Source organism: Eleutherodactylus coqui, chromosome 8 (genome assembly GCF_035609145.1).
Source record: "Eleutherodactylus coqui strain aEleCoq1 chromosome 8, aEleCoq1.hap1, whole genome shotgun sequence".
Lineage (NCBI taxonomy): Eukaryota > Metazoa > Chordata > Amphibia > Anura > Eleutherodactylidae > Eleutherodactylus > Eleutherodactylus coqui.
Genome location: NC_089844.1, coordinates 141,416,825 through 141,488,913, shown reverse-complemented (window position 1 = coordinate 141,488,913; position 72,089 = coordinate 141,416,825). Strand labels below are relative to the sequence as shown.

Here is a 72,089-nt window from a genome sequence, read left to right as displayed (position 1 = left end):
TGAGTTTTTTTTTACCGCAGATGATTGATCTGTGTGAAAATCTGTCAATGTACATGTGCTCATAGCCCTATAACGGGCCATGTGCTGTCCGTCGACTTACCCCAAATATACTGGTATGCAGGGGGTTTAGTCAATTTCACCCCAGTGCAGTAAGACCACAGCACTAACCCCACTGCCGGCCCGGGGGTTTGGTTACACATTACATATAGTAACTTGTGCCGGAGGAACTTTTCTCACCACTTTTTTCTTTGTGCTTTGGATGTGATGCAGATTATCAGAAACAATGTGGTCTACAGAGATTAGCAGCCTCGGCTTTGGATCAGGTAGGACTCTTCATTATCTTTATCATCTGCTGTCAGGGATAGCTCTCCCAGGGCCATGACAACAGGTAGGCAGGGGGCAAAATAATTAACCCAAGCAAGGGTTCAGGGTGCACCCAACATGTTTTGGCACAACAGCTGCCTTCGTCTGGGGCGCCCCCTTGCATGGGTTAAGTATTTTCATTTATGATTTCATGAATTTGTGATTACAGTAAAGATATTATTTTATATTATGGTGTGATAGGCGTTTTCCTTTTTTGGTTTATGTCCTCTTGTGTAGCCACATTTAAGGGTTTGTACATTAGACGGTATATACAGTCAAGTGCCCTGCTGGTACATTTGATTCCAACATAAACCACTGATGGAAGGCTGGAATACCTTCCGATGTATAGGAATACCCTGGGATATGTAGCTTTTAGGCTCCCACTTTAATAAAACATATACAGGGTGGTATATATAGATTTCTCTTGTATAGGTGTATATTGAGTTGTGTTGTTTACCATACGATTCCATGACTCAAAAATGGTACTGAGATCTACTGACCCAACAGAGGCTGAAGGGAGGCTCTTTTGGTCTCTGTTGGGTGAGTGGATCCTGATGGATACGTTTGGCACATTTATTGATTGATGCAGTGAGGACACAAGGCACACAGCAGTTGTGAACTTGATCTTAGTGGTGAGCTCAGATTGTAAAAGATTGCCCACCTGGACAACCACTTCTCTAAAACATATTGTCCTGGGGATCGGTAATTGCAGCCGGTTTGGATATTGAAACTGGTGACCATGTAGTACAGGGTGGAGATAGAGAGAACAGACGGCTGCTAACTGACCTTTATACGTCACACTCTGAGCAGCGAGCAGGTTACATATATTGGTCAGTTTAGTGCCTCTTCCTCTACATTCATGATTGAGCTCATTATCTGCTTGTTCTCTCTCTTCAGCTTATGCCAGCGTCACGTCGGCGGAGGAGTTCCGACTGGTGACGAAATGTATGCAACTCCTGCCGTCCCCTCTCTTCAAGAAGGAGGTGAGTAAACGTGCCAGCTATCATGGACATGTATATATGTAGTCACCTGAGCACACAAATTACTGATCCACTCTCTTTTAAGCGCCTCATGCCAACAAACCCTGAAGCCCAGAGACAATATCGGCCAACTCGTGAAATCATCAGACCAAGACCAACAAAGGCAGAGTTGGCACTGCGAGCCAGAGCAGCCATCGCTCACATGCTATGTGAGGGGCTGGAGGATGAAGATGAGGAAGAAAAGAAGGAAGAAAATGAGGAGAACATTGAGGATGAGAAAGTAGAGGAGAAGAAAGAAAAGGAAGGAGAGGAAGACGATAATAACATTCAGGATGAGGAAGTAGAGGAGGAGGAAAGAGAGGAAGAAGATCTTGAGGATGAGGAAGAAGAGGACCGGGAATCCAACAGTGGTGATCCATCTGACCCACTGAGAGGGATTCAGGACCGGTCACTGAGAAGAAGCAGGATCAGGCAGCGCTCCATCCACCATGGCAGCCCCCGCATGTGGGGCAAGAGGAACATCATGTGGACGATCCTGCGAAGAACCCTCCACCTCTGAACTATTGCAGTAACATCAGCAATAGTAATAATAATATAATAATAATATTTATAATAGTAATAATAATATAATAATAATCTTTATAATAGTAATTGTAGTAACAAAAATAAATTAATAGTCGAATAATAAAAATAATAAGATCAGCAATAACAGTAGGAAGGGCTTTGATCCGGGGTTCTAGGACCGATCGCCTTTTCCCGGGGTCAAGAAGGAATTTTTCCCTGGTCACCAATTGGCTGAATGTGTCCAGGGTTTTTTCGCCTTCTTCTGGATCAACAATGTTAGGGTTAGGCACAGTGTAATATTAGTATACATGTAATAACAGTGTAATATTAGTATCCATGTAATAACAGTGTAATATTAGTAATAAGTAACAATAGTAGTATTACTCTTAAAATGATAATAAAATAGTATTTATAATATAATAACAGTTAGGAATTTTCTTAATTCCTTTAGAGGCTTTGATCCGGGGTTCTAGGACCGATCGCCTTTTCTCGGGGTCAAGAAGGAATTTTTCCCTGGTCACCAATTGGCTGAATGTGTCCAGGGTTTTTTCGCCTTCTTCTGGATCTAAAGTTTTAGGGTTAGGTATAGTGTGATATTAGTAATAGTGTAATAATAATAGTATTAGCATATAAGTAATAATAGTGTAATATTGGTCATTATAAACAATAGTAATAATAATCTTAAAATCATAATATAATAGCCTTAATAAGGTTTATAATATGATACTAACTAGGAATTTGTTAATTGCTTTAGAGGTTTTGATCCGGGGTTCTAGGACCGATCGCCTTTTCTCGGGGTCAAGAAGGAATTTTTCCCTGGTCACCAATTGGCTGAATGTGTCCAGGGTTTTTTCGCCTTCTTCTGGATCAATAACTATAGCGTTAGGGTTAGTGTAATATTACTAATAGTGGAGTATTAAGAGTATAAGCAAGCGTAATAATAGTGTAATACTAGTAATTATTAAAAATAATTACCTTCTGTATAAACAATGTAATAATATTAGTTGTAGGTTAAATAATAGGAAATCGTAAACATTGTAAATTCCTTTAGAGGCTTTGATCCGGGGTTCTAGGACCGATCGCCTTTTCTCGGGGTCAAGAAGGAATTTTTCCCTGGTCACCAATTGGCTGAATGTGTCCAGGGTTTTTTCGCCTTCTTCTGGATCTAAAGTTTAGGTTAGGTATAGCGTGATATTAGTAATAGTGGAATATCAGTAGTATTAGCATATAAGTAATAATGTAATATTAGTAGTATTAGCATATACGGTAAGTAATAATGTAATATTAGTAATATAAATAATAGTAATAATACTCTTAAAATCATAATATAATAGTATTTATAATCTAATATCAGCCAGGAATTTGTTCATTGCTTTAGGGGCTTTGATCCGGGGTTCTAGGACCGATCGCCTTTTCCCGGGGTCAAGAAGGACTTTTTCCCTGGTCACCAATTGGCTGAATGTGTCCAGGGTTTTTCGCCTTCTTCTGGATCAACAATGTTAGGGATAGGCATCTTAGAATTAGTAAAAGAACATCGTACACTGATAACAGTAACCTTACAATACTAGTGATGGGGTAAAAATGGTCTAATGATTGTAGCAGTAGTCTGATAGCTTTATATACAACATAATAGCGTTAGAGTAACAATAACATAATAGTAATAATAGTGATGGAATAATAATAGTAGAATGATAAAACTAGTGATATTATAACAACAGTGATAGGAAAACCGTGTAATAATACTAGCGATATAATAAAAGTATATAGTGGAAATAAACAACCTTAGAAATATATCCTATGTCCTCTCGTTTATACTAGTAAGAAAGAAAGATGATTTGTGAGATTTGGGTAAAAGGGGCCTTTTTATCTAGAAACAGCGCCACTCTTGTTAATATGTTGCATCTGGTATCGCAGCTCATGCCCAGTCAGACCCATTATTCCCATCTCATACAAAATCTATTAAGAGAACTTGTCCCCTCCTATAAGCACCATAAACTAAGACACATGCTTATAGGACAGGTCCGGCGGAGTCCGGGGATGTAATGTATATACTCCCCATTCCCACGCTGTCACACGCGCTCCACTGTTCTCTATGGGAGTGCGCACACAGACTGAATGAAGAGTCACGCTGATAGATGGAGCATTGACTTCCTGGGGAGCCTGGTAAGTATAAACATTACATCCCCGGACTCCGCGGGACCTGTCCTATAAGCATCATACTTAGTTTATGGTGCTTATAGAAGGTGACCGCTACCCTTTAATTCTACAAGGTCCACATAGAAGTTACAGCTCCTGTTTAGTTCTACACTAATTTAACCGTATAAACATTTCCATTTGTAACATTTATGAAATCTTTAATTCCTTGTAGATGGGGCCCCGTATAGGAATCTCAGTAGGGCCACTTAACTCCAATTACCTTAATTCCCTGTCAGCATTTAAAGCTGGATAGAAAAGCATCATCATCAGCGCTTTTCTATCCAGCTATAAAGACTGACGGGGATGGAAACCATGCAAAATACAGACCAAAGAGGTCTCCCCTCCTCACATATCGAGCCGGATGGTTCTGTCCTGGCTCCATCCTGGTTTCAGTCCCTATACAGCATTCTGCACCGAAGACGGAAACCTGGGGTGGAACCAGCGCTGGACAGGAAATGCTACATGAAAACAACTTAAGGCCTCAAGTCCATGGGCGGGTCGGATTCCACATGCAGAAGCCCACAGCGAAATCTGAACCTGCCCCCAGCCGGCGACCCTGCATATCTGTGCCTGTCTTCTTTTTTCTGCACTGTAGATGTGTGCGGAACTGCTGGCCACGCACATGCGCAATATAGTTTTGGGTTTTTTTTTACTCCTGCTTTGCTGCGGACGGGCCGCAGATAGGACGGCTTCCATTGCATGTGTATATTGAAGTGCGGGTGCCCCGTGCAGATTCCGCAAATCAAATCCGCCTGTGGACATTGGGCCTAAAGGTATCTTTACATGGGTGATTAATTGATTATCACTCAAATCGTCGATGCAAAGAGCGATTTGGGGCGATGGTAGCCCCATGTATACTCGACCACCAACAGGTCACTGAGCAAGAAATTGCTCACCTCTTGGAGTCACGTAAAAACCAAGCAACTGTCGGCCCGTGTAAATGGGCGGTCATTTCTCCTCCATACTTTCAAAAAAATCCTGAATTTTCTTTCCCCATTCACATAGCTGGCCGAGTGTTTTTTGTGTGTGACAAGCTGCATTTTTCATTGGTACTAATTAAAATCCCATAGAATGTTTTGAAGAACTCTTAAAAATTTGCAAGTAAAAAAAGGGGTTTAGGCCCTGTCCATGGACGATGCCCGGGAGCAGGAGCCGCAGACGAATCTCCGCCGGTCAGCCTATCTGACAGAATCGCGGCAATTCGCAGCATGCTGTAAATTGCCGGCCGCAAGTGGAGAATCGCAATGATTCTCTGCTCATGAACACGGGGCCGGCGCTTTCCATAACAATGCTTTGGAAAGCTTCAGACGACGTGATTCGCTGGCAATTTACTGACTGCGAAATCACATCCGTGGACAGGGGGCCTTAAAGTTGAAGTCATATAACCAACTGAATAAATCATCTGGTTGCATCAGAAGCGGGTCTGTTTGACATAAAGCCTACTTGATCGGTTTTGGAATAAGCTTGGTAGAATGTTTCTGAGTCGTGTGGCCAAAATCTTGGCAAAAAATGTTATATCAGAATTTAATAAAGAAATGGGCTTACAATTTCCAGGAATAGCGTGCGGTTTACCTGCTTTTAAGAGCGTGATAATTGATGTGTTTAGCATTTCATAGAGAAAGGAGTCCTTTTGAACTGCGTGGTTAAAGATTTTTAAAAGATATGAGGCAAGACTGCTGGCAGATTTTTTATAATTAAAGTACTAACCACCAATTGTTTGTGAGTGAGGGAGTTACATGCTCCATCCGTGATCACATGACTGTGACAACATCAAAGATCCGTCATGGAGAGTAAGTTACATGCTCCGCCCCTGATCACACAATAGTGACATCATCACAGGTCCTTCAATTTTGACCAACTCCAACCCTTATCACAGGTCCTTCAGTGAGTTACATGTGATGATGTCATTCACTATATTATAAGTGGCACATTGTGTCACCAGAAACACTGGGACTATAAATAATACTAAGAACTATTATTCATTAGATAGACCATCCGATCCCAGGGATTTGTTTAGATGGACTCCAAGTATCGTTGATGTCATTTAAATGGAAGTATATCTCCAAATTTTTCTGAGTTTCTATTGAGAAGTTTATATTAAGTGGGAAATGATTAAATCTCCAAGGGGATGACGAGGGTAGATTACATTCCTCTTTAATACATAATGATATAGGGGCATGGTCTTACCAAAACATGGTATCTATGTTGGAGGACAGCATTTTCTGCAGTAGCCATTTATCTAGCATACAGTAATCAATGCATAAATATATTTTATGGGGCTGTGAGAAGAAAGAATAGTCTCATTCATTAGCATGTTGCATTCTCCAGACGTCGTACAAGTCATCTTTGAAAATTAGATCTTGTGAATCTTGAGTTGTATGAGTTGGATATATGACCCTTTTGGGGACAATATTAAAATCTCCACAGATTATTGCAGCACCTTGTTTAATACTAGACATTTGAGGTACGGGGGTGAGCATTAGCAGAAGAAAAAACATAAGATTTAGGCTTAAGCTTTGCCTCGGGTAGAGAGGGACAAATATTGAATTTCACGTTACGTGTCTTGAAGAAGAGAAGGGGAAAAAAAGATCACACAAGTTCCTCGAAATGTCAAACATGGCAGAAACAATTGAGTGACTATTGTGTGTTTTCAAACAGAGGTTTTGGAGACATGTTTTTGAGGAACTTTAGACCATTCCTGACTAAGGGAGGGAGGCCGTTTTCTTGGTGTGGTCTTGGAGTCTTCCCTGGGTGTGGTAATAGACCATTTGGCGAACATAGGTTCCGCTTCCTTAGGAGAAGAGGTATTGTGTAGAATTCCTTTTCTGAAAATCAGGAAGCCCCATTTGTAGGGTATTTCTTCTTCTCTTAGAAATGTTGTAAATTTTCAGATTCTCTGCCTCTAGCTAGTGTGGCAGGTGATGGGTCTGAAAAAAGGGAGATCTGCTGGAAGGGGTCTGGGAGGTTTTTGTTTGAGCCTTTAGGCAGGGTTCACACAGCGCAAATTCGCCGCGGTTGTCAGTCCGGAATTTCACTGCGGCAAATCCGCCTGTGGACGCTAATCCCGGGATTAGCCAGCCATGTGGACAAGATTTTTTGAAAAAACCTTGTCCACATGGAATGGCCAATCCGTTGTGGCAAAGCTGGCAGAAGCCGGCACTGCGGTGCGGATCCCCTGGCCGCAGCATGTCAATTTTTTTCCCCGCTGCGGTAGCGCTCTCCTTTATAGGAGCGCCAGCTACAACGCAAAAGCATGCGAGCAAGCCGCTCCAAAACCCACGGCTAAGTGCCGCAGGTTTTGAAGCAGCACTTTCCCGTTGGAAATCTTGCGCTTTTTTTGCTGCGGCCAAACTGCAAGATTTCTGGCGGGATTCCGCCCTGTGAGATCCCAGCCTTAGGAGAACTTCCTTGCGATTGGAAAAAATCTGACCTTGTGAGTACATCTCTGGGTGCTCCTGCAGGTATAGTTTTAGGTTTGGGTACTCTATGAACTCTGTCAATCAGGAGGTCGGATTGTTGAGCATCAGGAACAAAAGCGGCGAAGAGATCTGTGAAGAATTCTATGAGCGGAGAGTCATTAACGGTTTCTGGAATGTTTCTGAATCTTCTATTATTCCTCCTCGATCTATCCTCCAAGTCTGCAGCTTCAATGTTATTGCTGCAATGTCATTCTGTGGCTCATTGTGAGCATCACTAGTGTGTTGTGAGCCGTCACAAAATCCTCCATCTTCTCCTCAAGGTGTGAAGAACGTTCAGCTATGGCCATGATATCGCTGTGAATGGAGGAAATGGTTTCTCTATTATCTTTTGAATGGTGTCTTTAAGGTCATGAAACATAGCTTTTAGTGTCTCAGGTGAAATATGTTCTGCTGCTGCAGCGTTCCGTAGGGTGACCCCGGACACAGGGCGTACGTTGAGGAGCTGGGAAGACAAGATGGACACTGGTCATAGTGAACCATACTCCCTCCCAGAGGGATGCACGTAGCCAGGGCAGCGCTGGGCCTTTTCCGGGCACCCCTCGGAAAGAGATGGCCAGATAACTTTGCGAACAGGTATATGGGTTGTCACTGGTGACGCCACCGTTTCATTATCCACCGGAATGACCCTTGGCAGTAAATAATTGAGCTGCAGACTGGAATAACGTACCTCAGGTCCCTGGGAACGGTCAGGGCTTGGCAGAACTTTACTTCATATAAACACTGGATGAAAGGCACAGTTTACACAGAACGGACGTGCAGACAAACAACAATATTATAGCAGCTCTAGATGGTGATCCCTAGGCATAGGATGGCCGTGTAGGAACAGCAGAATTAAAGTACCTCTATGGGTGATCCCGAGGTGCAGGATGGCCGTGTAGGAACAGCAGAATTAAAGTACCTCTATGGGTGCTCCCGAGGCACAGGAGGCCGCGTAGGAACAGCAGAATTAAAGTACCTCTGCACAGGGACTTGGCCTTAACTTGCCACCAACACGCTCATGCTCTCTCTCTCTTGGGGCTAACTACGGCACGGTCACTAGCATACAGATATTCGGGAACCGCTCTTCCTTCTCCATTCTTCACCACATGGGAGTTGAAGGTACTCCCATGTGGCTGGCGCTCTCAAAATACAACTCTCAGAATTGAAGAACCAAGCAGAACCCCTGTCAAAACTCCAAGCACTCATATTTATATCTTCACTCTCACCACGGGACAAGACAAATTGATATGTTGCAAGCATCTCCCCGTTTGCTGCAGCTGTTCAATACACATAACAGAATGACAAGACACTTTTGCACAGCGCACCTACAAAAGACATTACATGTATGACACTTATGGAGGGCCAGCAACATAGACTTCTGGCCACTACACTTCTTTCTTCATTAAACAAGGTAGAGGATTTATGTTCCATAAGGAGGGGATGTGTGATGGAGTGGAGTTTGTCCTCACATCTTGGGAGGAGGGAGAGGAACAGCTAGCATCTTGAGGTCTAATGTCTTGCTTAGGTAAGGTGTTCTGGGTCTCTTTGTTTCTATGCTTGAGGTGTAGAAGACGACCCGACGGTCAGTGTTGTCTGCTCCCTGTTGTGGGTTGGCTGCAGCTACAATAAAATATGTCAATTTAGGAGGTCTAGCGCCTCTCTTTTTGTTTCTTGTTATCTTTGTAATTATTATGTCTAAAATAGGGTATGAAAAGAAACCAGTACCCCAGAGAGTCAGACTGGCAAACTTGGAGGAGAAGGAAGCCCTGCTTGAAATGTTTATAACATAGTGCTTTAGATCATTATGAAAAGTGTCCCTAGATTATATATGGAAATGTAGATTCATTCATTTATACCAGATGGTGGCAGTGATTGCTCATAAAATAGAAAAGAAAGTGTATGAAAAGCAGGCCTCCTGTAGAGATAGCTTGTAGCGCAGTCCCAAACAAATTTAGGGCTTTCCTGGGTCTCCTGAATCCTATTATGGGGCACCAACAGGCTGTGGGAAGTCGGGGATGGCCAGGATCCCCTGCCTTATTGCTGAAGTGCAGCCTGGTGTAGTAAGATCAGCATCCTCCAGTGAAGGAGAATCCCCAGCAAGGATATGCTGCTGACACGGTGCAGTGAGCAGAAGGGTGCAGGTAGCCTGAGTGGATGTGCTAGCTTTTGCGTGGTCAATGATGGTGTCTACTCGGTCTCTGGGAACTACTCATGCAGTATACAGATTGTAATAAACTTCTGTATGTTTAAGAGGCTTGTCAATTCGTGATGCCAGTACCTTTTGAAAGTGGACTTATGTTGATGTCGTACGAATGATGAGATAAATCCACGGTGCATTAGGGGTAACCCGAAGGTACACAGTTTACTCAACACTTTGTAAAACAGTCTCTTGAATAATGCACTTTGCAGATTTTGACACAGTAGTAACTTGTACAGTCTTCCTGTAGGTAACAGTAGCATACAACCACTACTGACTCCTTGCTTTGCTTGGATAAATGAACCCACCAGTCTGTTATCTGGGATTATTCTCCGGAAGGTTCTTTTTTTTTTTGACTAACAGTATGGAGGGACTAGTGCCGGGCCGACTACACTTCCATTTTCTCTTAGTTTTACGGAGAAGTTTACACTTCGCAGGTTTTTCCTTCCTGTACTCTACTCCTTTCAGTGTTTCTGGTCACTTTCTTTCACCTCCCAACCTCCGGTAACGGTTTAGTCGCGGCAGCTCATCTCTCTGCCTCCTGTCTCCTTCATCTCCAACCACACACTCCCCCTTCCTGTAGTTTTCCCGAACTTTTCTTTCTCTCTCTGACTCCTACACCCTGCTCACTTTCCCGGACTTGACTCGTCTCCTCCATCTCCACCCATCAGGGAATTTACTAATAGACAGTCAATCAGGATGAGCTGTTGCCGGGCAGACTATTTTCTAACCCGAAGTGTAGAGAAAAACGTCTTACTCCCACAGGATGCCTCCTATGTCTCCCTAGGAGCTCATAGTATGTATGTTTGGGATTTGTTACCTGTTTTTCTACCCTGTAGGACCCTCTGTGTCACTACAGTGGTACTATAGCACTGTCTCAGCGCGGCACTGCCTGAACTTCAGCAGGTCTCCCGCCTGTAGCAGGGAGCACAGGTGCTCCAGCGAACAGCGCTACCACCCTTGCAGCATTTCCTAAGCGTTGGCAGTCCGGAGTGACACTGCTAGAGTCGCCAGAAGTGGAGAGAGGAGGCCCCGATTCCACTTGCGGATATCAGCGGGCAGCGGCAACCCCTGAGGATGACCCCCGCAAGCTCACCTCAGTAGCTGGAGGGTGGAGCTGAAGAATGTGGCCTGAACTGTGTGCCCAGATGGACTCACGGCTTTTGTGACCTTTGTTGCAAAGCTCCTCTCGCGTGTCAGCTGAGCTCACACGCATGTCCCCGACCCAAAGTCTTGTTTTAGGGGCATACAAACCGCAGCAAAAATAACATGGTAACTTTATTATGGGGGTCAGTAGGATTATGATAATACCACATTTATTTACAGATTTTTTTTCTTGTACTACTTTATAAAAAATATAGATTTTTTGTTGCCATCTTCTGCATCTTCTGACTGGCATGACTGGAGCACATGTGTCTTTCTGATCGCTTTTTATTATATTTTTACTTGGAAACAGGGTGACCAAAAGAGTGCAACTCTGGTGTTATGTTTTGGGGGTTTTTTTGTTTTGACATTTTTATTATAATTATAGGAAAAGTTGTTTTTTTTTGTTTGTTTTTTTACTTTGCGTGTCCTTTATTTTTTACGATAAAACTTTTTTCTTGGATTGATTTGAATGGGAGTGAAGACTTTAATTACACTCCCAGCTCTGACCACCGATGCAGCTAACCCAAATCACATCTCAACTTCCAAGGAGGACATATATATGAGCAGACAGAAGCTAGTCCAAAGAACAATTGGTGAACAACCGTATTTTACAATTTTCGGCCATAGTGTAAATCAAAGATTGCGTGGTTCTGTTTACGATACTTGAGCAGCATTTGCAGTTCTTCTTGATACATCTAAGGCCGGCTGTCCACGGGCGATGCGGTATATCTAATAGATAGGCTGACCGCGGAGAATCGGGGCAAATCAAAGCATGCTGCGAATTGCCCGCTGCGAGCGGAGAATCGCAATGATTATCCACTCGTGGACAGGTGCTGTGCTTTCCATAGCAATGCTATGTGTCGATGAGCTTGACAAAGGCCAACATGGCCAAAACGTTGCCTGCATGTTTCTTGTGATGGAAAAATAAAACCTTTTGGATATTGAAATTGCACCTTGGATGCTGCCGGAGCTTTTTCTTTCAAGGTATCCACTGTGGAGAAGCCGATGTGGCCAAGCCACGCAGAAATTGATATGCCGGAATTCAAAGCCGCGACATGACAATTGTATCGCCGTTTCCGCGGCAGCCTCTCTCCTCTCGATGGGAAGAGTTGGCCACTGTGTAATACAGGTGGTGAAGCTGCTTTAAAACCCATGCTGATTGGCGGGGGTTTTGAATCTGCATTTCTGCCGCGGAAATCTCGCAGTATTTCTATGCGGACTTACTGTGGTCATACCGTGATATTTGTGCCCCGTGTGACCGCAGCCTTAAGTGATTTTGCCTTCCAAACGGTGATACGTGGCTCAGGCGGGATGACATCTGCCAAGTGTGGGTCCTGTAGGAGGACTGGCCAGCGTTTCTTGAGTATTTCCCGGATGGCGGAGTGCGAGGGATTATACGTTGTGATGAGGCTGAGGCTAAATCCCTGGAGGTCCTGCTCATCTGCTCCTCTTTTCTTCCAACAATCTTGTTGGGTTTCATTAGTTGCCTCAGTAAAGGTAGTGAATGCTGATGATACCAGGCTATATGGGGATTCCTTTTGTCTGAGCCTCTCCTTTATAGTGTTACTTTGAAAGATGAAGTTCTCATTTTTTGTGCAATTCCGTCTTTGTTTAACAAAATATTTATTGGTTTTATGATGTTCCAAAATATATCAATCAGGAATGCCAACATTCCAGTCATGTGTGAAGTCCAGCGGCAAGTAGATTGGACAGATACATCAGGAGTTATATTGCCAGATTTAGTTTTTAATAAACATACAAAGTAAAATAAAAGTAAAGTGTCAATTTTCACTTCTTCAATTACTGCAACTCCTAATCAGATTAATCAGTATAAACATTAGAGAACCATAAATGAGAGTAACGAGTGGGGGAACACAAGAGGAACACATAAGGGAAAAACGAAAGGGAAAGAAGGGATGAGGCTGTAATATGATTTATTATGTGGGTGAGCCTGAAAAGGAAAAATAAAAATGAATGTATTCTATTAACCTGGCTCCAGCCATGCTCCTCATAGATCTGTTGGGGGACTAGATGAAATGCTTGAAGGTTAACTAGACTGCCCTGGAAGGGTCAAAGCTCTGGCTGTTGGGATCCATAGGCGCATAGTCTGCGAATAATGGTACCAGGACGCCCACGTTTTTTTGTACAACCCTTCCCGATCCATAAGAATGGCTGCCAGCTTCGCATTGAACATGATCCAAGATAATTTAGTTTTCACAAAGTCCATACTAACTGAGGTTTTCCTCCAGGAGCGGGCGACTGCGATCCGTACAGCTAGGAAGCAATAGGACATCCATTTGTGGGTGTGTTTGGGGATGTTGGGGATCCGTTTACCCAGTAGAGCTTCCCAGGGCCGTCGGAGTCTTTTGAACGAGACGTAAGGTATATTTGTGCTCCACTTTTTATAGTGGGCACTTTTGTAGCTCGGGAAGCTGTTGGTGTCAGCGGGCTTAAAAAATGTTTTTGATTCAGTACGAAGTCAAGATATTCGACGCTTCAAGCAGAGCTTTTTCCTGAGAGTTTAAAATCATTCTGGTTAAATATGTAATTAAAGCATTAAAATCTTAACCAAAAAAAACATCCACATAAAAAGCACGTCCTCTATATAGCATTTGTACAGCTTGATGTTACTTTGTCACGGCTGAGGGTGGTGTGATGTTCGGTTGCTAGATTAGGGCAGGGGAGGAGAAAGATAAGGAACAGCGAGGACTGAGTGCTTATATTCCGGACTAGCGCTGTGGGGAGCCTCAGTGCCCCTCTTCTCTGTTACCAGGTCACATGTCCAAACGCTGCCAGCGCTTCTACATGGTAAGTCATCATCATCTCCCTCGACTTCTCATAGAAGAAGTGTGATTTTTAGCCTGCTGATGGATTTTATGGGGTCTTTGTTTTATCTCTAATCCCTGGAGGTCGGCTGCAGCCCTTCTGGGCAGATTTTATACTGATTCTACCATTACCAGCAATATTTTTAATGTGTGCGTTTAATATAGGACTATAATTTTAATTATAAAGTGAATAAAGTAATTTACCAATTGCGCCATTTTACCAAAACCAACTCTGTTTGATAAAGGAGGACTTTCAATGTCAGACTTTACATTCGTCTGTACAGGGAGGGGCAGCTTCCTCTTCCCTTGAAAATTGAATATATGTTGTTTTACGTTTTTTGTTTGCTTTTTATCCTGGTGGTGGCGCTGCAGAGGTAGTAATTTCATCTTCCTTATTTGCATAAATTACTCAGAAGAGCTTGCATGGCCTTATAACTCTCCTTACCTTCTAGGTGTCCCCACACCTCTTTTTGATGTTTTTGTCAGCTCCGTTGAAATGAGTGGAGCAACGACTACACATGCTCAGGCAGTGCGCCATTCGTTTAGAGGTATACTAGAGCTGATCTGTGGCAGCTGGGATTAGGATAAGAAAGAGTTAAGGAAAGAAAGATGGTGGGTGTTGTTAAAAGGAGGCCGGAAGTATACCTATTTTAGCGCAGGCATACTGTGCCTATGTAAGGCCTTCTACACATGGGCGGATTTGCATTGTGAAATCCGGAGTGGGATTCCGCCTCCAGATTCCACAGCAAATCCAGCCCAAAGTTATGCTATGGCAAAATGCGATTTTCTGTTCACGGGTGAGAAATCGCAGCATGCTGCGATTTTGTGTGGGCTACGCATGTCCAGCTTCCATTAAAGTCAATGGAAGCTGTCTGTCCCACTGCACTTCAACAGTGAGCACTGTGGAAGTATCGTGGGATCCGTGTCATCACACAGCACCGGTGGCTACTGCGCATGTGAGACGGAATACCAGGCAACACATTTACAGCACTGAACAGAAGCCACCAGACAGGTATGCAGGAGTCACCGGCTGGGCACGCTGTCGAACTCCACTGCGGGAATCCCGAATGCAGTGTCCGACCCGCCTAATACTGTACTGGGAAGGAGGCCTAATACTGTAGTGAAGTGTAACCAATCAGCTTGTATTTTGGTAACAAAGGAATGTCTTTGTGTTGATTGTCTAAGAGAGGATGTTGGCATTTGTTGTTGGTTCGGTCTTATGGAGATTCCAACTGAACCCATGCACTGGTGCAATAAAGTGTCTGTGCTTTCAGAAGAAACAGCCTGGGTATGGTTGGACTCTACAACAGATCCACCGTCTGCCACAAAGGTTGTCTTATAAAATATATATATATATAGATTGGTTCTGGTGCCATATTTATGCTATGAGCTGGGATCTAATGCTGTATTCATGTTAGAGGTTGGCTCTGATGCTGTGTTTATGGTATGAACTTGGCTGTGGTGCTGTATTTATGGTATGAACATGGTTTTGGTGCTGTATTTGTAAACGGGTAAAAGGTGTAAAGACAATGGCGGTGCTGACTACTCTAGGCTAAACCACGTCCACCCACGGTGGTCCTTGGCTGCAGTGATTTGTGTGGCCGTGGTTTGGTTGGGTGCGGCAGCTGCACTGTGTACTCCCACCGTAAGGATATATTCACATGTAGTGGATTTGCTGTGGCCGTGGTTTGGCTGGGTGTGGCAGCTGCACTATGTACTCCCACCCTAAGGATATATTCACATGTAGTGGATTTATGTGGCCGTGGTTTGGCTGGGTGTGGCAGCTGCACTGTGTATTGCCATCCTAAGGATATATTCACATGTCGTGGATTTGCTGTGGCCATAGTTTGGCTGGGTGCGGCAGCTGCACTATGTATTGCCATCCTAAGGATATATTCACATGTAGTCGATTTGCTGTGGCCGTGGTTTGTCTGGGTGTGGCAGCTGCACTGTGTATTGCCACCCTAAGGATATATTCACATGTAGTGGATTTGCTGTGGCCGTGGTTTGTCTGGGTGTGGCAGCTGCACTGTGTATTGCCACCCTAAGGATATATTCACATGTAGTGGATTTGCTGTGGCCGTGGTTTGGCTGGGTGCGGCAGCTGCACTGTGTATTCCCACCCTAAGGATATATTCACATGCAGTGGATTTGTGTGGCCGTGGTTTGACTGGGTGCGGCAGCTGCACTATGTACTCCCACCCTAAGGATATATTCACATGTAGTGGATGTGCTGTGGCTGTGGTTTGCTGGGTGCGGCGGCTGCACTGTGTACTCCCATCCTAAGGATATATTCACATGTAGTGGATTTGCTGTAGCCGTGGTTTGGCTGGGTGCGGCAGCTGCACTATGTACTCCCATCCAAAGGATATTTTCACATGTAGTGGATTTGCTGTGGCCGTGGTTTGGCTGGGTGCGGCAGCTGCACTGTGTATTGCCATCCTAAGGATATATTCACATGCAGTGGATTTGTGTGGCCGTGGTTTGGCTGGGTGCGGCGGCTGCACTGTGTATTCCCATCCTAAGGATATATTCACATGCAGTGGATTTGCTGTGGCCGTGGTTTGGCTGGGTGCGGCGGCTGCACTGTGTATTGCCACCCTAAGGATATATTCTCATGTAGTGGATTTGTTGTGGCCGTGGTTTGGCTGGGTGCGGCAGCTGCACTGTGTATTGCCATCCTAAGGATATATTCACATGCAGTGGATTTGTGTGGCCGTGGTTTGGCTGGGTGCGGCAGCTGCACTGTGTATTGCCATCCTAAGGATATATTCACATGCAGTGGATTTGTGTGGCCGTGGTTTGGCTGGGTGCGGCGGCTGCGCTGTGTATTCCCGTCCTAAGGATATATTCACATGTAGTGGATTTGTGTGGATCTTTAACCTTGGAAAAATTTACAGAAAATCGGCACCAAAAATCTCCATCTTTTGGTGCAGATTTTGACACAGATTTGGGTGCAGATCTTAACTAGATGTAACTCCTTCAGTTAACCCCTTAGTGACAAAGCCTGTTTGCTTAGTGACGGAGCCAAATTTTGAAAATCTGACATGTGTCACTTAACATAGCATAACTCCATAAAGGCTTTACATATCCAAATGATTCTGACATTGTTTTTTCGCCACATGTTGTACTTCATATAGGTGGAAAAAATAGACTGATAGTATTTAGGAATATTTATTAAAAGTGCCAATATTGGGAACATTTTGAAAAAATTGTCATTTTTTCACATTTTCAACTGTAATTACGCAAATATGTGCAAACATACTGTACAAATTTTTGCTAATGTATATATTTCCACCAGTTTACTTTATTGTGGATGCACATTTGAAAAAATTTTGTGTATTTTTTTTTTTTTTTTTTTTTAACCATTTAGGAGACGTACAAATTTAACATTACTTTTCAGCATTTCGAGGACACTTTGTTTTCCTACACCAAGCCAAGATTGGAAAGGCTCATGAATGTCAAAATAATAGATACCCCCACAAATGACCCCATTTTAAAAACTACACCCCTTAATGTATTGACTGAAGGGGGTCATGAGTATTTTGACCCCACAGTTTTTTCAGGAATTAATTCAATTTAAAGGAGAAAAAGTAAAATTTCATATTTTTGTAAATATGTTATTTTAAAGACATATTTTTTTCCTATAGTTTACATGAAAATGAGGATTTACACCCCAAAATAGATGCTCCCATTTGTCCCGTGTTCAGAAACATACCCATTGTGGCCCTAATCATATGTCTCGATGCACAACGGGGCCCAAAATGAAAGGAGTAGTCAGTGTCTTTCAGAACAGAAATTTTGCTTGAAGTCCTTTTTGGCCCCGTAGCACACATGTAGAGTTTTTGAGTGCCCAAAACCATAGAAAACCCCCACAAATGACCCATTTTGAAAACTAGACCCCTTAACGAATTTATCTAGGGGTGTACTGCATATTTTGACCCCATAGTTTTTGAATGAATTCAAGCAAAGCAAAAGGAAAAAATTGGGATTTTTATTTTTGTGGCAATTCTGTCATTTTAAAAACAGCTTTTTTTGTATAGCACACACATGAATGAAGCCTTGCACCCCAAAATGGATCCCCCTGTTTGTCCTGTTTTTATAAATATACCCAATGTGCCCCTAATCTTATGTCTGGATGCACAACGGGGCCCAAAATGAAAGGAGTAATTGGTGGCTTTCAGAAGATAGATTTTGCTTGAAGTCCTTTTAGGCCCCATAGCACACTTGTAGAGTTCTTGAGCGGCCAAAACCATAGAGAACCCCATTTTGAAAACTAGACTCCTTAACGAATTTATCTAGGGGTGTACTGCGTATTTTGATCCCACAGTTTTTGAATGAATTCAAGCAAAGCAAAAGGAAAAAAATGGGATTTTCATTTTTTTTGGCAATTCTGCCATTTTAAAAACAGCTTTTTTTGTACAGCACACATATGAATGAAGCCTTGCACCCCAAAATGGAAACCCCTGTTTGTGCTGTTTTCAGAAACATACCCATTGTGGCCCTTATATTATGTCCGCATGCACAATGGGGCCCAAAATGAAAGGAGTAGTCGGTGGCTTTTAGAACATAAATTTTCCTTGAAGGACTTTTATGCCCCATAGCACACTTGTAGAGCTCTTGAGTGGCCAAAACCATAGAGTGAACTGGATCATATTTTCCTCCAGCAGGTTTCAGGGTATTCTGTAGCTTCCTAATTGTATAGTGTGCACACATAATGAAAGAAACCAATCGGACACAAGTCATCAGCCTTGAATCTCAACCAGGTCTCTCTGGAGTTATAATCCCCAGAGCCCTAATTTATTGAAACACATAATACCTGCCCTTTATGGGCGTTTAACAGATTACATCAGTAACGTATACATTTTCTTATTCACTGGGTCATATAGAATTCCCCGCCTCCCTCCCCACCTTCTCTCAAGTCCAGTGTAGTGTGGACTTTGTCCTCTCAGCATGCGGTCTCAGTGTACGTGGCAGTCTTTGTTTGAGAATTTTCTGTGTGGGGGGAAGTTTCGGTATAGGGGAGGTAGAGCTGGGGAAACACACAGTATAGGAATGTGATTTAACTCTTTCCTTATGCAGTAGAGCTTTATATTAGGCTGAAGTTATAAAACACACATCTTTCACCATGCCATTGTCCAGCAATTACCATAATGAGATTATGCAGCCATTTGCCTCTATAGAGTTAAATCGCTACAGCTGCATAATACTTCTAGTTTAGTACAAATCAATAGACCTTTTATGCTAACTAATCATCATGTCTACTACAAGAGAACCCCCACAAATGACCCAATTTTGAAAACTAGACCCCTTAACGCGTTCATCTGGGGGTGTACTGTGTATTTTTACCCTACAATTTTTGAATAGATCTAAGCAAAGCAGTAGGAAAAAATTATGATTTTCATTTATTGGGCAATTGCATCAATTTAAAACAGGTTTTTTTGAACAGCACACATATAAATGAAGACTTTCACCCCAAAATGGATACCCCTGTTTGTCCCGTGTTCAGAAACATACCCATTGTGGCCCTAATAGACTTACAGGACACATGGCTAGGCCTACAATGAAAGGAATACCCGTCGGATTTCAGGGTACAACTGAATAAATTCCAGGCCCCATTGCCCACTTATAGACTCCGTAAAAATCCCCCCCCCCCCCTCTGTGCCCTTTTTGGCGTTCCCCAAATCTTAGATAAAAGTAATAATGCGAACTGTGTGATATTTCCGAAGACCGGGGTAATTACAGAGGCTGGTTGGAATGGGCCCATGGTGCCATAAAACCGGGTATCTCCCCTCCTCTCATGCTTTTTGGGGGTCATTTCTTGACCTCAGTGGTGGGTATGGGGTGTAAAAAGTAGGGTTCCGTGAGTCTCCGTAAGCTTGATGAGGTGCGGCAGTCTCACACAGAAGACGCTCAACAAGCTGCTCCTGGAACTGCAGGAAGGTGAGCGTTCCCGGGGCTTCTTGTAAATTGCGAATTACAGGTAGCGGTCTGAATAACGCCGGGCTCAGGCCCGCAGCGGATCCCAGCTGTGACCCTGCGTAAGGCCGCGTAATGTACTGCGCATAACTACGTACTTACACGGGCGGTCATGCTCAGTACACCTTTTTTTTTGTTTGTATTTCCCGCACCGTCGCTTAGCGATGACGCAGGTACCCGTAGCCCGTACACAATGTAGTAGCATATCGATTGGATAGCGCCGATCGCATTGCCGGGGGGACTGCCCGCAGCCCGGGATGGCAGCTCCATGCTGTCGGCTACCTGCGGGCACCGACAGCATGGAGCTGTCACTTCCAGAGCCTGAGGGGCATTAATCCTAAGAGGACGCATAATTCTACATAGTTTCCGATGGGGCCGTCACTAAAGGGTTAAAGGGGTGAAATCTGCTGTGGATATGCACCAAAATACGCATCAAAATCCACAGAAAATGGTACAGAAAATCCACACCAAATCGGCCGTGTGTGAGCAGACCCCAAGGTGGGCCGCTGCTCATGGGCCGGTGCTCTGTGCTTGGCCGGCCAGCCCCTGCTGAGCAGAATTGTCACACGGGCTCTCGGCTCGGGCCCCTTTCTACAATTTGCTTTGAAGCTCTTGAATGCGTTTTCTTCCTACTTAAAACAGCGGCAGCGTTTAGCGCTGCTTATGTTATTCGCCCGTTTCTGTATCACTTGGTTTATTTCAGAGGAAACAGAAATTCCGTCTTGTTGTTCTTCCCTATTGGACAGATATGGATCGGTGTTTGTCCAGTAAGATAAAATATGCGGAATCCAAAACCTCAAACATGATGACGTCCGGCTGTAATGTCACCTGCGACATGTCCGTATGACGGATACGTATTGTGGGCGTGTTATAATAGGCGCGTCTCAGACCAGCCTTAGGCCGGTGTCACACCAGCGGAAGAGGATTTGCGTGTGCATTCGTGCGTGCAAAAAAACACGCAACGATGCCCGCAGCCAATGAAACGGCCAATCAGTGTAATGAGGTCACGATGTGCTCTTTTCTTTTGCAAATGTGGAAAAAAAATAGAGCGAGCTGCGTTTTTTTTCTGAAAGATGCAATTGCGCAAACAAAATCCGCACTTGTGCGTGAACGCATATGGGATCTGTTTTCTGTATATTGCGTGCACAAAATTTTCATGCGCATATGCCCGTTTGTAACCAGCCTTACGCCGAATGCCCACCAAAGGATTTTCATTGCGGTATTCGTGGCCAGACGCCCCCCCACCACAAATTCCGCAGCAATGTCCGTCCGTAGACATACTAGGTCAAAAGATTCTCCGCAGCCCACGAGCAGAAATCATCTGCGATCATTCCGCTCACGGGGGAGAATCGCAGCATGTTTTAGTCTGTGTGGAAAATCACACGGACGGCTTCCATTGCAGTCAATGGAGGCCGCCCGTCCCGCGATACTTCCGTTGTGAGCACTACAGAAGTATCGCGGGAATCCACGTCACAGCCCAGCGCCGGCGCGTCATGTGCTGCACTGCGCATGCGCGCCCCCTCGCAGGCCGAGACACTCACGGACAGGTGAGTATGGGTCTCTGGGGGGCACTGGGTCTGATTACGCTGCCAGATTACACATTCGGAATCCGACGCGGGCATGAGGCCGTAGGCCGGAGTCACACGGGCGCATGTGCGCGTTCAACTTTTGTGCGTGCAATATGCAGAAAATAGAACCCGTTGATGTCACTGGGTTTGCGCACAAGTGCGTATTTTGTGCACGCAAACACACAGCATGCTCTATTTTTCTGTGCATCAGCGCAGGAAATGAAAATATTTGGCGCACATTAATTTGGCAGTTGCGCGTGTAAATACGCAATTTTCATTCCGCAAAAACACATACTGGTGTGAATCCGGTCTTGCAATGGGACCAAAGCCCTGGGAGTGGGGTACAATACATAGTAACACTGCGCACATTAAGGCGATGTCCGCACGGCACGGATTTGCGGTGGAATGTCCGCAGCCGATCCGCAGGGGAAAATACGCATCAGAAGGCACAACATTTGGTGAGGATTTTAGTGCAGAATTCACCCCCATCTGACGAGGTGAATCGGCGCACAATCCGGCGCTATAATTGGCATTCGGCGGACCCACAATCCCCTCCGCAGGTCAATGTCCGCGGCGGATCTTGTCCCCGGCGTGTGGATGATTGTCAGTGCGAGGGGCCATGTGGAACATCCACGGCAAATCCGCTGCGTGTGAACATGGCCTAAGGCCTCTCTCACGGGCGCAGTTAGCTGTGTGCGAGGAGGTATGCAGTGACATGGGTACTTGTGTGCCGCCATGCCCCGTACCCTGTGTTGGTGGTTAGTGTGCCAAGATGCGGCGCGCCATGATGTTTTTGCGCACGTATTTCTCCTGCAGTGTGAGTCACAGTAAAGTCTATGGGAGATCGGACCTGCGTATTACACCCACAAACTGCAGACGTAATACACAGTGACCAGACGCTGGGGGGAGGGATTGCTAGTCCAGCAATGTCCTGCCCTCTTCTGCCATTAGAGGGCCTTTCTGAGGTAATATCCTGCACATGGTGTCCTGCTGTGGCCCCCCTGTGCTGCAGCTGTCGGGGCCCCTGCATGGACAGCAGGAGATTTATCACTCTCTCACATTCTCCCTCGTTCATCCCGTCTGTCACTTTGATAGAAACTGCGTTTTCCCGCGTGAAATTTACCGTCCTCTCATTGGCTGGTGAGAAGGAATACTTGACAGTGATTGGTCAATCGCTGCATGAGCCTCTAGATGATTGGACAGTGAGTTTTCGGCGCCCAGCTAGGGTTGTCAGTCTGTGTGCCGGGTTGTACGGCGTGAGAGAGAAGGTCGTGCGGCCGGGAGCAGACACGGGGCGGCGGAGAGGTGAGTGACCCGGGAGGGTTACGGGGGGCAGCCAGGGGGTCCACAGAAGAGCTGGGGGCACTGAGGGGTGCGCGGGCCAGTCGCACTGTGATATAAATTTGGCTGTCAGTAGGGTCACGTGAGGTGGTATTCACACGTGAAGGATGAGACCACATATAACACCCGGGAGGAGCTGCGGGCGGGGGTTGTCGGGGGAGGGAGGTCGGCCCCGGCGGAGGGAGATCTGCTCCAGCCGCGGCGGATGCGGGTTGTCAGGGGGGAGGCAGGTCGGCCTCTGCCCCGGCGGCCGGGGTTTGTCGTAGGGTGTTCGGCCTCTTTCCGGGCAGGCAGGTGCTGTCAGGAAGGGGGGAGGAGGTCGGCCTCTGCCCAGGTGGACGGGGCTTGTCTTATGGATTTAGTTTATGGTACAGTTCAGTTGTGTGATTGCTGGTGAGCCGCAGCGGGTATGAAGGTTGGTCCCATCGTGCCCCTTAACCCATTAAGTATGCCGCTCTGTTTTTAACACTTTTTAGTTTTTTCCTCCCCTTTAAAAAAAAGAATAAAAAAAATCGTAACTCCTTTATTTACCCATCGCCTTCGCTTATGATTGTTTTTTGCGGGACTTGTTGTATTTTTCAGTGGTTCTATTTAACCCCTTCATGACGCCGCCCTTTTTTTTCCATTTACGTTTTTTCACCCCCCTTAAAAAAATCGTAACTCCTTTATTTATCCATCGCCGTCGCTGTAGGAGGGCTTGTTTTTTGCGGGACGAGTTGTATTTTTCAATGGTGCTATTTAATGTACCATATAATGTACTGAAAAACTTTTTAAAAATTCTAAGTGGAGTAAAATGAAAAAAAAAACCGACATTCCGCCATCTTTTAGTGCGTCTTGTTTCTACGGAGCACAAACGGCAACACAAGTGACCTGATAGCTTCATTCTATGGGTCGGTACGATTACTGCGATACCAAACTTGGATGGGTTATTTTTTTTTTCCAAAGACATTAAATTTTTTTTCAATTATTTTCTGCGGTCATTTTGCGCGCGCGATAACTTTTTTATTTTTCCGATGACATAGTACAGCGATGGCTCGTTTTTTGCGGGATGTCCTGTAGTTTCCGTTAGTACTAATTCGGGATGCATACGACTTTTTGATCGCTTTTTATTGCGTTTTTTTGGGGGGGATACAGGGTGACTGAAAAAGTGCATTTCTGGGGTTCTTTATTTTTTTTTCAGACGACGTTCACCATGCGGGGTAAATAATGTGCTACATTGATAGAATGGACTTTTACGGACGCGGCGATACCAAATATGTATTTTTATTTTATTATTTACACGTTTTAATTCTAGATATGGCAAAAGGGGGGTGATTTAAACTTTTATAACTTTTTTTTTTTTGTTACTATTAAAAAAACTTCATTGCTCTTTTTTTCACTTTACTTTTAAGTCCCCCTGGGGGACTACAATATGCAATAGCATTACGTCATACTGCATTCTGACAGACAGCCTATCAAGCCACCCCACGGGGATGGCTTAATAGGCTGTCTCTCAAGGCAGCCCTGGGGCCTTTCAGAAGGCCCCTGGCAGCCATGACATCTGCACGTCTCCCACGATCTCACCGCGGGGGGGCTGTATGGGACCCCCGAACAGCGTTCGGGGGCTTTAAATGCCACTGTCAAAATTGACAGCGGCATTTAATTGGTTAATAGCCGCAATCGGCCAAACAGCTGATTGCGGCTATTGCCTGCGGGTGTCAGCTGTAGTAAACAGCTGATGCCAGCGCTGTATGCAGAGAGGTTGCCCCCCGCGCCCTCTCTGCATACATACCCGGACACTCCAGGACGTAAATGTACGTCCTGGAGCGGGAAGGGGTTAATGTACTGAAATTTTTTTAAAGAATTTCTAAATGGAGTAAAATGAAAACAGAAAGCCTACATTCCGCCATCTTCTGGTTTGTCTTGTTTCTGTGGCACAAAAATGACATAACTTTATTTTATGGGTCAGTAAGATGACTGCGAGGTTTTGTTTTTGTTTGTTTTTTTTTGCTGTAGTACTTTTATGTTTTTTTTCCCAGACATTTAATTTTTTAAAATCGTTTTCTGCCACAGTCTTCTGACAGCCGTAACTTTTTTATTTTTCCGTCGACGCCGTTGTCCGAGGGCTCATTTTGTGCGGTACATCCTGTAGTTTGCGATGGTGCCGTCTTGGAATACATACATGCGGATTTCTGACATTCTGTAGGTTTTTTTTTATTTCAGACTTTTACCATGCAACATAAATAATGTGTTACTTTAATAGATCCGACTTTTACAGACGCAGCGATAACAGATATGTATTTTTGTTTTATTACTTAGGTTTTTATTGTAAATATGGTAAAAGTCTGTTTTGTTTTTTTTTACTTTATCACTTTATTTAAAAAAATGAGAAACTTTTTTTTTTTACATTTTTTTCTTTTTAGCCCCCACAGGGGACCACAGCTGGTGATGCTTTACATCATACTGTGATCTGGCCTCCCCTCAGGGATGGCTTGATAGGCATTCTGTGAACACAGCCCTGGGTCCTTTCAGAAGACCTCCAGCTACCATGACACCCACACGGCTCCCTGCGATCTCATTGAGGGAAGGGGGGCAATAAGGGACCAACGAACATCGTTCAGGGCATTTAAAGGGTAAATAGCGCCAATCAGCCGCGTGGCTGATTGCAGCTATTATCGGCGGATGTCAGCTGTAATAAACAGCCGGCACCCTGCAGCGTTAAAGAGCGCTTTGCCTTGTGCCCTCAGAGCTCGGTATCTGGTTGTTTGGTCCGGCTTTGCAGAGGATTACCCAGACCGGATACAACTCTGGGAGTAAACAAGAATGCTTTGATTCATTAACAGCAAGCAAAGATCTTGAAATGGTGCCGGATTAAAACTGTGTTTTTGTTCCAGGGGTGAAGTATCTGAGGCAGGATGATGGCCGACTCCCCGGTGATGAATGGTGGGCATGCCGATCTGTGGGCATCTCATAACCAGATGGTCCTGGAACCTCCTGAAACAGGTGATCCAGAGGTAAGACATACGAGACGCTCCGCTCTCACTGCACTATAGGCGCTTCTACACGGAAGACGGATCCTCTGCTGGTTGTAATGAGCGACTGACAGTATAGCTGCCGATCAGTCCTCGTTCTGCCGCTCGCGGTACGGAGGATCACTAGTATTGGGACGACCGGTCACTAATATTGATCATCCTTCACCAGCAGCAGCTCTTGTCAGCAGCCGCCCCCCTAATTACACGGAGGATGTCCTGCCAACGAATGAGCATTTTTATGCCCCCATGAAAGATCCAGTCAGCCGGTGAGCGAGCGTTTTGAATGTTCATCAGCTGATTGGGGCGCATTCAGGCGGGCCGATGATCGGGGAGATAAACCTTCTGACAAATGTGTGTTCCCATGTAAAAGGGTCTTAAAGAATGAGCTGCACATCCAAGACTCCAAGGTATCTTGGTTCCCTACATCGGGTAATAGATGCTGGGCGCTGACCACTAATGGAATCTATTATGTTGGCCTTCGCAGTTGTCATCCAGCTTTCCATGGATTCTGCATGTCATGGAAACCTGCATTATGCCGTGTTACACTCCACAGTATTGGAGGTCTTTGTGTCATTCAGGCTGCCTTCACATGGGTGAGAAAATCACGTATTGCGAGACGCACAAATCTTGCACGACTATGAACTACGTTCTTTTGACCCGGGGTAATATACATACTTTTTTTATTTTGCTCTCCTTTCCTGCTGTCCTATATTTGGGTGTTCCCTCGGAACGCCTCACCCGTTGTTTTCAATGGGGCCAGAAAGATCACACAGCGTGCGATACAAGGTTTCCCATTGGATCGCGACTGTACTGAAGTCATGGGAGGCGGTTTTGACACAAAACGCCTAGCATCCGCGGGGACATCGCACAAGCATGATATCGGGACGAGCTTCTTTGCCCGAAATATCGCTCAGCTGTGTGAAACTAGCCTCAGTGGGGAAACTAAAGCTAGATGTAACCCTCCTTAAAGTGACCCTCCAGTCCTAGACAAACAAAGATGGCCGCACCGGTTCTCTGACTGTCTGCTGCACACTGTGAATTAGTACACATCGGTAGTCTAAAACACTACACCTGCTGTGATTGGCCAGTGTTGTCCACGGGAGCAGCGCTGACCAGTCAGAGCAGCATGCAGTGTCTCAGGATGTCTTCATTCACACCTGGAGGTTTGGATGTGCATTTTGAAACCCAAACCAGGTGAGGCTCATAAAGGGTAGACTAAAGGACGGGTTCAGTTTCTACCATTTTTTCGTCATTTTGGTTGACTTCTGGTGTGAACAACTACACATGTGAGCACATCCTTAGACTGCGTCTGCATACTAACACACATGTGAGCACATCCTTAGGACTCATGTCCACGGGGAAAATCGGGCCCGCTACGGATTCTACATGTAGAATCTGCAGCGGGTCCCTCCTGCCCCGCGGACATGAGCGCTGAAAATAACAATAAATGAGAATAAACTTACCTCCCATCCGCTCCGTTTCTTCTCTGCGCGGCGGCGTCATCTTCTCTCGTCGCGGCCGGATCTTCATTCTTCGGCTCAGCGGATGTGCATGATGACGTCGGTGACGTGCCCCGCGCATGCGCCGGGCGGAAGCAAAATGATCCGGCCGCGACTGAGAGAAGATGGCGCGGCGCCGAAGAGAAGAACCGGAGCGTGTAAGTAAAATATGATTTTTGTGTCCCGCGGATCCGGACGGCTTCCATAGGCTTCAATAGAAGCCCGCGGGAGCCGTCCCCTCGGGAGACCCGCATGAAAATGGAGCATGGTCCAGATTTTTTCATGCTCCATTTTTTTTTAAATCACTTTTATTGACGATCCGCGGGTATTTATCTACCCCGCGGGTGGTCAATGCATCCCTATGGGGTGCGGATCCGCGCGCGGGAGAAGAGTTAAAATCCGCTGCGGATTTTAATTCTTATTTTCCCCGTGGACATGAGCCCTTAGACTGCGGCTGCATACTAACGCACATGTGAGCACATCCTTAGACTGCGGCTGCATACTAACGCACATGTGAGCACATCCTTAGACTGCGGCTGCATACTAACACACATGTGAGCACATCCTTAGACTGCGGCTGCATACTAACACACATGTGAGCACATCCTTAGACTGCGGCTACATACTAACACACATGTGAGCACATCCTTAGACTGCGGCTGCATACTAACACACATGTGAGCACATCCTTAGACTGCGGCTGCATACTAACACACATGTGAGCACATCCTTAGACTGCGGCTGCATACTAACACACGTGTGAGCACATCCTTAGACTGCGGCTGCATACTAACACACATGTGAGCACATCCTTAGACTGCGGCTGCATACTAACACACATGTGAGCACATCCTTAGACTGCGGCTGCATACTAACACACATGTGAGCGCATCCTTAGACTGCGGCTGCATACTAACACACATGTGAGCGCATCCTTAGACTGCGGCTGCATACTAACACACATGTGAGCGCATCCTTAGACTGCGGCTGCATACTAACGCACATGTGAGCGCATCCTTAGACTGCGGCTGCATACTAACGCACATGTGAGCACATCCTTAGACTGCGGCTGCATACTAACACACATGTGAGCACATCCTTAGACTGCGGCTACATACTAACGCACATGTGAGCACATCCTTAGACTGCGGCTGCATACTAACACACATGTGAGCACATCCTTAGACTGCGGCTGCATACTAACGCACATGTGAGCGCATCCTTAGACTGCGGCTGCATACTAACACACATGTGAGCGCATCCTTAGACTGCGGCTGCATACTAACACACATGTGAGCGCATCCTTAGACTGCGGCTGCATACTAACACACGTGAGCGCATCCTTAGACTGCGGCTGCATACTAACACACATGTGAGCACATCCTTAGACTGCGGCTGCATACTAACACACATGTGAGCACATCCTTAGACTGCGGCTGCATACTAACACACATGTGAGCGCATCCTTAGACTGCGGCTGCATACTAACACACACGTGCATCAGATAGTCATAGCGGCTCGGCCGTCTGTCCAGGGCTGGAGGGTCGGTTTAAGGGAGTATTCCTATATTATACACAGGTGATATGTTGGTAATGTAGGTCGGCACTTTACCATCTCTGGGCTCCTCGCTGGTGGATGAAGTGACTGCAGCACTGATCTAGCACTGTGTCCCCTTCACTGCTTATCCATGTCCCACAGCGCCCTCACCTGGCACTGTGCAGAAACTACAGTGTGGCCTGGTCACTTATATAGGGCTGGCTACACTTCCCTCACAGACGGTCCGGCTGTCTGACAATCAGGTAGATTCCTATTGGCCTTGGATGGGAGTATTCTTGCCCTTTGCTAGATTATCATATTTCCAGGCTACGAGGGGCTGAATTATGAGAATGTCCGCTGGATTAGGCTGGGTTACATCGGAGTTGTCATTTCCAGTGTTCAGTTTCATCATTGGAGAAGAAAACTGAAAGTGCTGGAGAGCCGGATCAGAAGGTATATATGGAACGGCATCAGAATGCCCAAGGAATGCAGCAGAACATCAGTACCAGGTTGTTCCACCCCGGGCTTCGAGAAGCAGCGGCAGCGCTACGGGCTGGAGCTCATCGCCTCCGAGGACTTTGCCAGCTGTGCAGTTTTGCACGCTCTGGGCTCCTGTATGAACAACAAGTATTCGGAGGGTTACCCAGGACAGAGGTGAGTGGGTGACACCAGTGCATCTCATCATAATGGGCAGGGCTGATCACATAGGGACGTGTCCGTTATGATGAGGACCAGGCCTTTAAAGGAAATGCCAACTGCAGTGTGTGTCTGGTATCCTTGGTGTTATGTTTTTCCTAGAATTTGTATAGTCATGGACTAATACAAGACACATTCTAAGGGTGGTTTCATGTCTGCATCAGGACCTCCAGACGGAGGTGTCCTCACAGATGTGGTTGCAAAACTGGGTAGCTGGGCGGAAAGTGGACAGACCCCATTATAGTCAATGGGGTCCGCCCGACACTGTTTGGTTCATATCCACAGGCGGACCCCTTGGGCTGCGGGGTTTCTTCTTTTCTGTTTCCCAAACAGAGGAGGACATTGGAATCCCCAGCGCAGATGTGAAAACACCCGTAATGTTACTTAACTGTGTTCTTACAGAAAGCCTTGGTGGTGGCAGCAGACAAACTGCCTGTATAATAGAGAAGGTTATTGCTGCTGTACACAGTATTGACTTCCATGGACGGTCCCAAGTTACAAACTTGTCTCCTATCCACGGGATAGGTGATAAATGTCTGATTGGTGGGGGTTCTAAATTCTCGGACCCCTGCCTATCATGAAAATGCAGGTCTTGTGTCCCCCACTGTATGAATGGAGCAGCGATCAAGCATGTGGGCTGCTGAGGCTAGCAGGGCGTGTGCGCGACTGCTACACCGTTCTTATGGGAAGCCTCAGTCCCCTCTGTTTTTGTGATCTCTGCAGATCCCAGAAGTCAGACTCTCACTGATCAGACACTTATCCTCTATCCTGTGAATAAGGAGATAAGCCTATATCTTGGGACAACCCCTGTAGAGAGGGTGCCCTTGTGTGAGATCCCTTAGACCAGGGGTCCCGAACCACCGGACCGCGGCCGGGCCGTTGTGTGTTTAGCGCCGGTCCGCGGCACCGTCGGGAACTTTTGCTCTAAACACAAGGCCCGAGGCCCGAATCCGGCCCGCTGCCTTGTGTCATGTGGCCCGCAGCGTGCCAACGCCGCTGAGAACTGAAGCGATTACCAGCGGGGGTGCCGCAGCTCCCCGCTGGTAATCGCGCTGATCCCGGCGCACACTGACCTCAGTGTACAGCCAGGATTCTCCTCCCCGAGTCCCCTGCTCATTAGTTCCGCAGGAGAGGACTCGGGGAGGAAGCGTTCCGGGCTGCACACTGACGTCAGAGCAAGCAGACAGAGAGCGACGCTGTAGTAAGTATATGGGTTGGGGGGCTGCTTAGAATTGCGGGGGGGGGGGTGCCTATTACTGCGGGGGCTGCTTACTACTGGGGGGGCTGCCTATTACGGGAGGGAGGGGTGCTGCATATTATGGGGGGGCTGCCTATTACTGGGGGGTGGGGGCTGCCCATTACTGGGAAGGGGGGACCTGCCCATTACTGGGAAGGGGGGGGACCTGCCCATTACTGGGAAGGGGGGGACCTGCCCATTACTGGGAAGGGGGGGACCTGCCCATTACTGGGAAGGGGGGGACCTGCCCATTACTGGGAAGGGGGGGACCTGCCCATTACTGGGAAGGGGGGGACCTGCCCATTACTGGGAAGGGGGGGACCTGCCCATTACTGGGAAGGGGGGGACCTGCCCATTACTGGGAAGGGGGGGACCTGCCCATTACTGGGAAGGGGGGGACCTGCCCATTACTGGGAAGGGGGGGACCTGCCCATTACTGGGAAGGGGGGACCTGCCCATTACTGGGAAGGGGGGACCTGCCCATTACTGGGAAGGGGGGGACCTGCCCATTACTGGGAAGGGGGGGACCTGCCCATTACTGGGAAGGGGGGGACCTGCCCATTACTGGGAAGGGGGGGACCTGCCCATTACTGGGAAGGGGGGGACCTGCCCATTACTGGGAAGGGGGGGACCTGCCCATTACTGGGAAGGGGGGGACCTGCCCATTACTGGGAAGGGGGGGACCTGCCCATTACTGGGAAGGGGGGGACCTGCCCATTACTGGGAAGGGGGGGACCTGCCCATTACTGGGAAGGGGGGGACCTGCCCATTACTGGGAAGGGGGGGACCTGCCCATTACTGGGAAGGGGGGGACCTGCCCATTACTGGGAAGGGGGGGCCTGCCCATTACTGGGAAGGGGGGGCCTGCCCATTACTGGGAAGGGGGCGACCTGCCCATTACTGGGAAGGGGGGGCCTGCCCATTACTGGGAAGGGGGCGACCTGCCCATTACTGGGAAGGGGGCGACCTGCCCATTACTGGGAAGGGGGGACCTGCCCATTACTGGGAAGGGGGGACCTGCTCATTACTGGGAAGGGGGGGACCTGCTCATTACTGGGAAGGGGGGGACCTGCCCATTACTGGGAAGGGGGGGACCTGCCCATTACTGGGAAGGGGGACCTGCCCATTACTGGGGGGGGGACCTGCTTATTACTGGGAAGGGGCTGCCCATTACTGGGGGGGGGGACCTGCTTATTACTGGGGGGGCTGCCTATTACGCGGGGCTGCTTATTACTGGGGTGGGGACCTGCTTATTACTGGGGGGGTTTCTTACTGGGGGGGCTGTCTATTACGCGGGGCTGCCTATTACTACCGGGGGCTGCCTATTACTGGGGGGGGGGTTGCTTACTTGGGCGGCTGCTTATTACCGGGGGGGGGGGCTACTTATTACAGGGGAAGGGGCTGCCTATTACAGGGGAAGGGGCTGCCTATTACTGGGGGGGCCTGCTTATTACTGGGGGGGGGGACCTGCTTATTACAGGGGAAGGGGCTGCTTATTACTGGGGGGGGCTGCTTATTACTGGGGGGGGCTGCTTATTACTGCGGGGGGGCTGCTTATTACTGGGGGGGCTGCTTATTATTGGATGGCGTGTGGGCTACTTATTACATGGTAGGGGGCGGCGCTGTCTATTACTGGGGGACCTGCTTATGGGGGGGGGGCCTGCTTATTACTGGGGGAGGGGCTGCTAATAACTGAGGGGTGCGGGCTGTCTATTACTGAGGGGGGAGATAAATTATATGCTGCCCTATCTGTGTGCTGGGGGGGGATAGATTATATACTGCCCTATGTGTGTACTGCCAGGACATTCTAAATGTCATAATTAAATAAGAATGCACTAAACTCCAACCCCCTTCATAACCCCGCCCCATATAACCAAAGCCCCGCCCATGTCCTGCCCAACCCTTACGGGCCTTGTAAAACTGGTCTTGCTTGAAGCCGGTCCCTGGTGCCAAAAAGGTTGGGGACCACTGCCTTAGACAATCCCCCATCCCAGAGAGACCCAACTAGGAGCCCCTCATATTGAGTGTTAGAGCTGCTTTACATGAAGGGTATGAAGACTTCTGCAACAAAAATGTCTGTTCCAGACAGTCTCTTGCTGTTTTCTGCATACAGCGCTATTCGGGTTATGTGATTCCTGTGCAACAAACCCTGCGTTAGGGAGTTCTTCCATCGGCCAATTCTTGGCTACTTGTAACCTGTGCTGGTCGACAAAGCATTGTGATCAGCGCTTCATCACTGCGTTCACACACGGCAGATGATTGCATGAAGACGAACAATTGTTAGTATGATTGTTCAGCTGGCGCTGCAGATTTTAGTGCAGTTGGCACAAGAATCAATGTCGCCATACACGCAACACGTGGATTTTGGTGTGTTTTTCACAGCCTCATTTGAAGGGGTGGAATTCATACTGAATATCCACAGTATAAGCTGACATGCTGCGGACTTAAAACCGCACCACATATCAGTTCTGTACTGACTTGTGCAGATCTTTATGCACCATGTGGAAGAGGTTTACATCTCATCCACGCGGCTCAGACTGGAAATGCTGTGGATCTTCTGTTCAGAAATTGTGCAAAATTTACACCTTGTGTGAAGCTCCTCTAGCAGGCGCTATACTACACTAGGACACCAAAAGAGGGTCTCATGTTCTCTCCTGCCTCTACTGACAGGTACTATGGCGGCACGGAGCACGTGGATGAGTTGAAGAGGCTGTGCCAGAAGAGGGCTTTGGAAGCGTACAGCTTGGACCCACAGAAATGGGGGGTGAATGTGCAGCCTTATTCAGGTGAGTCCATGAAGTAATATAACATGCACATTCACTATTTACTGCACCCATAGATTGTAATGGTGCGTATTACACACCAAAAAAAGACGTGCACCTAATATATCTGTGAAAAACGTAGGTCCGACTGGCCCAATGTAAATCAATGGGGTTTTTAATGTATTCTAGTAGTTATATTCTTGTACATAGGAGCAGTATTATAGTAGGTATATTATTGTACATAGGGGGGCAGTATTATAGTAGTTATATTCTTGTGCATAGGAGGCAGTATTATAGTAGTTGTATTCATGTACATAGGAGCAGTATTATAGTAGTTATATTCTTGTACATAGGGGGCAGTATTATAGTAGTTATATTCTTGTACATAGGGGGCAGTATTATAGTAGTTATATTCTTGTACATAGGGGGCAGTATTATAGTAGTTATATTCTTGTACATAGGGGGCAGTATTATAGTAGTTATATTCTTGTACATAGGGGGCAGTATTATAGTAGTTATATTCTTGTACATAGGGGGCAGTATTATAGTAGTTATATTCTTGTACATAGGGGGCAGTATTATAGTAGTTATATTCTTGTACATAGGGGGCAGTATTGTAGTAGTTATATTCTTGTACACAGGAGGCAGTATTATAGCAGTTATATTCTTGTACATAGGGGGCAGTATTATAGTAGTTATATTCTTGTACATAGGGGGCAGTATTATAGTAGTTATATTCTTGTACATAGGGGGCAGTATTATAGTAGTTATATTCTTGTACATATGGGCAGTATTATAGTAGTTATATTCTTGTACATAGGGGGCAGTATTATAGTAGTTATATTCTTGTACATAGGGGGCAGTATTATAGTAGTTATATTCTTGTACATAGGGGGCAGTATTATAATAGTTATATTCTTGTACATAGGGGGCAGTATTATAGTAGTTATATTCTTGTACATATGGGCAGTATTATAGTAGTTATATTCTTGTACATATGGGCAGTATTATAGTAGTTAAATTTTGGTACATAGGAGGCAGTATTATAGTAGTTATATTCTTGTACATAGGAGGCAGTATTATAGTAGTTATATTCTGGTACATAGGAGGCAGTATTATAGTAGTTATATTCTGGTACATAGGGGGCAGTATTATAGTAGTTATATTCTTGTACATAGGGGACAGTATTATAGTAGTTATATTCTTGTACATAGGTGGGCAGTATTATAGTAGTTATATTCTTGTACATAGGTGGGCAGTATTATAGTAGTTATATTCTTGTACATATGGGCAGTATTATAGTAGTTATATTCTTGTACATATGGGCAGTATTATAGTAGTTATATTCTTGTACACAGGAGGCAGTATTATAGTAGTTATATTCTGGTACATAGGAGGCAGTATTGTAGTAGTTATATTCTTGTACATAGGGGGCAGTATTATAGAAGTTATATTCTTGTACAGAGGAGCAGTATTATAGTAGTTATATTCTTGTACATAGGGAGCAGTATTATAGTAGTTATATTCTTGTACAGAGGAGCAGTATTATAGTAGTTATATTCTTGTACATAGGGGGCAGTATTGTAGTAGTTATATTCTTGTACATAGGGGGCAGTATTATAGTAGTTATATTCTTGTACATAGGGGGCAGTATTATAGAAGTTATATTCTTGTACATAGGGGGCAGTATTATAGTAGTTATATTCTTGTACATAGGGGGCAGTATTATAGTAGTTATATTCTTGTACATAGGGGGCAGTATTATAGTAGTTATATTCTTGTACATAGTGGGCAGTATTATAGTAGTTATATTCTTGTACATAGGTGGGCAGTATTATAGTAGTTATATTCTTGTACATAGGGGGCAGTATTATAGAAGTTATATTCTTGTACATAGGAGGCAGTATTATAGTAGTTATATTCTTGTACATAGGGGGCAGTATTATAGAAGTTATATTCTTGTACATAGGAGGCAGTATAAAAGTGTATGCACCAAGCACAGGAGAACATTTAAGAACTTGATAAAGGAAAGGATACACTTGATACTTTGCTGGGGACTTCCATAATGATTACCAATATTGGTGATTCATCTATATACATTGCCCTGAAGGTGATCTCACCCGTGATCTGTAGGATCTTTATTTAGGATTATGTGTGATCTCTCTGTATTGGAGACACATGTGGAATATTATATGTGCACACCTTGTTTTTAAGGAATATTATTAATGGTTATATTTGAAAAAAATACATTTTTTCTGTTCTTCTCGGTGATGGAATAGTTGTTATAAGGACCTTTCTGCCGCGGTGATTTGCTTATAATTGAAATGGCAGGTTTTCTGTCAGGGAGCATCAATACTGCCCCCTGGCTATTAGAGGCCAAATTAGTTTTCTCGAATAAAGATCTGGATATACATACTCAAGCTACTTTGATTAATTATGCCTTTAAGAATCTCACTAGGCCCTATAAAAAAACAAATGGAATGTGCGCCACAAGGTCCTGTTGTTCCTTTCTGAAGTCACCGATCTCAAATCCCCTAAACATAGGGAGAGCTGCAGGGTAAAAAAGGGGTTCCCAGTAGAGAGCCCCCCAAAAACAAGAAAACAATACACAGTTAAAAAAAACGCAGCGCAGAGTTTTTATTTAACTAGGCCCTATAAGGAATGTATAAGGTCATGGTGGGAGGTGCAGGGGCTGACCAACTATTTAGAACACAAAATAGTACCTCACGGGCTGAGGGTTCACATTTTGCCACCACCAAAACTAAGAACGGGTCCCTTCATGACACGGTGGGAGAAAGAGGCCACTGAAAGCTCTTTTAGGCTCATAAATCTATTATTAGAGGAAGAGAAGATAAATCTAGAAAAGAAGAGTAAGAGCTTAGAGGAAATGATTAAGGATACCCTGGGGTTCTCAGGAGAGACAGAAGATGAGAAAAAGGAGAAAACACTCAAACCTGCAATAGAAAAGTATACTGGATATCTGAGGGAACGGAAACCTCTTCAGTGCAATAGGGATCTCTGTGATCTCTGGTAATGAGTAGTCTAAAGAGGGTCCTACCCAGAGAGACCTAGGGGTAGGGGTGGCACTATACCCAGAATGCGTGGTAGGGGAAGATTTAACTCAAATGGAGCATAGTTTTTAGACCCACTAATTTTGAAATATGTGTTGAGGAATCGCGGTGGCATGGGGTTTCCTGAATAGCGGTCAATAGGTATTCCCCCGTGAGAAGTCTGATCAATTCTCATGAGAGGCAATCGCACTCTGCACCCCCAGCCATGAAAGATGATTTACAGATCATCAATGTATCCTGAAGGGTCAGAGGTTGAGCAGGCAGTAATGAGGAAAGGCTTGTCCTTGATTCCTACTAATAAATTTGACTGTTCCATTTGGACCAAGGATGTTTCACTGTTCTTAAGAAAGTTACGCTGGCACAAGTTTGTTTGTTTTGTTTTTTTTTCTATCCAGAGCAGGAAAAAAATGCTCTGAGTTGGGTCTTAATCTGAGTGAGCTGGATACTCTTACTATGTTAGATGTGTACCTCTCTGGTTCAAAAAGAATTGCACAGCTTGCAGTTCGCCTGAGTGGGAGATAGAGCTGTAGAGGGATTCTACATCCAAACTCGCCAGCTTCGTATCCGGTGATTATATGCCTTCCAGCCGTTTGAGTACATCCGTGGTATCTCTCGTATAAGCTGGTAATGCCTCAACAAACGGTCTCAGGATAATATCCAGATACTTGCTACTTCCTTGGGTCAGAATGACGATCACCAACACTATGGGTCTACCTTTCAGTGGCGCCAAACCTTTATGTACCTTAGGTAGCCCATAGAAAGGCGCGATTTGAGGAGTTTGTAGATACAAATTCAAAACCTCCTTTGAGATGCCCATAATGAATCGCCTTGCGGGTGGTGCTACACTAACCGTAAAGCTACAGTGCCAGTCAATCACAGAGCTTGCTTAGTGACGTACGCAAAGGAGCTGGTGGAATAAGCGGATAGGCAGGTGACAAAGCCACTGTTTTTCCAATGGCAATCTCCTCATGGTTAATTTCGGTTGGCTCTTTCAGGGTTTTCAGCACGCGGAGCTAACATTTCGGCCGGAATTTTGCGTTCTGTTGTGATAAGTAAAATGCGCACGTCTCCCTGAGGGCAAAGACTCTGCGGTTGGCGGCATAGAAATAGTGCTCAGGTTTACAGTCACGATTGGGCGGTACTATGGGTCGACCGCCACAAAGGCGAGGGGGTGCGGCAGTGGAGCTGCGAGGCCCGGCGAGCCAACCCAGGTGAGGGTCAGCGTCACCCATAGCCACCTACGTTTTTGGTGGCTAACAGCTTGGTGGGCAGTGCAGCGTTCGGGTTGCGGGTAGAAATGGCGCCTTGGCACCATGTGCAGAATGTAAGAGGCCTGTAATGATTTTCTCTGGTCTTCTATATATACAAACTGTTGGGTTAAATGGACGTCCACAGGAGTGTGGCAGGGAAATTGCAGTGTGTAACGGAACTATGTTGTGCGGTGACGATTTAAGATTTTGTTGGTTTTGAATTCTTCTCTAGTTAGAGTAAAAGGATGTGAAATGAGTGGTTAACTGAATACAGAGGCCAGAGGGTGGGTGGGGTCTGGTACAAAGCCTAGGCCACTAAGGTAAAAAGTAGAGGGCGCTGCGCAGAAATCCACCGGAACACATGATGGTAGGGGTCTGGTACAAAGCCTAGGCCACTAAGGTAAAAAGTAGAGCGCGCTGCGCAGAAATCCACCGAAACACATAATGGTATGCCCTCAGCTGCCACTCTACCCCCCCAGCAAGCTGGGTACTTATTGCACCGACCTCGGAAGGATGGAAGGCTGAGTCGACCCTGAACCGGCTACCTGGCCTATGCGGGGTTTGAACCTGCATACTTCAGGTCGTGAGCGAGAGCATGCACGGCCACTGCCCTAATGCTCTGCGCCACACGAGGCTCACAATGTAACTAGGTGTCGGTTTACATCTATAATCCTGGTCCAGTGTCTAGCTTTGGAAACGAGATGCCATATAGACAGGCATGGAGGCTCTGGTACCCTGCTGTACCGCCTCTAGCTTGGATACAAGATGTGCTACGGTGTGGTGGGGCATGGATGCTGTAGTGCCAAGTTGGGCCACCTCTTGCTTAGATTCAGGATGTGATACGAGCGGGCATGGAATCTCTAGTGCCCTGCTGGGACACTCCAGCTTTCATATAAGATGTGATACGGGGGTGGGAGAAGGGGAAGGTGGCTCTAGTAGCCTGTTTCACCGCCTTTAGCTTGGATACAAGATTTGATACCGGGGGGCATGGATGCTCTAGTGCTAAGCAGGGCCACCTTTTGCTTGGATGCAAGATGTGATACGGGCTGGCATGGACTCTCTAGTGCCCTGTTGCTCCAGCTTTCATAGAAGATGTGATACGGTTGGGCATGGAGGCTCCCGTTCACTGTTGTACCACCTCTGACAGCTGAGCTTTCATCAGCTCCCTTCCGACAATGCTTTCAGTTTTCAGGCCCCGTAAGGTGTTACACCCCTGGGGTTCAGCTGCAGCACCACCGGCCGCACTGTGTTCTAATGCCAATTTGGAGCCATTACCCTGGGCGCGGGCCTATGGCTGCTTTGAGATGCCCATAATGAATCGCCTTGCGGGTGGTGCTACACTAACCATAAAGCTACAGTGCCAGTCAATCACAGCGCTTGCTTAGTGACGTATGCAAAGGAGCTGGTGGAATAAGCGGATAGGCAGGTGACAAAGCCACTGTTTTTCCAATGGCAATCTCCTAGCGGTTAATTTCGGTTGGCTCTTTCAGGGTTTTCAGCACGCGGAGCTAAGATTTCGGCCGGAATTTTGCGTTCTGTTGTGATAAGTAAAATGCGCGCGTCTCCCTGAGGGCAAAGACTCTGCGGTTGGCGGCATAGAAATAGTGCTCAGGTTTACAGTCACGATTGGGCGGTACTATGGGTCGACCCTCACAAAGGCAAGGGGGTGCGGCAGTGGAGCTGCGAGGCCCGGCGAGTCAACCCAGGTGAGGGTCAGCGTCACCCATAGCCACCTACGTTTTTGGTGGCTAACAGCTTGGTGGGCAGTGCAGCGTTCGGGTTGCGGGTAGAAATGGCGCCTTGGCGCCATGTGCAGAATGTAAGAGGCCTGTAATGATTTTCTCTGGTCTTCTATATATACAAACTGTTGGGTTAAATGGACGTCCACGGGAGTGTGGCAGGGAAATTGCAGTGTGTAACGGAACTATGTTGTGCGGTGACGATTTAAGTTTTGTTGGTTTTGAATTCTTCTCTAGTTAGAGTAAAAGGATGTGAAATGAGTGGTCAATTGAATACAGAGGCCAGAGGGTGGGGTCTGGTACAAAGCCTAGGCCACTAAGGTAAAAAGTAGAGCGCGCTGCGCAGAAATCCACCGGAATACATGATGGTATGCCCTCAGCTGTCACTCTACCCCCCCAGCAAGCTGGGTACTCATTGCACCGACCTCGGAAGGATGGAAGGCTGAGTCGACCCTGAACCGGCTACCTGGCCTATGCGGGGTTTGAACCTGCATACTTCAGGTCGTGAGCGAGAGCATGCACGGCCACTGCCCTAATGCTCTGCGCCACACGAGGCTCACAATGTAACTAGGTGTCGGTTTACATCTATAATCCTGGTCCAGTGTCTAGCTTGGAAACGAGATGCCCTATAGACAGGCGTGGAGGCTCTGGTACCCTGCTGTACCGCCTCTAGCTTGGATACAAGATGTGCTACGGTGTGGTGGGGCATGGATGCTGTAGTGCCAAGTTGGGCCACCTCTTGCTTAGATTCAGGATGTGATACGAGCGGGCATGGAATCTCTAGTGCCCTGCTGGGACCCTCCAGCTTTCATATAAGATGTGATACGGGGGTGGGAGAAGGGGAAGGTGGCTCTAGTAGCCTGTTTCACCGCCTTTAGCTTGGATACAAGATTTGATACCGGGGGGCATGGATGCTCTAGTGCTAAGCAGGGCCACCTTTTGCTTGGATGCAAGATGTGATACGGGCTGGCATGGACTCTCTAGTGCCCTGTTGCTCCAGCTTTCATAGAAGATGTGATACGGTTGGGCATGGAGGCTCCCGTTCACTGTTGTACCACCTCTGACAGCTGATCTGTCATCAGCTCCCTTCCGACAATGCTTTCAGTTTTCAGGCCCCGTAAGGTGTTACACCCCTGGGGTTCAGCTGCAGCACCACCGGCCGCACTGTGTTCTAATGCCAATTTGGAGCCATTACCCTGGGCGCGGGCCTATGGCTGCTTTGAGATGCCCATAATGAATCGCCTTGCGGGTGGTGCTACACTAACCATAAAGCTACAGTGCCAGTCAATCACAGCGCTTGCTTATGAACAGGGGGTCGCAGTCACTTTCTCTAAACTTCTGAGGGCGCTATGGAGCTCATGAACCTCCTTAAATCAATTGGCATTGAGCTCTCCTACTCCGACAACAGTGGGGGTCCTGTATACTAACATGATCTGATTATATGAGGATAACGCCCCCTAGTGCCATTCACAGGGTTCCCTCCTTTCATAGCGCAGACCTGCTGGTGATCAGTTGATTACATGGATCCTGCAGCTATCACCAGGTGACTGCCCCCAGCAGGATTAGTGTAGCACTACATGGTGCTCATGTAAATAACTGGGCGTCATGTAATACAGGGTCACTCAGTCTTAGGGTGCATTCACACGAACGTATATCGGCTCGGTTTTCACGCCGAGCCGATATACGTTGTCCTCATGTGCAAGGGGAGGGAGGATGGAAGAGCCAGGAGCAGGAACTGAGCTCCCGCCCCCTCTCTACCCGTCTGCACTATTTGCAATGAAGAGAGGCGGGGCGGAGGCGGGGCTAATTCGCGGACCTTAGCCCCACCCCGTTCTGCCTCCTCCCATTGAAAATACTGCAGAGGGGTAGAGAGGGGGCGGGAGCCTCAGTTCCTGCTCCTGGCTCTTCCAGGCTCCCCCCCCCCCCTGCAGATGAGTAGGACGTATATTGGCTCGGCCTGAAAACCGAGCCGATATACGCTCTTGTGAACGCACCCTTACAGAGCAGGAACCCATCTTTAACCCCTTGAGGACACAGACATTATTTGCCTCTTCATTTTCATGTTTTATGTCTCCGCCTTCTAAGAGTCGCAACGGTCATATATTTTTTTTGTCCCTTTTTTTTCTTGTGGGACGAGTTATAGTTGTTAATGTTACCGGTTAATGTACCAAATAATGTCCTGAAAAACTGAAATAAGTACTGTATATACAGCATAGCTCTTTGTATATGAGTACTCTGTATATGCAGCATAGCTCTGTGTGTATATGAGTACTCTGTATATGCAGCATAGCTCTGTGTATATATGTACTCTGTATATGCAGCATAGCTCTGTGTGTATATATGTACTGTATATGCAGCATAGCTCTGTGTGTATATATGTACTGTATATGCAGCATAGCTCTGTGTATATATGTACTGTATATGCAGCATAGCTCTGTGTGTATATGAGTACTCTGTATATGCAGCATAGCTCTGTGTGTATATGAGTACTCTGTATATGCAGCATAGCTTTGTGTGTATATGAGTACTCTGTATATGCAGCATAGCTCTGTGTATATATGTACTCTGTATATGCAGCATAGCTCTGTGTATATATGAGTACTGTATATGCAGCATAGCTCTGTGTATGAGTACTGTATATGCAGCATAGCTCTGTGTATATATGAGTACTCTATATGCAGCGTAGCTCTGTGTATATATGTACTCTGTATATGCAGCATAGCTCTGTGTATATATGAGTACTCTGTATATGCAGCATAGCTCTGTGTATATATGAGTACTCTGTATATGCAGCATAGCTCTGTGTATATATGAGTACTCTGTATATACAGCATAGCTCTGTGTATATGAGTACTCTGTATATGCAGCATAGCTCTATGTATGAGTACTCTGTATATGCAGCATAGCTCTGTGTGTATATGAGTACTCTGTATATGCAGCATAGCTCTGTGTGTATATGAGTACTCTGTATATGCAGCATAGCTTTGTGTATATGAGTACTGTATATGCAGCATAGCTCTGTGTATATATGAGTACTCTGTATATGCAGCATAGCTCTATGGATATGAGTACTCTGTATATGCAGCAAAGCTCTGTGTGTATATGAGTACTCTGTTATGCAGCATAGCTCTTTGGATATGAGTACTCTGTAAATGCAGCATAGCTCTGTGTATGAGTACTGTATATGCAGCAAAGCTCTGTGTATATATGAGTACTCTGTATATGCAGCATAGCTCTCTGTGGATATGAGTACTCTGTATATGCAGCATAGCTCTGTGGATATGAGTACTCTGTATATGCAGCATAGCTCTGTGTGTATATGAGTACTCTGTATATGCAGCATAGCTCTTTGGATATGAGTACTCTGTAAATGCAGCATAGCTCTGTGTATGAGTACTGTATATGCAGCAAAGCTCTGTGTGTATATGTACTGTATATGCAGCAAAGCTCTGTGTATATGTACTGTAAATGCAGCATAGCTTTGTGTATATGAGTACTGTATATGCAGCATAGCTCTGTGTATATATGTGTATATATACACTCTGTATATGCAGCATAGCTCTGTGTATATATGAGTACTCTGTATATGCAGCATAGCTCTCTGTGGATATGAGTACTCTGTATATGCAGCATAGCTCTCTGTGGATATGAGTACTCTGTATATGCAGCATAGCTCTCTGTGGATATGAGTACTCTGTATATGCAGCATAGCTCTCTGTGGATATGAGTACTCTGTATATGCAGCATAGCTCTCTGTGGATATGAGTACTCTGTATGTGCAGCATAGCTCTCTGTGGATATGAGTACTCTGTATATGCAGCATAGCTCTCTGTGGATATGAGTACTCTGTATATGCAGCATAGCTCTCTGTGGATATGAGTACTCTGTATATGCAGCATAGCTCTCTGTGGATATGAGTACTCTGTATATGCAGCATAGCTCTCTGTGGATATGAGTACTCTGTATATGCAGCATAGCTCTGTGGATATGAGTACTCTGTATGTGCAGCATAGCTCTGTGTGTATATGAGTACTCTGTATATGCAGCATAGCTCTTTGGATATGAGTACTCTGTATATGCAGCATAGCTCTGTGTGTATATGTACTGTATATGCAGCATAGCTCTGTGTGTATATGTACTGTATATGCAGCATAGCTCTGTGTGTATATATGAACTGTATATGCAGCATAGCTCTGTGTATATATGTACTGTATATGCAGCATAGCTCTGTGTATATATGTACTGTATATGCAGCAAAGCTCTGTGTGTATATGTACTGTATATGCAGCAAAGCTCTGTGTATATGTACTGTAAATGCAGCATAGCTTTGTGTATATGAGTACTGTATATGCAGCATAGCTCTGTGTATATATGTGTATATATACACTCTGTATATGCAGCATAGCTCTGTGTATATATGAGTACTCTGTATATGCAGCATAGCTCTCTGTGGATATGAGTACTCTGTATATGCAGCATAGCTCTCTGTGGATATGAGTACTCTGTATATGCAGCATAGCTCTCTGTGGATATGAGTACTCTGTATATGCAGCATAGCTCTCTGTGGATATGAGTACTCTGTATATGCAGCATAGCTCTCTGTGGATATGAGTACTCTGTATGTGCAGCATAGCTCTCTGTGGATATGAGTACTCTGTATGTGCAGCATAGCTCTCTGTGGATATGAGTACTCTGTATATGCAGCATAGCTCTCTGTGGATATGAGTACTCTGTATATGCAGCATAGCTCTGTGGATATGAGTACTCTGTATGTGCAGCATAGCTCTGTGTGTATATGAGTACTCTGTATATGCAGCATAGCTCTTTGGATATGAGTACTCTGTATATGCAGCATAGCTCTGTGTATGAGTACTGTATATGCAGCAAAGCTCTGTGTGTATATGTACTGTATATGCAGCATAGCTCTGTGTGTATATATGAACTGTATATGCAGCATAGCTCTGTGTATATATGTACTGTATATGCAGCATAGCTCTGTGTATATATGTACTGTATATGCAGCATAGCTTTGTGTATATATGTACTGTATATGCAGCATAGCTCTGTGTGTATATATGTACTGTATATGCAGCATAGCTCTGTGTGTATATATACTGTATATGCAGCATAGCTCTGTGTATATATGTACTGTATATGCAGCATAGCTCTCTGTGTATATATGTACTGTATATGCAGCATAGCTCTGTGTATATATGTACTGTATATGCAGCATAGCTCTGTGTATATATGTACTGTATATGCAGCATAGCTCTCTGTGTATATATGTACTGTATATGCAGCATAGCTCTCTGTGTATATATGTACTGTATATGCAGCATAGCTCTGTGTGTATATATGTACTGTATATGCAGCATAGCTCTGTGTGTATATATGAACTGTATATGCAGCATAGCTCTGTGTGTATATATGTACTGTATATGCAGCATAGCTCTCTGTGTATATATGAACTGTATATGCAGCATAGCTCTGTGTATATATGTACTGTATATGCAGCATAGCTCTGTATGTATATATGTACTGTATATGCAGCATAGCTCTCTGTGTATATATGTACTGTATATGCAGCATAGCTCTCTGTGTATATATGTACTGTATATGCAGCATAGCTCTAAATTTCTAAGTGGGGTAAAGTGAACTTGCGGATTTCTGATCGCTCATACAGTATAATGCAATATTATGGTATTGTATTATACTATATTTTAACAGCCTGCCTATTGAGGAAAAAGATACAAACTCAATGCAGATGTTGTCTGAAGGAAAGGCACACACTAGCTATGAATGATAGTTACATCCAAGAGACTCAGGTACTACGTGCATTAGACAGCACGCTGTCCATGTGCTATCCGATGTAAACGGGCACAGCACACCTACATGCATTGGCATATGCTATTTCATGTCTGTGATATGGACAGGAAAACAGCATGTAATGAGTTTTTTTTGCCACAGATGATTGATCTGTGTGAAAATCTGTCAATGTACATGTGCTCATAGCCCTATAACGGGCCATGTGCTGTCCGTCGACTTACCCCAAATATACTGGTATGCAGGGGGTTTAGTCAATTTCACCCCAGTGCAGTAAGACCACAGCACTAACCCCACTGCCGGCCCGGGGGTTTGGTTACACATTACATATAGTAACTTGTGCCGGAAGAACTTTTCTCACCACTTTTTTCTTTGTGCTTTGGATGTGATGCAGATTATCAGAAACAATGTGGTCTACAGAGATTAGCAGCCTCGGCTTTGGATCAGGTAAGACTGGAATACCTTCCGATGTATAGGAATACCCTGGGATATGTAGCTTAGAGGCTCCCACTTTAATAAAACATATACAGGGTGGTATATATAGATTTCTCTTGTATAGGTGTATATTGAGTTGTGTTGTTTACCATACGATTCCATGACTCAAAAATGGTACTGAGATCTACTGACCCAACAGAGGCTGAAGGGAGGCTCTTTTGGTCTCTGTTGGGTGAGTGGATCCTGATGGATACGTTTGGCACATTTATTGATTGATGCAGTGAGGACACAAGGCACACAGCAGTTGTGAACTTGACCTTAGTGGTGGGCTCAGATTGTAAGAAATTGCCCACCTGGACAACCACTTCTCTAAAGCATATTGTCCTGGGGATCGGTAATTGCAGCCGGTTTGGATATTGAAACTGGTGACCATGTAGTACAGGGTGGAGATAGAGAGAACGGATGGCTGCTAACTGACCTTTATACGTCACACTCTGAGCAGTGAGCAGGTTACATATATTGGTCAGTTTTGTGCCTCTTCCTCTACATTCATGATTGGGCTCATTATCTGCTTGTTCTCTCTTCAGCTTATGCCAGCGTCACGTCGGCGGAGGAGTACCGACTGGTGACGAAATGTATGCAACTCCTGCCGTCCCCTCTCTTCAAGAAGGAGGTGAGTAAACGTGCCAGCTATCATGGACATGTATATATGTAGTCACCTGAGCACACAATTTACTGACCCACTCTCTTTTAAGCGCCTCATGCCAACAAACCCAGAAGCCCAGAGACAATATCTGCCAACTATTAAAGAAGTCATCAGACCAAGACCAACAAAGGCAGAGTTGGCACTGCGAGCCAGAGCAGCCATCGCTCGCATGCTATGTGAGGGGCTGGAGGATGAAGATGAGGAAGAAAAGAAGGAAGAAAATGAGGAGAACATTGAGGATGAGGAAGTAGAGGAGAAGAAGGAAAAGGAAGGAGAGGAAGACGATAATAACATTCAGGATGAGGAAGTAGAGGAGGAGGAAAGAGAGGAAGAAGATCTTGAGGATGAGGAAGAAGAGGACCGGGAATCCAGCAGTGAGGTTCCATCTGAGCCACTGAGAGGGATTCAGGACATGTCACTGGGAAGAAGCAGGATCAGGCAGCGCTCCATCCACCATGGCAGCCCCCGCATGTGGGGCAAGAAGAACATCATGTGAACGATCCTGCGAAGAACCCTCCACCTCTGAACTATTGCAGTAACATCAGCAATAGTAATAATAATATAATAATAATCTTTATAATAGTAATTATAGTAACAAAAATAAATTAATAGTAGAATAATAAAAATAATAAGATCACCAATAATAGTAGGAAGGGATTTGATGCGGGGTTCTAGGACCGATCGCCTTTTCCCGGGGTCAAGAAGGAATTTTTCCCTGGTCACCAATTGGCTGAATGTGTCCAGGGTTTTTTCGCCTTCTTCTGGATCAACAATGTTAGGGTTAGGCACAGTATAATATTAGTATACATGTAATAACAGTGTAATATTAGTAATAAGAAACAATAGTAGTATTACTCTTAAAATGATAATAAAATAGTATTTATAATATAATAACAGTTAGGAATTTTGTTAATTCCTCTAGAGGCTTTGATCCGGGGTTCTAGGACCGATCGCCTTTTCTCGGGGTTAAGAAGGAATTTTTCCCTGTTCACCAATTGGCTGAATGTGTCCAGGGTTTTTTCGCCTTCTTCTGGATTAATAATGTTAGGGGTAGTATTAATAATATTAGTATACATGTAATAGTGTAATATTAGTAATAAGAAACAATAGTAATAATACTCTTAAAATGATAATATAATAGAAGTGTATATGGCTTATAATATTATAATAGTGATGAGTCATAATAGCAGTAATGGAACAATAGTAATAATACTCTTAAAATAATATTATATTATAATTTTTATAATAGTAATAATGTAATAATAATCTTTATAATAGTAATTATAGTAACAATAATAAATTAATAGTAGAATAATAAAAATAATAATATCACCAATAATAGTAGGAAGGGATTTGATGCGGGGTTCTAGGACCGATTGCCTTTTCCCGGGGTCAAGAAGGAATTTTTCCCTGGTCACCAATTGGCTGAATGTGTCCAGGGTTTTTCGCCTTCTTCTGGATCAACAATGTTAGGGATAGGCATCTTAGAATTAGTAATAGAACAACATAGTACACTGATAATAGGAGTAACCTTATAATACTAGTGATCGGGTAAAAAATGGTCTAATGATTGTAGCAGTAGTCTGATAGCTTTATCTACAACATAATAGCGTTAGAGTAACAATAACATAATAGTAATAATAGTGATGGAATAATAGTAGTAGAATGATAAAACTAGTGATATTATAACAACAGTGATAGGAAAACCGTGTAATAATACTAGCGATATAATAAAAGTATATACTGGAAATAAACAACCTTAGAAATATATCCTGTGTGCCGTCTCGTTTATACTAGTAAGAAAGAAATGTGTGAGATTTGGGTAAAAGGGGCCTTTTTATCTGGATACAGTGCAGCTCTTGTCAATGTGTTGCATCTGATATCGCAGCTCATGCCCAGTCAGACCCATTATTCCCATCTCATAAAAACTGTTTAGGGAGAACTTGACCCTTCCTATAAGCACCATAAACTGAGACACATTCTTATAGGACGGGTCCGGCGGAGTCCGGGGATGTAATGTATATACTCCCCATTCCCGCGCTGTCGCACGCGCTCCACTGTTCTCTATGGGAATGCGCACACAGACTGAATGAAGAGTCACGCTGATAGATGGAGCATTGACTTCCTGGGGAGCCTGGTAAGTATAAACATTACATCCCGGGACTCCGCGGGACCTGTCCTATAAGCATCATACTTAGTTTATGGTGCTTATAGAAGGTGACAGCTACCCTTTAATTCTACAAGGTCCACATAGAAGTTACAGCTCCTGTTTAGTTCTACAGCAAATTAACCGTATAAACATTTCCATTTGTAACATTTATGAAATCTTTAATTCCTTGTAGATGGGGCCCCGTGTAGGAATCTCAGTAGGGCCACTTAACTCCAATTACCTTCATTCCCTGTCAGCATTTAAAGCTGGATAGAAAAGCATCATCATCAGCGCTTTTCTATCCAGCTATAAAGACTGACGGGGATGGAAACCATGCAAAATACAGACCAAAGAGGTCTCCTCCCCCTCACATATCGAGCCGGATGGTTCTGTCCTGGCTCCAATCTGGTTTCGGTCCCTATACAGCTTTCTGCACCGAAGACGAAAACCGGGGTGGAACCACTGCTGGACATGAAATGCTACATGAAAACAACCTAAAGTTACCTTTACATGGGGCGATTATCACTCAAATCATCGCTGCAAAGAGCAATTTGGGGCGATAGTAGCCCCATGTATACGCGACCACCAACAGGGCACTGAGCAAGACATTGTTCACCTCTTGGTGTCACGTAAAAACCAAGCAACTGTCGGCCCGTGTAAATGGGCGGTCATTCTTCCTCCAGACTTTCAAAAAAATCGTAACTTTTCTTTCCCCATTGCCACAGCTGTCTGACTGCTTGTTTTATGTGTGACAAGTTGCATTTTTCATTGGTATTACTTAAAATACCATAGAATGTTTTGAAGATTTTTTAAAACTTTCCAAGTGAAGTGAAATGTACATAGAACTCATTTGGAACATTTTGGGGTGGGGTGGAAGGGAGTATTTTTATTTTGATTGTTTTGTTTTAACACAGTAGATTTTTAGTGAAATTTTTAACAACTGTAACAATGATGATGATAAAGCAAATTGAGCAACAAATAGAAGATCGTAGGTATCCATATATGAAAAATTACACAGAACACTATTTAAACAAATGAATTCAAATAAGTGGGTAGAAGGGTAATACGAAAAATGAACTCGAATTTAGGGTTTATGCATTCTTGCTCTTAAATGAGGAACATCGATGATTAATTGATTAATTAATGTGGGCATGAAGCTGTAGGAACTCTGGAGCCGGGCTGTCCAACCTATTCTAAATGTATCTTTTTTATTAAGATCCCTTGAATGCTGTCAAACCAACAGTTTTTATTCACTGATTTAATTATTTCGAAGATAGTAACATAGTAACATAGTTCGTAAGGCTGAATGAAGACAATGTCCATCTAGACCAGCCTGTCTAGCCTCCTGTTTTGTTGATCCAGAGGAAGGCAAAAAACCCCACGAGCAGAAGCCAATAAGCCCTTTTGGGGAAAAAATTCCTTCCCGACTCCCTAATGGCAATCAGACTGTTCCCTGGATCAACCCCTAAGGCTAGGTTCACACAGGGCGGATTTGCCGTGGTGCTGCCGCAGCAGATCCGCCCGCGGCAAAACCGCCCGCAGCCGCTAATCTCGGGATTAGCCAGCCATGGGGACGAGGTTTCTCAGAAACCTCGTCCACACGGGACGGCTAATCCACTGCGGTAAATCTGGTTGAAACCGCGGTTGCGGCCGCCGCACCCGCGGTGTCAAAAGAAGCAGCATGTCTGTTTACATTTGGATTTTTGTTTATTTATGTTACGGCCGCGCTCTCCTCTATGGGAGAGCCGGCCGCAACGGAAAAGCAAGTGGCCGGGTCACTCCGGCGGAAATCTCGCGGTGTTTGCTGCGAAACTGCAAGATTTCCGACGGGAATACGGCAAGTGTGAACCTAGCATAATAGTTCCTACCTGCCTGTAAACCCGGATTAACAAATAACCTTAGATTTATAGCCTATAATATCCTTCCTCTCCAGAAAGACATCAAGTCCCCTTTTAAACTCCTCTATGGATTTTGCCATCACTACGTCCTCAGGCAGAGAGTTCCACAGTCTAACTGCTCTAACAGTAAAGAACCCTTTTCTATGTTGGTGATGAAACTTGCATTCTTCTAAGCGTAGCGGATGTCCTCTTGTTACCGTCGTAGTCCTGGGTATAAACAGATCCTGGGAGAGATCCGTGTATTGTCCCCTCATGTATTTATACATGGTTATTTGGTTGCCCCTTAAACTTCTTTTTTCTAGACTAAATAGTCCCAATTTTGATAGCCTCTCTGGGTATTCCAGTCCCGTCATTCCATGTACTAGCTTAGTCGCTCTTCTTTGAACACCCTCCAGTACTGTAACATCTTTCCTGAGCACCGGTGACTAGAACTGTACACAGTATTCCACGTGGGGCCTGACAAGTGCTTTATATAATAGAAGGATAATGTTCTCGTCCTTTGCCCCTATACCTCTTTTAATGCATCCCAAAACTTTATTTGCCTTTGCAGCAGCTGACTGGCATTGGTTGCTCCAGTTTAGTCTACAATCCACTAGTACCCCTAGGTCTTTTTCCATATCACTTTTCCCTAGCAGTACCCCATTAAGTGTATATTGGTAACATCCATTTTTGCTGCCCATGTGCATAACCTTACATTTATCAACATTGAACTTCATTTGCCATTTTTCTGCCCAAGCCCCCAGCTTATCCAGGTCAGTTTGTAGCCGCACATTGTCCTCCATTGCATTAAGTATATTTTATAATTTAGTGTCATCTGCAAATATTGATATTTTGCTGTGCAGCCCCTCTATCAGGCCGTTGATAAATATATTGAACAGAATGGGGCCCAATACTGAACCCGTGTGGCACCCCGCTAGCGACGGTGGCCCAATCAGAGTATGAGCCATTTATTACCACCCTCTGCTTTCTATCAATGAGCCAATTTTTAACCCAATTACACACGTTTTCACCCAATCCGAGCTGTCTCATTTTTTATATTAGCCTATTATATGGCACGGTGTCAAAGGCTTTAGAGAAGTCCAGATATACGAGATCAATAGATGCTCCCAGGTCCAGCTTAGAGCTTACTTCATCGTAGAAACTGATCAGATTTGTCTGACATGAGCGACCCTTCATGAATCCATGCTGGTAAGGAGTTATTCCCTTGTTCTCCTTGAGGTGCTCATCAATGGCGTCTCTCAGAATCCCCTCGAAAATTTTTCTCGTTACTGAAGTGAGACTTACCGGCCTATAGTTACCAGGCTCACTTTTGGTCTCCTTTTTGTAAATTGGAACCACGTTGGCAATGCGCCAATCCAATAGTACAACACCGGTCTTGATAGTGTCTAGAAATATGAGATATAGCGGCCTAGCTATCTCATCACTTAGTTCCCTTAGTACCCTTGGGTATATTCCATCTGGGCCTGGCGATTTATCGATTTTAATCTTCTTTAACCGGTTCCGCACCTCCTCCTTCATTAGGTATGACATATTTTGCGAGGGGTTTATTTTATTCCCCTGTATCTCGTGTGGCATTTCCTTTTCGTTTGTGAATACGCTTGAAAAGAAACTATTTAGTAGATTTGCTTTCCCTTCGTCATCAATGATTTCTCCTGCATTGTTTTTTAAAGGGCCAGTGCTCTCCCTGCAAATCCTTTTGCTGTTAATATAGTTGAAAAATAGTTTCGGGTTGTTTTTGCTCTCTTTGGCGATCAGTCTTTCTGCTTCCTCCTTGGCAATTTTGATCCTATCTTTGCATATTTTATTTTTTTTCCCTGTATGATTTTAGCGCTTCTTCGCTGCCTTGTTGTTTAGTAGTTTGAACACATTCTTTTTTTCGTTTATTGCCCCTCTTACCGTCTTGTCGAGCCACATTGGTTTCCTTTTAGTTGAGATTCTTTTATTTTTAAAGGGAATGAACTGCTCACATGAGGCGATTAGGATCCTTTTAAACTTTTCCCATTTGTCCTCTGTACTGATATTTTTGAGGATGTTGTCCCAATTAATGTTACCGATAGTAGTTCTAAGCTCATCAAATTTTGCTTTACTAAAGTTTAGTTTCTTTGTCGCTCCCTGAGAAGGCTTCCTATTGAATGACAGCTGGAAGATGATTATATTGTGGTCACTGTTCCCCAAGTGCCCCTCAACCTGTTCCCCCTTTATTCGGTCCGGTTTGTTAGTTAGTACTAGGTCCAGAATGGCCCTCCCTCTTGTTGGTTCCTGTACTAGTTGGTTCAGGTAATTATCTTTAATAACTCTCAAGAACTTATCTCCCCTGTGAGATTTGCAGGTCTCATTTTCCCATATTATATCTGGATAATTAAAGTCCCCCATTATAATTACTTCATTGCGGTTTGACACCTCTTCTATCTGCCTTAATAGTAAGTTTTCAATTTCTTCTGCTACTTTTGGTGGTCTATAGAAGACCCCTATCAGGATTTTGTTATTTTTTCTTCCCTGTATTTCTACCCACAGAGATTGCACCTGTTCGTCTCCTACCCCTATATCCTCCCGTAGTCTCGGATTTAAGTTCGATTTAACGTACAGACATACCCCTCCCCCTTTCTGGTTCCTTCGGTCTCTTCTGAAGAGATTGTACCCCTGTAAATTCACCGCCCAATTGCATTTATCATCAAGTCATGTTTCCGTTATTCCAACTATATCATAACTTTCATCAGTCATTCTTGCTTCAAGCTCACCCACTTTACCAATCAGACTTTGTGCATTTGTGGTCATAAAATTGATATCGTTATTTTTGTTCTTTAAAATCGTTTTGTTGCTATATGTGCTAATGGCTGACCTCACAGTTCTAACTGTACTAACCTCCCCCCCCCCCCCCCCCCCTGCTCGACCCCCATTCACATTTCTTTGACCCAGGTCGCTAGCTACACTGGCTACCCCACTATTTCTCATTTTACCCTCCCCCCAGTCCCTAGTTTAAACACTCCTCCAGCCTTCTAGCCATCTTATCCCCCAGCACAGCTGCACCCTCCCCATTAAGATGCAGCCCGTCCCTACGGTAGAGCCTGTAGCCGACAGCAAAGTCAGTCCAGTTCTCCAGGAACCCAAATCTCTCCTTCTTACACCAACTCCGGAGCCACTTGTTTACCTCCCTAAGATCCTGCTGCCTTTCTAGTGTGGCCTTAGGTGCAGGTAGTATTTCCGAGAAAACTACCCTGGAGGTCCTCGCCCTAAGCTTGGACCCTAGGTCCCTGAAATCCTCTTTGAGGGCCCTCCAAAAATAATTTCAGGGACCTAGGAAGGAATTATGTTGTTATTCCAATGGTGGTCAATGTTGGTTCTACATGCTATCAACATATGGAGTAAGGGGTGCGTAGGGTGGAAGGGAATTGTTCAGCATCTATGTTTAGCAAAGCTAAGGCAGGGTTGGCTTGAATCTGGATATTACTAACGTTTGAGATTAGCTGAAAAATCTGACTCCAGAGGTTTGAAATATATGGACAATCCCACCAGAAATGCATAAAAGTACCATTAGTTGAGCCAAATCTCCAACAGCATTTAGAAAACTGAGGAGACGTTTTATTGATAATATTAGGAGTTGGGTACCATCTATACATTACTATTCTAGAATGATCAACGTGGTTTGTGCTTTTAGAAACAGAAGTAATTGAGGAATATGCCTCACTCCATTGGTCATCTGAGATCTGAATTTTTAGGTCATTTTCCCATTTTTTTATCGATGCTTTTTAAATGGTCTATCAACAGTTGGCTCTGAATCTGATAACAAGTGGAGAGGCCTTTATTAAGCTCCATTTACATGCAAAGATGAACGCTCAAAATTCATTTAAAAGATAAGGAGAATGACAGTTTTGCGCGATCATTTTGCATAAAGTACTAGTTGGCACTTATCACTTATGCCTATTAGTACTTTATCAGCTTCATTTCCATGCAAATGAACCTCCCAGGAACTGTTGCAGAACATAGCAGAAGGTCTGAGCTCAAATGAAAAGTGCGCAATTTACAGACAACAATTGATGCTTCAAAGCCTTTGTTTTAACAAATTTTGAGCGATCGATTAATCGTTGCATGTAAATGGGGCTTAAGTGCCCTGAAAAGATGAGAGCCAGGCATTAAGTTTAGATGGGACATTGATTCTTGTAGGGAAAAAGCTTTTAGGAGATTGCTAATTTCAAGGTATTTAAGGAAAATCTGATTGAGGCTTTATTCACATGAGTATATCAGGCGCCGGTTTCATGACCGGACGATATACGCTACCATCTGCTATATTGTACTGCAATGCATCAGATCACACAGGCGTATTCCCTCGGCATAAAAGCGCCCAGCCGGTCAATACAGTGCTAGGCGCTTTTATGTCAGGCAGGAAATATAGTCCTGGAACTATCTTTCCTGGCCGGAATACGGCTGCTGCCATAGACTCCCATGAGAGCAAATGACAGCAGCCAGAAAAGGGAGGTGGGAGGGGGTTTAGCAGCGTGACTATCCTCCTTTCTGGGTGTGTGCAATGGGAGGGGTGGGATGGGGATGGAGCTAATTGCTAAGCTTCCTCTGTCCAGCCCCCTCCAATTCCTGGCTGCCAACAAGGGGCGGAGAGGGGGCGGGAGCTTAGCACAATAGCTCCCACCCCATTCTGCCTCCTCCCCTTGCAGGAAGCCAGTGAGGGGGGAGACAGCTTAGCAGCTAAACGGTATCCGCATGCCCAGTGGCATTCCAAGCTCTGCATATTTGTGCCAGGCCAGGGCAGTTAGAACGGGTGCACAAACGTTACCTTTATGCGCTCGTTCAAGCGTTTTATGGTGCCAGCGGATGAATGTAAAAACGCGAACACCCGTGTGAAAGAACCCTAAAGGATATCAAATCTAGTAGTCAGCTCTGAGAATAGTAAAAACCGCTCATTATCCCAAAATTGACTAATTTAAGTTAAACCTAGATTTTGGCAGCTAAAGAGATTAGTTTTCGAGTGCAACCTCCAGCAGATCTACTTCAGCTTTTTTTTGCCACCACACTGGCACCAGCAAGAAGAGTAGCTGAATTAGAGGGAAATGGGGAGTTGAAGAATAGTTGGGCCAATAGAGTAGATTTCAGAATCGCCAGCTGCAAATAATAAGTTAATGCAATTGTATATACTTCATCAGTGCTACCCAACACCGACTAGATTTTACAAAATGAACAGGGCGCCTACTAATATATGTCACAGGTGCCAGACACCGGGCCCAAATGTTAACCATCTAATATGGAGTTGCCCAGAGATCTATGCGTACTGGAGGCAGATCACAGAATTTCTATGCCAGCTAATGGAAATGCCAGTCACGCTCATCCCGACCATAAGCTTATTGGGGATCCTGGACGAGGAGCACTGGCAGTTTCATGACCGGATATTCCTCATTAACCCTTTCCAATCCATTTTTTTTCTCATCCATTCTCCCCAGCTCCAATTTATTTGGAGCTGGGAAGAATGGATGAGAAAAAATAAATTTTCCATTCAACCTCCTGATCTGACAGAGTTCAGGAGTGTGCGGGTGGTCACTACACCGTGGGGGGAATGCGGGTCAGGTGACACCCGGCAGTCACATGATTGCCGGGCGGAATGCGGAAGTAACAGTGACCCCCCCCCCCCCCCCTCCCACAGTAGTAGTAGTAGAGCCCCCATGAAACCGATATACTTACCCTCTTTCTGGTCTTTAGAACAATGCTACTTCTCTTTTCGGCGCTGCTGCCGTGGAAAGTGTGTGCGCCCGCAGCATTACCACCTCCCCCCTCCTCTCCTCTTGCGGAACTAAAGAGGAGAGGTCAGGGGAGGAAGATCCCAGATGCACACTGACACAAAGTGATTACCGGCGGGAAGCTGCAGCACCCCACTTGGTAATCGCTATGGTGACCAGACATCCCGAAAGTGGGACAAATGGCTTTCCTGCCAGGGTCCCAAAGCAGGACTGTCCTGCCTAAATCAGGACGTCTGGTCACCTTAGTTAAGGGGTTAAGAGAAGTTGGGGATCTCTAAGATAAAATTTTACACCCAGGCCCATGAGCGTTTACGTACGCCCCCTGGAAATGGGTGCTCCCAGAAAGTCAGACTGGCACACTTGGAGAAGATACCCCTTCTTGAACTATTTAAAACATAGTGCTTTAGATCATTATGAAAAGTGTCCCTAGAAAAGCAATGTATTCATTTATACCAGATGGTGGCAGTGATTGCTCATAAAATAGAATAGGAAGTGTATGAAAAGCAGGCCTCCTGTAGAGATAGCTTGTACTGCAGTCCCAAGCAAACTCAGGGCTTTCCTGGGTCTCCTGAATCTGATTGTGGGACACCAACAGGCTATGGGAAGTCAGGGGGGGCCAGGATCCCCTGCCTTATTGCTGAAGTGCAGCCTGGTGTAGAAAGATCATCGTCCTCCAGTGAAGGAGAATCCCAGCTTGATTATGGTGCTGACGCGGCACTATAGCGCTGTCTCAGTGCGGCACCGCCTGAACCTCAGTGGGTCTCCCACCTGTTGCAGGAAGCACAGGTGCCCCAGGGGACAGCATTCCCAGCCTTGCAGTGCTTCCTAAGCCTCCCGATGTGGAGAGAGGAGACCCCAATTCCACTTGTGGAGAAGATCAGCGGGCAGCGGTAACCCCGAGGATGATTCCCGAAGCTCACCTCGGTAGTGAGACGGTTGAGGATGCTGCCTGAGCTGGGTGCCCAGGTGAACAGGCAGCTTTTGTATCCTTTGTTGTGCCGGAGCTCCGCGCTCATGCGTCGGCTCAACTAAGACTCTAGTCCACGCCCCAATGTCTTGTTTTTATGGCATACAAACTACAGCACAAATAACATGATAACTTAATTATGTGGGTCAGTAGGATTATGATAATATCGCATTTATTTACAAATTTTTCCTGTACTATTTTGAAAAAATAAATGTAAAAAAATATAGATTTTCTGCTGCCATCTTCTGACTGGTATAACTTTGGAACACATATGTCTTTCTGATAGCTTTTTATTGTTTTTTCTTGGAAACAGGGTGAAAAAAAAAGTCTCTGGCGTTATGTTTTGATATTTTTTTTTTTCTGTTTTGTTTTGACATTTTTATTATAATTACAGGAAAAGTTGTTGTTTTTTATTTTGAGTTTTTTTACATTAATTTGAATGGGAGTGAAGACTTTAATTACACTTCCAGCTCTGACCACCGATGCAGCTAACCCAAATCATGTCTCAACTTCCAAGGAGGACATATATATGAGCGGACAGAAGCTAGTCCAAAGAACAATTAGTGAATAACCTTTTTTTTTAAATATTCTTCCGTCCCTGATCATATGATCGTCATCACAGGTGCTTCACTTTACTAACTTCCAGAGCCGGACGGCAGCCGTGTGCTGACAGGACCTGTAATGATGTCACTGTTGTGTGATCAGTTACCGACTCTTAGCTCCGCCCCTGATCGCATGACCGTGGGGTCATCACAGATCCTAAACCAGCATGTAGTACAGCTGTGTGTGTCTGTGACATGCGAATGTAATGTAGCAGGGCTGTTTGTGGTGTGATGCGCATGTAATATAGCAGAGCTGTGTGTGATGCGCATGTAATGTAGCAGAGCTGTATGTGTGACGTGCATGTACCAGAACTGTGTGTGACGAGCATTTAGCAGAGCTCTGTTGGTCTGTGACATACTCATGCAGTAAAGCAGTGTGTGGTGTGTGTGACACGCGCATGTAGCAGAGCTGTGTGGCGCATTGCCACCCGAAACACTGGTACTATAATTTCCTAATAATTACTGGTATGTTATAATATTTGTCATAATACTTGTGTTATAATTCGGATATCACAGCGTAATTTTAATAAACCTGTGTACACAATACTACTGTCTCCATTGTACACCCAGAACTGACGATACCCCCGCCCCTGATATAATCCCTACCACCTTTGAACCATTTAATGGAGGGATTTCTTTTCTGCAGATTGCTGCTTTCCATCCCCTGTAATAGGAGAGGCCATTACTAAGTGTATTACCCCCTGCATAGTCCTCCTAGACAGCCCCAGCATGGGCACAGGGCACATACTCAATTCCTGCTCTCCCAGCGCTACCCATTTTATATTCCGGACTAGCGCTGTGGGGAGCCTCAGTGCCCCTCTTCTCTGTTACCAGGTCACATGTCCAAACACTGCCCGCGCTTCTAGATGGTAAGTCGTCATCATCTCCCTCGACTTCTCAAGAAGCGTGATTTTTAGCCTGCTGATGGACTTTATGGGGTCTTTGTTTTATCTGTAATCCCTGGAGGTCGGCTGCAGCCCTTCTGGGCAGATTTTATACTGATTCTACCATTACCAGCAATATTTTAATGTGTGCGTTTAATATAGGACTATAATTTTAATTATATAGTGAATAAAGTAATTTACCAATTGCGCCATTTTAGCAAAACCAATTCTGTTTGATAAAGGAGGACTATCAATGTCAGACTTTACATCCGGCTGTACAGGGAGGGGCAGCTTCCTCTTCCCTTGAAAACTTAATATATGTTGATTTACGTTTTTCATTTGTTTTTTATCCCCATTACCTTCTAATACTTTATTCTCTGCCTATCGTATTTCATGTGTAATTGCATCCTGATATTTGTATCTATAAAAATGCCCCCTTTCCTCTTGTTTTATTATTTCTCACATGTTCTTACATAGTGTGTCCCCAGCAAATACTGAGGGAGGGGCGCCATAACCCGTGTGGCTGCACAATTTTACCAGTGATTTGCTGTGGTTTGGCTGGGTGCGGCAGCTGCACTGTGTACTCCCACCCTAAGGATATATTCACATGTAGTGGATTTGCTGTGGCAGGCGTTTGGTTCGGTGCGGCAGCTGCACTGTGTACTCCCACCCTAAGGATATATTCACATGTAGTGGATTTGTGTGGCTGTGGTTTGGCTGGGTGTGGCAGCTGCACTGTGTACTCCCATCCTAAGGGACCAGCGACAAATAACCTTACCTCTATGCTCGCTTACTTAACTAACATAACTAAAATAACCATCAGACCTTCTGTTGGGTAAAATTGTGGGGTAGGCCACAGCTTTATTAAACCAACACTTATCAAAAACTTTATTCAATTAAGAAAACCTTTATGAGAGAAAACCTTTTCCATGCCGTAACCGTCCAACTTTGAGTCCACAATAGTTCGGAGGAAATTCGTGAGCCCAGGTCCTTGGCTGCTAACCTTCCTCGACTCTCCTTCTCCAGCATGGAAAAAACTCCAGGCCTAATGTAGCTGTGACAACTTCCGAGAAAAAACAAAACAGAGAAAAAAAAACAAAACCTTGATCCGAACTAAAAAACAAATAACCTCAACGTCGCTCATCTTCCTCACCCTGCCTCGGGGCGGGCGGGTGGGTGCTTCTCTTCTTAGCTCCTTCTTCCACGCTGTTCACCGCTGCACTGAGCTCCACTTCCTTCTTCTCCCCTTTTCCCTTTCCTGTCCTAGCTCCGCCCACCTTCGCTCGCTTCTCCTTTAACCCATTCCTAACCCCATTGTTGCTCGTCCCATGCCGTCTCATTAACTCATTTCACGGCATAAGAGACCAGCGACAAATATCCTTACCTCTATGCTCGCTTACTTAACTAACATAACTAAAATAACCATCAGACCTTCTGTTGGGTAAAATTGTGGGGTAGGCCACAGCTTTATTAAACCAACGCTTATCAAAAACTTTATTCAATTAAGAAAACCTTTATGAGAAAAAACCTTTTCCATGCCGTAACCGTCCAACTTTGAGTCCACAATAGTCCCGAGGAAATTCGTGAGCCCAGGTCCTTGGCTGCTAACCTTCCTCGACTCTCCTTCTCCAGCATGGAAAAAACTCCAGGCCACGCGGAATGCGTCGTTTACTCCTACGCATGACGCCCCACCCCACCAACTCGTGCCAAAGCCATCTCCACCCCATCTTGCAAACCCGAAAGAAAAGTGTCCAGACCGACATCGCTCAGGTGGACTCCATCATCTCTGAGTGCTCCTCTCTCCTTTTCTTCCAACTCCCAATGTCTGATAGCGATGCCACCTAGTGACTGTACAAACTTTGAAATTTTTAAGTTGATTAATCTCCTGACCCTATCTATCGCTTCCGGATCGCGCACTCCTCGCCAACTCCTGGCCACTATATCCGACCAAACCAAAATTCCTTCTTGGAAGCAATCCCGGAACCTTAGCAAGTCTTGCTTCATGATGACCAGTAAGTCTCTCATTTTCATCCTTCCTAGGTCATTCCCCCCGGCATGAACAACCAGTACGACTCTTCGGGGGGTCCACCTGCTGATGTCCATAACAATCCGTAACAAACTAGGCTATTGAAGCCCTCGGACTCCGTGCCAATTTACGGCAGTTCCGGTTAAATTCAGACTCCGACCTGCCGGCCGTACGGCTGCTCTCTTTTCAGCCCAGTAAATGTAGGAATGTCCTATGATCCACACCTTCCACGGCTCCGCAGCTGGAAGTAAGCACAGAAAAAAAACACAAGAAAAACCTCGAAATGGCTAGGAAAAAAACCTAACGAGCAAAAGAAAAAATTCACGGCCGACGAAAAATTCATATAACCATCAGATCTGGCCTCACATATGATTTATATGCCTGAGACCTCCATCTTCCCAACTTTTTTACTTCTACTTCGTTCATCCCGCCTAACTCGGCCGTCGTTGCCGCACCTATTCTGAAAGAATGAGTGCCAAACTCCGAAGCCTCTAGGCCTACCTCGCGCAAAGACGCGCGTAACACCGACGAAAATTGGAAACGAGTAAGCGGAAGACCTGACGCATGAACCAAAAATTGCCCGCTTGTGACTCTTGAAGCCAAATAACGCCTAACCGTGTCCACCGGACACCAACGTGCACCCAGGCTGCCAATTGACAGCCATTCGCCTCTGCCATAGATGTCCGTTTTTGACCGACTGACGCGCACACGTAAAGTATCGTTTAAAAGTAGCACTTCGTTAAAGAGGAGGCCTCCCTCTTTTTTCTTGCTTGCGGGAACTAGCTCGCTGATCCTTAATGCTGCGAAAAAAGCTAACAGGAATGCTGCTCTAAATAACAACGCTTCCTCTGCATTAACGCACGTGGTTTCCAAAACGTCCAGCAGCTTGCATAATAAATTGTACGTAATGGGCCGGCGGGCATCCACCCGCCGCTTGTCCTTTTTCCACCCGCGCAATATTTGCCGGATGGCAAAGTCCTTTGTCACGTCCTCTATCCCGTGCAACTTCAACAAAAAGGCGACACCCGCCAAATGTTTTTTGGCGACGTCAAATGACGCTCGACGTGATCGTAGCGCGGATAACATATCCATTACTGCCCCGCGCGCAGCGGAGCCCCCCGCAACGCGGCCACCTGTGAATGCCAACCATGCAGACCAGACCGTATTATAACTTCTCCATGTTCCCTTTGAAACCGACGCTTCCACGAGCTTCAACAACTCCTCTCGACTAGGCTCCATAAGAAAAGCGGGCAACGTAACCCCACGGTCTCCGCCCGCGGGTGCCGTTCCCTGAACAAGTCCATCTGAAAACGAGAGAGTGCGTCAGCTGCTCCGTTCAAAAACCCCGGCACGTGCTTCGTGCGTAAATATATATTCCGTTGCAAACAAATCAGCATGACGTGTCTCAATAAAGCCAACACCGGCTGAGACCCCGAAGACTGTTTGTTGATAATTCGTACAACTGCCGCGTTGTCTGACCAAAAACAAATCTTGCTGTCCTGGAGCTCCGCTCCCCACAGCTCCAGGGCCACCACAACCGGGAAGAATTCCAGTAACGTAATATTTTTTACCAGCTGATGCTGTATCCACGACCTTGGCCAGGACTCCCTGCACCATTGGTCTTTAAATATCACTCCGAAACCGTCCGAACCGGCCGCATCAGCAAACAGGTTGACGTCGGCCCCGGACCATTCCTCCTTTTGACACAACACTTGCCCGTTGAAAGTTTCCAAAAAAACCCGCCACATATGCAAATCATCTCTAATCCCGCGCGTGACCCGAATAAAATGGTGGGGCTCGCTGACCCCCGCCGTAGCTAAAGACAACCTTCTAGAAAACGCGCGGCCCATGGGGATGACCTTGCATGCAAAGTTGAGCAGCCCCATGAGGACCTGAAACTGGCGCAGCGTGGCTTTTTTACACCGTTCCACGTCCGCTACTGCTTGTCGTAGCCGTGCTATTTTTTCCGTTGGTAACCGAAAAACCATTTTAGCCGTGTCAATTTCAATGCCCAAAAAGGTTAAACAAGTAACGGGGCCCATTGTCTTTTCCGCCGACAACGGGACCCCCAACCGCTGCATGAGATCCTGGAAAGTATTCAACAAAAACCCGCAAACACCGGACGCTTCTGTACCGATAAACAGAAAATCGTCTAAATAATGCGTCACCGACGTGATACCCGTTTCATACCTAAGGATCCATTCCAGGAAGGAACTAAACAGCTCGAAAAAATAACACGAAATCGAGCAACCCATGGGCAGGCACATGTCATAAAAGAAAAAATTATCGATCATGCAACCCAAAAGGTGAAAACAATCCGGGTGATCCGGCAATAAGCGGAAAGCGGATTCGATATCCGTTTTTGCCAATTGCGCCCGCTTGCCTGCCTTGGTAACCAAACGCACCGCGTGATCAAAAGACGTATAAACCACTGAGGCTTGCTCTTTTGAAATACCATCATTCACCGACTCCCCTTTTGGGAAGGACAAATGATGGATCAGACGGAACTTGCCCGTCTCCTTTTTGGGTACCAAGCCCAGCGGAGACACCCGTAAATTGGGAAAAGGCGGTTCAGGGAAAGGGCCCGCCATGCGCCCCATTTCTACCTCTTTAAACAATTTTTCAATTACGAGCTCTCGATTTTCCACCGCGGACTTTAAATTGCGAGATAACGTGACGGCTGACTGCTCAACAAAAGGAATAACAAAACCAGTAGAAAAACCTTGCTCAAGGATTTTTGCTTCCTGCCTCTTGTGGTACTTGTCTAACCACGGAAGCAGGCGCTTGCTTCTCACCAGTGTTCGTTGTGCCGCTGGCACCCGCCACTGCTGGCGTTCTCTGCTTTCTGAAACAGCGAATCGCCGCGTGTTGCCCTCCGCAGACAGAGCACTCGTGCCTGTACCTGCAGGAGGCGTGAAATCTGCAGTGGCCCTCGTTGAAGAGCCAACAGGAACCGTTAGGTCGGGTTGCGGCCGCAGCGGGCTGTTGATTTCCCCCCGCGGCTCCCCCTTGAAAAGGCGCTTTTTGCGGACGCTGTGACAAGATCAACTGGATCCACACGTCGGTCGCTTTTGACGCCCAGCTAACATGACTCACACCCGATACACGGCGCCGAAAATCCTCATCATACCGCCACCACGCGGTCCCGCCGTGTAATTTGTAAGCACTGAAAATCGTATTCAAATAAACCATTAATTCAGGGCCTTTGTTCGGCTGATGTTGACAAGCAACGTAAGCCAACACGGAAAAGGCCTGTAACCAATTACCGAACGTTTTAGCAACCTTTTGTTTCTTTTCCGTGTTGCGTTCGGCTAATCTTTCCTTATCCACAGTAACATGATCCGCGGATAACAACGACCAAATATCAATGTATACACCTTTGCGGATTTTCTCCAAAACATCATCCGTTAAACCGACCCCTAATGGGGCAACACCACAAAATAGCGAATCCGCATATCTCAAACCTTCCAACGGATCTGTTTCAGAAACCATCTCAACCGCAGCTGGGCCCTCGCCCCCTGCTGCGCTTGAATCAACCTTGGTCAATAATGACTTTAAAACAGTAACCAAATCTTTTTTGTCCGCTGCTCTCGTGGGATCCATCACATTAAACCAAGCTTTTTTATAGTCACACTCACCGGCTCGACCGACCTCCGGCATCGCCAAGGGCGTGGTCCCCGCCAGTCGACTCCCGGTCCTGTTGTCCTGTCTGTTTGATGGCTGCCGATCCCTCGAACGTGTAGCCCTCTGCGCCGCTCCTGCTTGTGTAGCTCCGGGATAGCCCCCATATGGCCGCTCCTGCTCGTCCTCGTGCCTCCTGCGGCGTATGTAATCCCCGCTCGGGATGGTTGATGACGCCGCCACCGGCTGACGTTGGCTCTCTTGCTGGTAAAACGCCTGACGCGCCCTACGCCTATCGCCTCTGCGCGCCTCACGCTCTCTGAAAGCTTCCCTACTGCGCTCTGGGCCTACCCTACCTAGCTCACTGTCGCGCATGAAGCCCTCTCTACCACTCCTTTCCTTCTGCCTGCGCCTAGCATTTTGCCCCTGGCGTCTGCTACCAGTGTGGCTTGCGGGGCTATGGGAAGAGTAACCAGAAGGGTCAGCATCCGTGAACACATACTTGGGGTTCACGTAGCAAAGTCTATGGGACCTACTGGAGGCGGGCTCACCTCTCGATGGCCGGAGGTCACCTTGCCTATGGCGCTGTGAAAACTCGTGGGTACGGTCGTGGGATGCTGGCCGTGGGCGGGTTTGCTGCTCATAAACGGACCCCTCAGAACTAGAGGTATACAAAGGGTTAATTACCCTATGGCCCGATGCCTGAACGGGGCTGCGGCGATACCGCGGGCTCTCACTGTACTCCCGTGGGCTGCCCCCCCTCTACGTGCCGCTAACGCGCTGCGTGCTGTGCTGCTTGCGCTGCTACACTCACTGTGCGATGGGCTACTTGGCTCCCTCCCCCCTATGCCCCCCCTGGCGACTAACCCCCTACGCCTTGTCTCCCTCCAAGCTGAGGTGCCCCCTCCCCCTTGCGCTCCTACCTGCTCTACTCTACACGCGGCGCCGCCATCTTGCCTGAGCCTGCGGCCATACCGCGCGCTCCCCAACGCTTCCTCTGCTCTGCTCCGCTCCTCACCTCCTCCGGTCCGCGTCGTCCTGCGCCCGACAGCGCGCTGCTCAGTAGCCCCGGATCCCGCTGCCGCTGACAGACCCATCCTCCGCTCCGTGCTCCCGACCGTTGGTGACCGCTGGCTCCTTGCACGCGCTACTTCCGGTGCGTGGTTTGAATTTGGCGCCTTCTTCCTGCCGACCGCTCCAGACTCCTTCGCTCTCTCGTCGCACCTGCTCGTTCTGTCGCTGCACCGCTTTGCCGCCGGGCTCGGGCTGAGCCTCGCTGGGGGATTTCTTCGCCTCTTCGGACGACCACGCTCCTCTTCGCGCTCTTGGGCTGCGCTCCTCTCCGCTTCCTTCTCCGGTGCCTCTGGCGCCGCAGGGATTCCAGACTCCGACTCGGCACTGCAGGATCGCAGTAAGTCTTCCAGCCATGCTGTGCCGTCTTCCCGAACCGCCTGCTTTATTTGTGTTCTCAGCTCCTCCATCTTCTGTTCTTCTCCCGCTGCCGCTCACGCTGTCTCCGACTCCCGATTTCTTTCCTTCTTCCACTCGACTGGACTTCTTTCCCCGGTCTCCTCTTCTGCTTGCTTGTAGAAAAAACCAGTCTTTTGTGCTTGTGAAAAATTCCTTCTTCCTTCTTTTCCTCAATCTGGCTGCTTGTTCCTTCTGCTTCTCTTCTTAGCTCCTTCTTCCACGCTGTTCACCGCTGCGCTGAGCTCCACTTCCTTCTCCCCTTTTCCCTTTCCTGTCCTAGCTCCGCCCACCTTCGCTCGCTTCTCCTTTAACCCATTCCTAACCCCATTGTCGCTCGTCCCATGCCGTCTCATTAACTCATTTCACGGCATAAGAATATATTCACATGTCGTGGATTTGCTGTGGCCATGGTTTGGCTGGGTGCGGCAGCTGCACTATGTACTCCCACCCTAAGGATATATTCACATGTAGTGGATTTGTTGTGGCCGTGGTTTGGCTGGGTGTGGCAGCTGCACTGTGTATTGCCATCCTAAGGATATATTCACATGTAGTGGATTTCCTGTGGCCGTGGTTTGGCTGGGTGCGGCAGCTGCACTGTGTATTGCCATCCTAAGGATATATTCACATGTAGTGGATTTGCTGTGGCCGTGGTTTGGCTGGGTGCGGCAGCTGCACGGTGTATTCCCATCCTAAGGATATATTCACATGTAGTGGATTTGCTGTGGCCGTGGTTTGGCTGGGTGCGGCAGCTGCACTGTGTATTGCCACCCTAAGGATATATTCACATGTAGTGGATTTGCTGTGGCCGTGGTTTGGCTGGGTGCGGCAGCTGCACAGTGTATTGCCATCCTAAGGATATATTCACATGTAGTGGATTTGCTGTGGCCGTGGTTTGGCTGGGTGCGGCAGATGCACTGTGTACTCCCACCCTAAGGATATATTCACATGTAGTGGATTTGCTGTGGCCGTGGTTTGGCTGGGTGCGGCAGCTGCACTGTGTATTCCCACCCTAAGGATATATTCACATGTAGTGGATTTGCTGTGGCCGTGGTTTGGCTGGGTGCGGCAGCTGCACTGTGTACTGCCATCCTAAGGATATATTCACATGTAGTGGATTTGCTGTGGCCGTGGTTTGGCTGGGTGCGGCAGCTGCACTGTGTATTCCCACCCTAAGGATATATTCACATATATTGGATTTGCTGTGGCCGTGGTTTGGCTGGGTGCGGCAGCTGCACGGTGTACTCCCACCCTAAGGATATATTCACATGTCGTGGATTTGCTGTGGCCGTGGTTTGGCTGTGTGCGGCAGATGCACTGTGTATTGCCACCCTAAGGATATATTCACATATATTGGATTTGCTGAGGCCGTGGTTTGGCTGTGTGCGGCAGCTGCACGGTGTACTCCCAGCAGAATAGAGTCACACGGGCTCTCGGTTCAGGCCCCTTCCTACAATTTGCTTTGGGCTCTTGAATGTGTTATCTTCCTACAGATGGGGTTGTCAGGGAGAGGCCGCCTGTGTCCCCGCGGATGGTGGTTGTCAGGGAGAGACCGCCTGTGTCCCGGCGGATAGTGGTTGTCAGGGAGAGGCCGCCTGTGTCCCGGCGGATAGTGGTTGTCAGGGAGAGGCCGCCTTAGTCCTGGCGGATGGTGGTTGTCAGGGAGAGGCCGCCTGTGTCCCCGCGGATAGGGTTGTCAGGGAGAGGCCACCTGTGTCCCCGCGGATAGGGTTGTCAGGGAGAGGCCGCCTGTGTCCCGGCGGATAGTGGTTGTCAGGGAGAGGCCGTCTGTGTCCCGGCGGATAGTGGTTGTCAGGGAGAGGCCGTCTATGTCCTGGCGGATGGTGGTTGTCAGGGAGAGGCCACCTGTGTCCCGGTGGACAGGGCTGTCAGGGAGAGGCCACCTGTGTCCCGGTGGACAGGGCTGTCAGGGAGGAGGCCGCCTGTGTCCCGGGGGAGTGGGGTTGTCAGGGGAAGGCCACTTACATCCCGGAGAGGTGGGCTGTCAGGGGAGAGCCGACTCTGTCTCGGGGGAGGAGGGTTGTCAGGGAGAAGGCCTGTTTCCTGTGGGAGGTGGGCTGTCAGGGGGAAACTGATTATGTCCTTGGCGAGGTGGGTGGTCAGGGGGAGGCCGCCTCTGTCCCGGGGGAGTGGGGTTGTCAGGGAAAGGCCACCTCTGTTCCGTCGGACGGGGGTTGTCAGGGGGAGCCCGCCACTCTGCTGGCGGACCGGGGTTGCCAGAGGGAGGCCGCCTGTGTCCCAGTGGACAGGGGTTGTCGTAAAGGGGGGGGATGCCTGTATCCTGTAGGACGGGGCTTGTCAGGGGGAGGCCATCTGTGTGATGCGGGAGGTGGCTGCCTGTGTCTCCACGGATGGGGATTGTCAGGGGACATGTGCCTCTGTCCCAGGGGAGGTGGGTTGTCAGGGGGAAGCCAACTCTGTCCCAGGGGAGGTAGGTTGTCAGGGGGAAGCCGACTCTGTCCCGGGGCAGGTGGGTTGTCGGGAGGAGGCTGTGTGTGTTCTGACGGATGGGGTTGTCAGGGAAAGGCCACCTGTGTCCCCTCGGAGGGGCTTGTCTGGGGGTTGGCTGCCTGTGTTCCCGCGAGCGGCAGTTGTCAGGGTTCGGTCGCCTCTGTCAGGGAGAAGGCCGACTGTGTCCCGGGAGACAGTGGTTGTCAGTGAACATGCGCCTCTGTCCCGGTGGATGGGTGTTGTCAGGGGGAGGTCGCCTCTGTCCCGTGGGACGGGTGTTTGTCAGGGGGAGGTCGCCTCTGTCCCAGCGGATGGGGGTTGTCAGGGGGAGGTCGCTTCTGTCCCGGTGGATGGGGATTGTCAGGGGGAGGTTGCCTCTGTCCCAGCGGATGGGTGTTGTCAGGGAGAGGTCGCCTCTGTCCCAGCGGACGGGTGTTGTCAGGGAGAAGTCGCTTCTGTCCCAGCGGACGGGTGTTGTCAGGGAGAGGTCGCCTCTGTCCCAGCGGACGGGTGTTGTCAGGGAGAGGTCGCCTCTGTCCCAGCAGACGGGTGTTGTCAGGGAGAGGTCGCCTCTGTCCCAGCGGACGGGTGTTGTCTGAGAGAGGCTGCCTGTGTCCCGGCGGACGGGGGTTGTCAGTGGGAGACTGCCTCTGTCCTGAGGAACAGGGGTTGTCGGGGAGAGGTCGGCCTCTGTCCTGACGGAAGTGGGTTGTTGAGGGGGTGGCCACCTCTATCCTGTCAGACGGGGGTTTCGGGGGTAGGCCGTCTACATCTAGAGGGAGGTGGTTTGTCAGGTGGAAGCCGACTCTGTCCCAGGGGAGGTGGGTTGTCAGGGGGAAGCCAACTCTGTCCCAGGGGAGGTGGGTTGTCAGGGGAAAGCCAACTCTGTCCCGGGGCAGGTGGGTTGTCGGGAGGAGGCTGTCTATGTTCTGACGGATGGGGTTGTTAGGGAAAGGCCACCTCTGTCCCCCTGGAGGGGGGTTGTCTGGGGGTAGGCTGCCCGTGTTCCCGCGAGCGACGGTTGTCAGGGTTCGGTCGCCTCTGTCAGGGAGAAGGCCGACTGTGTCCCGGGAGACAGTGGTTGTCAGTGGGCATGCGGCCCTGTCCTGGCGGATGGGTGTTGTCAGGGGGAGGTCGCCTCCGTCCCGTGGGACGGGTATTTGTCAGGGGGCGGTCGCCTCTGTCCCGTGGGACGGGTGTTTGTCAGGGGGAGGTCGCCTCTGTCCCGTGGGACGGGTGTTTGTCAGGGGGAGGTCGCCTCTGTCCCGTGGGACGGGTGTTGGTCAGGGGGAGGTCGCCTTTGTCCCAGCGGACGGGGGTTGTAAAGGGGAGGTCGCCTCTGTTCCGGCGGACTGGAGTTCTCAGGGAGAGGTCGCCTCTATCCTGGCGGCGGGTGTTTTCTGGGAGAGGCCGCCTGTGTCTCGGCGGATGCGTGTTGTCAGAGGAAGTCCGCCTATGTCCCGGCGGATGGGGGTTGTCAGGGGAAGGCTGCCTCTGTCCTGGTGTCAGGGTAATAAAATATTCTAAGTACAGCACCAATCGGGCCCACCCCACTTGCCCCGCTGCCGGTGGTAAAGAAAAAAAACACCACACAGAGGTCTGGTATCATTCCTCACACGGGACATGGCTGCGCTTTGCCGACGTGCTTTATTACAGATTAGATGAGATCTTATACCCTTTGTCCCATCACCAACAAGGGGTGATGGGCTTATAACCATATATGGGCAGTCTGGATTTCCGGCCTGAGACAGTGAAAACAGCCGCTATCTTGCTACGGCGCCTCTGGCTTATGTACAGAAAATCACGTATTCAGTTAACTCCAGTGCAAAGAATCACCCACTCAATTCTAAGAAAGCGGCCAAGCATGCATTCTCCATATATGGGAAGTCCGGATTTCCGGCCTAAAACAGTGAAAATTATGTACATAGTGAAACATCTTGATATCTTGCTTCTGGGAAAACGGCCAAGTACACGCGTCCTTCATGTCTGGTTCGGTATCATCTCTGAATTTCTAGAACATCTCTCAGCCTTGCAAAGCCTTGGAATATCTGATGTAAGGCGACATATAAGTTTTTTCTCATTTGGAATTGAATAAAACTTGCATATAGGTATAAAAGTATAAAGAACATATGGCAATATATATATATACCCTCACACTGGGGGACAGGGGTTGTCAAGGAGATGGGTCGGCCTCTGTCCTGGGGGACGTGGGTTGTCAGGTGGGTGGCCGCCTCTGTCCGGGCGGACGGGGGCTGTCGGGGAGAGCCGCCTCATGACTCAATCCTGAGTCTTATTGCCGTGAGGATACTGCAGGGAGGGGTCAGTGAATTAGTTCTGCAGGTAACCAGGAGGATTTAGTTTATGGTACTTTTTTCAATTTGTTTGATTGCTGGTGAGGCTCAGCAGGTATAAAGGCTGGTCCCAAGGTGCCCCTTAACCCCTTAAGGACATTGCCTTTTTTCCGTTTTCGTTGTTTCCTCCACCCGTTTAAAAAAATCAATTGTTTTTTGTGGGATGAGTTGTATTTTTCAGTTCTATTTAATGTACCATATAACGTACTAAAAAACTTTAAAAAATTCAAAGTGGAGTAAAATTTAAAAAAAGTTATTTCGCCATCTTCCGGTGCATCCTGTTTCTACGGCGCACAAAATGCAACAACAATGCCATAAGTTTATTCTATGGTTCAGTACGATTACTACGATACCAAACTTATAAAGTTTTTTTTTTTTTCTGTACTACTTTATTTTTATTCAAAGACATTTAATTATTTTAAATTATTTTCTGCCGCCATCTTCTGCATGTAAGAACTTTTTAAAATTTTCCATCAACGTAGTTGTCCGAGGGCTCATTTTGTACGGTACATCCTGTAGTTTTCATTGCTACCATCTTGGAATATATACAAGTTTTTGATCGCTTTTCATTGCATTTTTTTACTTGGAGACCCAAAAAGCGCATTTCTGGAGTTTTTGTTTTTTTTTTACAGGCGACGTTCACTGTGTGAGGTAAATAATGCGTTACTTTGATAAATCGGACTTTTACGGACACAGCGATACCAAATATGTATTTTTATTTTATTACTTAGATTCTTTTATTGTAAATATGGCAAAAGGGTTGTTTTTTACAGTTGTTACTTTTTTTTTTATACTAAAACTTTATTAATCTTATTTTTCCTTTTTTTAGCCCCCATAGAGGACCACAACTAGCAATGCTTTGATTGCTCCTGCAGTATCATGTAATGCCATACTGCGATTGGGCAGGCAGTCTATCAAGCCACCCCACGGGGAGGCCTTGATAGGCATATTGCGAAGACAGCCCTGGGGCCTTTCAAAAGGGCCCTGGCTGGCATGACACCTGCATGGCTCCCTGCGATCTCATCGCAAGGGAAGGGGCCGTATCAGAATTGACAGTGGCATTGAAAGGGTTAATAGCGCCGATCAGCCACGCGGCTGATTGCAGCTATTGCCCGCAGGTGTCAGCTGTAATAAACAGCCGGCGCCTGCGGTGTATGATGAGAGGTGGCCCTGCAATCTCTCTTCATATATACCCTGCAGCTGCAGGACATAAATGTGCAACCTGCAGCGTTAAGGGGTTAAAGAGCGCTTTGCCTTGTACCCTCAGAGCCCGGTACCTGGTTGTTTGGTCCGGCTTTGCAGAGGATTACCCGGACCGGATACAACTCTGGGAGTAAACAAGAATGGTTCAATTCATTAACAGCAAGCAAAGATCTTGAAATGGTGCAGAATTAAAACTGTGTTTTTGTTCCAGGGGTGAAGTATCTGAGGCAGGATGATGGCCGCCTCCCCGGTGATGAATGGCGGGCATGCCGATCTGTGGGCATCTCATAACCAGATCGTCCTGGAACCTCCTGAAAGAAATGATC

General features: G+C 46.6%; 1 protein-coding gene and 2 pseudogenes across 3 annotated transcripts; all 3 read left to right on the top strand.

Moving 5' to 3' along the window:
* The window catches only part of LOC136576938 (serine hydroxymethyltransferase, cytosolic-like), a 14,650-nt pseudogene extending 13,160 nt beyond the window's left edge, over positions 1-1,490 (top strand).
* A 21,019-nt stretch (positions 1,491-22,509) lies between these two features.
* LOC136576936 (ran GTPase-activating protein 1-like) lies at positions 22,510-47,980 on the top strand. 3 transcript variants are annotated; one of them, XM_066576582.1, is made up of 6 exons: positions 22,510-22,581; positions 25,491-25,610; positions 33,267-33,382; positions 45,636-45,688; positions 46,264-46,349; positions 46,432-47,980. In XM_066576582.1, the coding sequence occupies exons 3-6, from the start codon at positions 33,354-33,356 to the stop codon at positions 46,876-46,878; spliced, it is 615 nt and encodes a 204-aa protein (XP_066432679.1). In that variant the 5' UTR covers positions 22,510-22,581; positions 25,491-25,610; positions 33,267-33,353; the 3' UTR covers positions 46,879-47,980. The 3 variants fall into 3 exon arrangements, with proteins under 3 accessions (XP_066432679.1, XP_066432680.1, XP_066432681.1); XM_066576583.1 differs by lacking the exon at positions 22,510-22,581 and adding an exon at positions 25,078-25,229; XM_066576584.1 differs by lacking the exons at positions 22,510-22,581; positions 25,491-25,610 and adding an exon at positions 29,268-29,317.
* Positions 47,981-71,995: 24,015 nt separating this feature from the next.
* LOC136577943 (serine hydroxymethyltransferase, cytosolic-like) overlaps positions 71,996-72,089 on the top strand; it is an 11,958-nt pseudogene continuing 11,864 nt past the window's right edge.

What these genes read in the sequence shown, in the direction of transcription:
- LOC136576936 (XM_066576582.1), top strand. Translation starts at nt 33,354, where the DNA reads ATGGGGGGTGAATGTGCAGCCTTATTCAG. An exon ending in GAATGTGCAGCCTTATTCAG is followed by an intron (nt 33,383 to 45,635) that starts GTGAGTCCATGA and finishes GATGTGATGCAG; the next exon opens with ATTATCAGAAACAATGTGGT. An exon ending in CCCCTCTCTTCAAGAAGGAG is followed by an intron (nt 46,350 to 46,431) that starts GTGAGTAAACGT and finishes CTCTCTTTTAAG; the next exon opens with CGCCTCATGCCAACAAACCC.